Source organism: Heteronotia binoei, chromosome 21 (assembly GCF_032191835.1).
Source record: "Heteronotia binoei isolate CCM8104 ecotype False Entrance Well chromosome 21, APGP_CSIRO_Hbin_v1, whole genome shotgun sequence".
Classification (NCBI taxonomy): domain Eukaryota; kingdom Metazoa; phylum Chordata; class Lepidosauria; order Squamata; family Gekkonidae; genus Heteronotia; species Heteronotia binoei.
The window spans coordinates 2,858,411-2,929,295 of record NC_083243.1 but is presented as its reverse complement, the minus strand read 5'-3'; the positions used below and the strand labels follow the sequence as shown (position 1 = coordinate 2,929,295).

Sequence of the window (70,885 nt, the reverse complement as noted above, 5' to 3'; positions counted from 1 at the left end):
AAGTTTTTCCTAATAGAATCACAGAGTTGGAAGGGATCTCCAGGGCCATCTAGTCCAACCCCCTGCACAGTGCAGGATATTCACAAGTAGTTCCCCCTAAGTTCACAGGATCTTCATTGCTGTCAGATGGCCATCTAGCCTCTGTTTCAAAACCTCCAAGGAAGGAGAGCCCACCGCCTCCCAAGGAGGAAGCCTGTTCCACTGAGGAACCGCTCTAACGGTCAGGAAGTTCTTCCTAATGTTGAGCCGGAAACTCTTTTGATTTAATTTCAACCCACTGGTTCTGGTCCTACCTTCCAGGGCCACAGAAAACAATTCCGCACCATCCTCTATATGACAGCCCTTCAAGTACTTGAAGATGGTGATCCTATCACCTCTCAGCCGCCTCCTCTCCAGGCTAAACATCCCCAACTCCTTCAACCTTTCCTCATAGGACTTGGTCTCCAGACCCCTCACCATCTTCTTCGCCTTCCTTTGGACCCGTTCCAGCTTGTCTATATCCTTCTTAAAATGTGGTGCCCAAAACTGAACACAATACTCCCGGTGAGGTCTTACCAGAGCAGAGTAAAGCGATACCATCACATCACGTGATCTGGACATGATACTTCTGTTGATAAAGCCCAAAATTGCATTTGCCTTTTTAGCTGCCGCATCACACTGTTGACTCATGTTCAGTTGAGATATCGAAAGACAAGGCCCAAACATACACAGGAGATGGAGAAATACCAGAAGCTTCTCTCTGTCAGTTCTGAAGTTGGGACCCACCCCCCCTCCACTGCCTTTTCCAACTACCTGCAAAGTCTTGGGGCCTCTGGTGGGCATCGGGGTGCTGCCCGGGCCTTAAAGAGTCCGTCTGGCTCTCTGTGCGCAGCTTGACTCGAAAGCGCGAAGGCAGGTCGGGAAAGGAAGACGGCACGTGGAGAATCCCCAGACACGACCCGTCACGGAGAGGGCGCAGCATCCGGAAGCATCCGAGGTTGGAGTGGGGAGGGTTTCCCCTGCCTAGGAAGAGACCCCGGGTCATCAGAAGCGGATCTGGGGAGAGGACTGACCAAGCAGGGCAGTTTCTGCCTGGGGTAAGAAAGGACTGGAGGGCGCTTACTCAAAGAAGCCACATTCAGGAGACTCTCCGACATGACTTCACGGTAGACAGCCTGTTGGTCCAGATCTAGCAGAGCCCACTCCTCCTCGGAGAAAGAGATGGCCACATCCTCAAAGCCCACTGGACTCTGAAGGAAGGGAGGAGACGTTATTGACCAGGGATCTTTGCAGAATTTGGACACGCACACGAGAAGCTTCAGCTGCCCCCTTCCATTGCCATCATCTGCCAGAATATGGAAGATTTTTTGTTCCTGTATGGCAGGGGTGGCCAACGGTAGCTCTCCAGATGTTTTTTTGCCTACAACTCCCATCAGCCCCAGACAGCATGGCCAATGGCTGGGGCTGATGGGAGTTGTAGGCAAAAAAAACATCTGGAGAGCTACCGTTGGCCGCCCCTGCTGTGTGCCATTCCCTCAGCAATCGCTCTTTCTTCACCACCGTTTTTACGTTTTGCATCCATTGTAAGTCTGTTTTTAATCGTTTTAATGAGGTGTGCTTGGGAGAGAGGGGGTCGATTCTAACGATTCCACGATGTGATTTTATCGTGAGTCCAACAGCACCTTAAAGACCAACAAAACATACGACAGGATATGGAATTTCGTGAGCCACTGCTTACTTCTTCAGAGACTCACAAAAGCACCGTCTCTGCCGCGTATTTTGTTAGTCTTTAAGGTGTTACTGGAGGGCGTTTACTTAAAGAAGCCACATTCAGGAGACTCTCCGACATGACTTCGTGGGAGACAGCCCAATGGTCCAGATCTAGCAGGGCTCACGCCTCCTCGGAGAAAGAGATGGCCACGTCCTCAAAGGTTACTGGACTTTGAAGGAAGGAGGAGACGTTATTGGCCAGGGGTCTTTGCAGAATTTGGACGTGCACCTGAGAAGATTCACCTGTCCCCATGCATTGCCATCTTCTACCAGCGCAAGAAGACTTTTCCCCATTGGATGTTCCACCAATGATCCCTCCTTACTAACCGATGTGTTTCTTCTGCTTCGTTTTGTATCTATCGTAAGTCTGTTTTTAATCGTGTTAATAAAGTGAGTTTGGGAGCGAGGGGAGTTTGCACTGATGATTCCACAATGTGGTTCTATCCTATAAGTTTTAGATTGTTAGCCACTCTATCTGTCCCTCACCCACCACACACACCCCCTCAGCCCGTCCCATACCAGATCCAGCTGGATGCCAACCGCTTCCTCCGCGCTTAGAAGCGTGGATGACTTCATGCCCACCACTGGCATCGCTTCACCACCTGCAAGGGAGACAAAGATGGCAGGAGGAATCAAATAGTCCCTTCAAAAACATCTGGCATTGTTCAGGAGCCTTTGGCCAGTTTGGTGCAGTGGTTAAGTATGTGGACTCTAATCTGGAAGAACTGGGTTTGAACACATACATATGAAGCTGCCTTCTACTGAATCAGACCCTCGGTCCATCAAAGTCAGTATTGTCTACTCAGACTGGCAGTGGCTCTCCAGGGTCTCAAGCTGAGGTTATTCACGCCTACTTGCCTGGACCCTTTTGATTTGGAGATCCCGGGGATTGAACCTGGGATCTTCTGCTTACCAAGCAGATGCTCTACCATTGAGTCACAGTCCCATTCATGGCTCTCCAGGGTCTCCAGCTGAGGTTTTTCATACCTACTTGCCTAGACCCTTTTTAGTCAGAGATGCCGGGGATTGAACCTGGAACCTTCTGCTTACCAAGCAGATGCTCTACCACTGAGCCACAGCCCCATTCATGGCTCTCCAGGGTCTCAAGCTGAGGTTTCTCACGCCTATTTGCCTGGACCCTTTTGAGTTGGAGATGCCGGGGATTGAACCTGGGACCTTCTGCTTACCAAGCAGATGCTCTACCACTGAGCCACAGCCCCATTCATGGCTCTCCAGGGTCTCAAGCTGAGGTTTTTCACACCTACTTGCCTGGACCATTTTTAGTTGGAGATGCCGGGGATTGAACCTGGGACCTTCTGCTTACCAAGCAGATGCTCTACCACTGAGCCACAGCCCCATTCATGGCTCTCCAGGGTCTCAAGCTGAGGTTTTTCACACCTACTTGCCTGGACCATTTATAGCTGGATATAAGCTATATCGGAAGGATAGGGAGGGAAGGGTTGGAGGTGGGGTGGCTCTGTATGTCAGAGAGGATATACGGTCCAGTAAGACTGAGGTCAGAGAATTAGATTCACTTTTAGAAATGCTTTGGGTTGAAATAGAGGGCCCAAAAGGAAATTTAACTATGGGAGTTTGTTATCGCCCACCAAATCAAAAGAGAGAGGATGATTATAATATGATGGAAGGCTTAAAGATAGCGGCGAAACGTAAAAACTGTGTCGTAATAGGTGATTTTAACTACCCGCAGATTGATTGGGTCAATATGTGTTCTGGTCGAGAGAAAGAGATTGAGTTTCTTGATGCTCTCAGTGACTGTGCTATGGAGCAGATGGTCTCAGAACCTACCAGGGGTGGGGCGATCCTGGATTTGGTCCTAAGTAATGCCCAAGACTTGGTGAGAGATGTAAAAGTGATTGCGCCACTTGGGAGCAGTGACCATAATGTTACTGATTTCACCGTTTGTATAAATAGGGAGCTGTCCAAAAAGACCACCACACCAAGTTTAACTTTAAAAGGGGTAAATACACTGAGATGAGGAGGCATGTGAGGAGGAAACTGAAAGGAAAGGTACATACCGTCAAATCCCTTGGGGAAGCTTGGACGCTATTTAAAACTATAATCCTAGAAGCTCAGATAAAATACATACCACAAGTTAGGAAAGGCACAAACAGGCATAAGAAAAGGCCTGCGTGGTTAACAAACAAAGTAATGGAAGCTGTAAAAGGTAAGAAGGACTCCTTTAAGCGGTGGAAAACCAGTCCAAGCGAGATTAGTAAAAGGGAACACAGGCTGTGGCAAATCAAATGCAAGACTGTGATCAGGCAGGCAAAAAGGGACTATGAGGAGCATATTGCAAAAAACATAAAGACCAACAATAAAACTTTCTTCAAATATATTAGAAGTAGGAAACCAGCCAGGGAGGCAGTGGGGCCCTTGGATGACCATGGGGTAAAAGGATTACTGAAGGAGGATAGGGAAATGGCTGAGAAGCTAAATGAATTTTTTGCCTCCGTCTTCACTGTGGAAGACGAGAACTTTTTGCCCGCCCCAGAACCACTAATTTTGGAAGGGGTGTTGAAAGACCTGAGTCAGATTGAGGTGACAAAAGAGGAGATCCTACAACTGATAGACAAATTGAAAACTAATAAGTCACCGGGTCCGGATGGCATACATCCGAGTGTTCTGAAAGAACTCAAAGTTGGACTTGTGGATCTTCTAACAAAAATCTGTAATCTTTCATTGAAATCTGCCTCCGTTCCTGAGGACTGGAAGGTAGCAAATGCCACCCCCATCTTTAAAAAGGGTTCCAGAGGAGATCCGGGAAATTACAGGCCAGTCAGTCTGACTTCAATACCGGGAAAGTTGGTAGAAACCATTATCAAGGACAGAATGAGTAGGCACATTGATGAACACGGGTTATTGAGGAAGACTCAGCATGGGTTCTGCAAGGGAAGATCTTGCCTCACTAACCTGTTACATTTCTTTGAGGGGGTGAACAAACATGTGGACAAAGGAGACTCGATAGATGTTGTTTACCTTGACTTCCAGAAAGCTTTTGATAAAGTTCCTCATCAAAGGCTCCTTAGAAAGCTTGAGAGTCATGGAGTAAAAGGACAGGTCCTCTTGTGGATCAAAAACTGGCTGAGTAATAGGAAGCAGAGAGTGAGTATAAATGGGCAGTCTTTGCAGTGGAGGACGGTAAGCAGTGGAGTGCCGCAGGGCTCGGTACTGGGTCCCATGCTCTTTAACTTGTTCATAAATGATTTAGAGTTGGGAGTGAGCAGTGAAGTGGCCAAGTTTGCAGATGACACTAAATTGTTCAGGGTGGTGAGAACCAGAGAGGAATGTGAGGCACTCCAAAGGGATCTGTTGAGGCTGGGTGAGTGGGCGTCAACGTGGCAGATGCGGTTCAATGTGGCCAAGTGCAAAGTAATGCACATTGGGGCCAAGAATCCCAGCTACAAATACAAGTTGATGGGGTGTGAACTGGCAGAGACGGACCAAGAGAGATCTTGGGGTCGTGGTAGATAATTCACTGAAAATGTCAAGACAGTGTGCATTTGCAATAAAAAAGGCCAGTGCCATGCTGGGAATTATTAGGAAGGGAATTGAAAACAAATCAGCCAGTATCATAATGCCCCTGTATAAATCGATGGTGCGGTCTCATTTGGAGTACTGTGTGCAGTTCTGGTCACCGCACCTCAAAAAGGATATTATAGCATTGGAGAAAGTCCAGAGAAGGGCAACTAGAATGATTAAAGAGCTGGAGCACTTTCCCTATGAAGAAAGGTTGAAACGCTTGGGACTCTTTAGCTTGGAGAAACGTCGACTGCGGGGTGACATGATAGAGGTTTACAAGATAATGCATGGGATGGAGAAAGTAGAGAAAGAAGTACTTTTCTCCCTTTCTCACAACACAAGAACTCGTGGGCATTCGATGAAATTGCTGAGCAGACAGGTTAAAACGGATAAAAGGAAGTACTTCTTCACCCAAAGGGTGATTAACATGTGGAATTCACTGCCACAGGAGGTGGTGGCGGCCACAAGCATAGCCACCTTCAAGAGGGGGTTAGATAAAAATATGGAGCAGAGGTCCATCAGTGGCTATTAGCCACAGTGTGTGTGTGTGTGTGTGTGTGTGTGTGTGTGTGTCACACAGCGGCCAAATATATATATATATATATACACACACACACTGTGGCTAATAGCCACTGATGGACCTCTGCTCCATATTTTTATCTAACCCCCTCTTGAAGGTGGCACAGAATGTTGGACTGGATGGGCCATTGGCCTGATCTAACATGGCTTCTCTTATGTTCTTATGTTCCAGCAGCTGCAAGTGGAGGAGTGGGGAATCCAACCCGGTTCTCCCAGATAAGAGAGCTCTGGCTGACCCAAGGCCATTCCAGCAGGTGCAAGTGGAGGAGTGGGGAATCAAATCCGGTTCTCCCAGATAGGAGAGCTATGGCTGACCCAAGGCCATTCTAGCAGCTGCAAGTGGAGGAGTGGGGAATCAAGCCTGGTTCTCCCAGATAAGAGAGCTCTGGCTGACCCAAGGCCATGCCAGCAGGTGCAAGTGGAGGAGTGGGGAATCAAACCCGGTTCTCCCAGATAAGAATCCGCACACTTATCCACTACACCAAACTGGCTCTCAGCAAAACAGATGGGCCGAAGAAGAAAAAAGGAGCCAGAAGGATTTGCTAGTGGGAATCGAACTGGATACTGTCTGTGTCTCCCAACCAGAATCCGCTTCAGCAACAGGTTTCTCTTTACAGCAGGAAAATATTTTATGTTTTCTTTTTCTGTCGCTACAAGATCCCAAAATGTGGGAGCTCCTTTCTGCCCTCAACAGCACATCATCATCAATTATTTATTATTATTATTTTTATTATTTAGTATATTTCTACTCTGCTCATTCCCCGTGGGGCTCGGGGCGGAGTACAACATACGATAAAACAATACAAACATTTTATAAACAGACAACTCAACAGCACTCTGAAAAGTTTATCATGTCGTCACATATCGCCCAGCCTAGCCGTCTCACATCATGATATCTCATAGAGAAGGGAGTTATTATTCCATTTTCTAGCACAGGTGACAGTACTGGCCGGGGAAGCCAACCAAATCAGGAATAGACCCCCGCAGCCTCAGCTAAAATGAATGTGTGCCCCAAAATTGAGGATTGAAAGGAAAGGATTCTTACCCAGAGAGGCCACGGTTTCAAAAGTTTCCTCCATAACATCCCAGTAGAGTTTTCTTTGGCCTGGGCAGAGAAGTGCCATTCCTCTTCTGTTAAGAACATGAATACGCCCTCAAAGGACAGTCGGAATCTCTGAAAGAGGAAAATGTGGTCCAGTTGATCACCTGTTCCTGACCCTGATCGTTCAGGAAAGAAAGACGCATCCTATCGCCCCGTCAACCGATTGAGGAATGCAATACATCAAATCAAAGGGAAGGAAATTAGCATTTGTTTCTTGCAGCAGGGAAAATTCAACTCTCGCCCCTGAGCCAGTTGTGGATTGACGAGACATCAGTCCAGTGGGTGAGAGAGAGAGAGAAACGCTTTTAGTTTGTTCTGCTTTGTTCAAGATTATGCATGGGATGGAGAAAGTAGAGAAAGAAGTCCTTTTCTCCCTTTCTCACAATACAAGAACTTGTGGGCATTCAATGAAATTGCTGAGCAGTCGGGTTAAAAAGGATAAAAGGAAGTCCTTCTTCACTCAAAGGGTGATTAACATGTGGAATTCACTGCCACAGGAGGTGGTAGCGGCTACAAGCATAGCCAGCTTTAAGAGGGGATTGGATAAAAATATGGAGCAGAGGTCCATCAGTGGCTATTAGCCACAGTGTGTGTGTGTGTGTGTATTTTGGCCACTGTGTGATACAGAGTGTTGGACTGGATGGGCCATTGGCCTGATCCAACATGGCTTCTCTTGTGTTCTTATGTGACTCAGAGTGTTGGACTGGATGGGCCATTGGCCTGATCCAACAGGGCTTCTCTTATGTTCTTATGTGACACAGAGTGTTGGACTGGAGGGGCCATTGGCCTGATCCAACAGGGCTTCTCTTGTGTTCTTATGTGACACAGAGTGTTGGACTGGATGGGCCACTGGCCTGATCCAACATGGCTTCTCTTATGTTCTTATGTGACACAGAGTGTTGGACTGGATGGGCCATTGGCCTGATCCAACATGGCTTCTCTTATGTTCTTATGTGTCTCAGAGTGTTGGACTGGATGGGCCATTGGCCTTTGGCCTGATCCAACATGGCTTCTCTTATGTTCTTATGTGACTCAGAGTGTTGGACTGGATGGGCCATTGGCCTGATCCAACATGGCTTCTCTTATGTTCTTATGTGACTCAGAGTGTTGGACTGGATGGGCCATTGGCCTGATCCAACAGGGCTTCTCTTATGTTCTTATGTGACACAGAGTGTTGGACTGGATGGGCCACTGGCCTGATCCAACATGGCTTCTCTTCAGTTCTTATGTGGCACAGAGTGTTGGACTGGATGGGCCACTGGCCTGATCCAACAGGGCTTCTATTATGTGACACAGAGTGTTGGACTGGATGGGCCACTGGCCTGATGCAACAGGGCTTCTCTTATGTTCTTATGTGACACAGAGTGTTGGACTGGATGGGCCATTGGCCTGATCCAACAGGGCTTCTCTGATGTTCTTAGAGGCAAAGCTGGAAGCGGAAGGGCCAATTAAGGTGCCACAGAGCAGGAGTGGCCAACAGTAGCTCTCCAGATGTTTTTTGCCTACAACTCCCTTCAGCCCCAGCCATTGGCCATGCTGGCTGGGGCGGATGGGAGTTGTAGGCAAAACACATCTGAGAGCTACCGTTGGCCACCCCTGCCATTGAGCATAGTTTTTGGGTGGCTGGAACAGAAAGAGCCGCTTTTGTATGATAGAATTTAAGGATGTTATTGGCAGTTCGTCCAACTTGTATCGCTACATGCTGCATATGGGGGTTGCAGGGGGTTGGACTAGATGACCGTGGAGGTCAGTTCCAATTCTATGATTCTATAAACGTATCAAGTTTCCTTATACTGAACCAGACCCCTGGTCCCTTGGAGTCAGTATCATCTATTCAGTCCGGCACCGGCTCTCCACTGTCTCAGGCAGAGTCTTCCATTTCACCTCCTACCTGATCCTTTTCTCTGGAGATGCTGGCGACTGAAGTGGGGACCTTTTCATTCCAAGCAGATTCTCTACCAGGGAGCTACAGCCCCTCCCCAAGTGGTGGGACAGGCCTCAAAATGATGCACTGCTATTCGATATCTGAATTCATTCCTCATCTCAGTGGCAGCAAGCTGCTCTAAAAGATCCTTACCCAGAGAGGCCACGTTCCCATAATTCTCCAGCATGACTTCCCTGTACAGAGCTCTTTGTCCTGGATCCAGCAGGGCCCATTCTGCCTCCGTGAAAGAGACGGACACCTCCTCCAAGGAAAAGGGACCCTGAAAGAACAAGAAGATTCCCCCCTCGTCAGAGATCACACCAGGCAGAGATTATACCCTGGAAAGGAGTGGTCTGGGAAGGTACAGAAAGGAAGGCTTGGGATGAATAAATGCAACAGCATTCAAAGGGTCCCCCACCCCCTCCGTTCATCTCTCCTACCTGGATTGCAGGTGCAGCAGCCGTTTCCACCCCTCTGAAAAGGCGAAGGTTCAACAGCATCTTTTCACTGCCTGTTCCTGAGACAAGGGAGGAAGGAAGGCTGTTTGCTTGTTTGTTCCCTGCTTCGCACACCTCCTTCCCAGGGTTGGGAAACCTTGCCCTATGCACGTTCAACAGATTTTAAAAATACTTTTTCCTACATTCTGGGAGAGGCAGAAGAGAAGCACCAGGGACCTCTGAGCCTCAGGGATTGCAAATGCTGTCTGCAGATTTCAGGCTTCTGTGAGACTTTGGTTTCCTCCATAGAGAGGGAAAGGGAGTGGTGGAAGTGCTATGCAAGGTTTCCCAAAATCCCCCCCCTGTGGCCCGGTTATGTCTACACTGCTCCTTCCTGGCCCACTAAAATCTGGGGATGGAGCCAGAAGACTTTGCGGGTGGAGCCGGGAGACAGGAAATGATGTCTCCCCACCTGGCGGGGAGAGGGCAAAGGCTGGCGATCTGCCCCAACTCCCATTAAAATACCCCACTCTCAGTGAGTTTTTCAATGGGGAGGGGAACCTGGGAACTGCCTTAGCTGTCTCCCCACGACCCGGTGTCCAGAGATCCATGACCCGGGCCGGGTTGCGACCCTGCCAATGGAAAACACCGTGCTATAGCATTAAACATCACTGTCACATTGGACCAGACATGAATCGAGCAGTTCTGGAAACCTGAAGGTAATATGAATGAGTTTTCAAAGTGTCTCTGGGCATGCTATCTTCACAACCAGGTTTGCAATTTCAGCATGGCATCACGTCTGCCCCAAGACCCTCCCCAATATTTCTGGTAGTGCTGACCCATAGCCTGCCATTTCTCCTCCACCCCCTGCTGCCCACAGCAGCCCCCCAGATGAACCTTCAAGCACAGGCACAGAGCCACATTTCTCCCATGATTATTGGCTCCTAGGAAGTGGTTATCAGAGTTCGGCTTTCCCAGAAGGTTGGGGCTCCCTTTATTCCCCAGGCTGAAGAGCTCTGCCAAAACTTGTCTACCTTCCCCCCTCCCCAGGCGATTTGAGACCATTTCCATGGGGTCGCAAAGAGTTGGACTCGACTTTGCGACTTAACAACAATGGAAGGAAGGTGAGATACGAATGATTTAATTAATGGGAGAAACTGACCTGCAGGAATCAGTTTAATCTTTTAGAGGCATCACAGTTCGTGGACATTGAGTGCCACCAATTAACTCTTTGTTGTCTGAAGAAATAAGTATCCCCCCCTGACCTGAACTCTCTACCCATCACATTCACAAGCTGCCCCAATTGCACCCAGGCACAAGGAGTCCTTACCACAGGAGAGGGCATCTTGGGCACGCTCCACCGCCTGCACCCTCTGCCCCTGCTCCAAGGAAGCTCCTTCTGCCTCAGGGATTGCAGCTTCCATCTCCAAAGGTGGTCCCCGCAGCCAGGGAGAGCGGTAAGAGATGGAATGGAAAAGAGACCAAGGAAGGGATCCTGCCCCACTCCCAGACTCTGCACCCTTCTCTCAGCAGAGCTGGTGAGTTATCTGCAGGGGCCAGAAATTCTCTAGCAGAAGAAGCTCTGGGCAATTATCTGGCAAGGAAACTTTAAGATAAGGTCAGATTTAGTTGCTTGAATTAGACAAACAGGAGAGAATCCCCTCACCTGTTCTGCCTGACTCAGGAGGAAACCTTCGGCCAGGGCCACCGCCTGGGAACTGGTCTCCGGCCCACATCCTCTGACCCAGCCCTGCATTTCCTGGGGCAGGAGAGTCAAGAACTGCTCCAGGATCACCAGGTCCACGATCTGCTTCTTGGTGTGCCTCTCCATCTTCAGCCACTGGCTGTAAAGTCCATGGAGCTGGCTGCAAACCTCTCGGGGCCCATCGGCCTCCTGGTAGCGGAACAGTCGGAAGTTTTGGCAATGCACATCTGAGGTCATGGTGTCCTTAGCCAAGATCTCTGGCCCAGCCTTTTCCCAGAATTCAGCACCACTTCCAGGTGGGATGGGATGGGGACTCTTCCGTGCTCTCTTGCCCATTCCAGGTCCTTCTGGGTCCTGCTCTTCCATCTCCTTCCCCTTCTCTTGAGTCACCTCTGTCTTAGAAAAGTTGTCTTTATTAACTTGGCTATGAAGAGAGGCTTCTCCTTGCGGGGATGGAGAGAGACAGACAAGAGTGTGTCAAAAGGAAAATATGTATATACACACAAACATACAGAGACATATACACACATATAAATACAACCTCCCCAAAAGAAGCAGGGAATATACCACAAGTTCCTCCAGAGAATTATCGCAGTTTTCTCCTGGCCCCATATTCCTGCTCACCCTGAAAGAAGGACCAGAGTCGTATTTGGAATGAACCCTACGCCACGTCCCTGAACTCCTTTGCATGGCTACTAAGGATCTCAGTGGTGCCTTGCTGGAGATGGTAGTTGGGGGAAGAGTCAGCCAAAATACCTGCCATTGCGACCAGCCAATCAGCACGAATGATTCAATACACGTGATCCCATCTGGGATTCCTTCCTGAGCCCCCCAAAGGCAGGCTTCATATTCTTGTTGGCATTTCCCTAAACAAGATCTGAACACACACACACCCCTTCCTGGGACTGTGCCCTGGTGTTTCTCCCTGTTGTGCTGCCTGGGGGTCTGCCCCTCTCTCGCCTGGCAAAGAGATCCCCTTCCTTCCCCCCTAACCCCAGTGCAGGAAGGAGAATCTGGCATCATGTTACAGCTGCCTCTGCCAAGTGAGCCGTGGAGTGATGGGCAGGGCCGATGCGTTTGGAGCAGGCGTGTTCTCTCCCTGTGTGCCCACTTTGCAAAACATTGATGCAGGAGGGGACTCAAAACCACACCCGGGGAACTCCCTGAAGTATGTACATGCCATGATCCTCACAGTGATGGATTTTTCTGTGGTATTTTGTTTCTCCTGGTCCTGTATCTATTGGGGGTGTGGCCACATCAGCAAGCTCCACCCCTCTCTGCCTGTCAGGGGAGTCGCCTCATGCGATTGGTGGGCATTGGTGGCATTCCCATGCGCACTGGTGGGTTTGTTAGGCGCTCTCCACCTTGGCAACAGAGGTGTTTAAAGTGCTCCTCTCCTCTGCTGGTGGCAGCCCCAGCCCCCACTGGGCCCACATCAGGGGCTTAGGAGGGGGCCGCAGCTGATTCCAGAGCAGGCCAGACTTCCCCTTCCCTTTTTCATGCCCCGCTTTTGCCCTTGGTTTTACAGAATGAAAATGACCACCAAGAGAATGTCAGTTTCATATATCTAAATTTACTTACATTGAAAGACACTGATTATCCCTGCTCCCCAACACACTCTGCTTACACAGCACACCAAAACTGGTGCCTCCCAGTTACCAACCTCCAGGCGGCTGAAGCCAAAATAATCAATCAACCACCCTGAATAAACAGCCAACAAAGTTTCCTACAGTTCCAAAGGAATCCCTGAGAAATTGATCCAGGCCGTCCTCACAAGGCTCCCCCTTTGCACTGAAATCGACGTATGAGATTGAGCAGTCTTTTTGCAAGCACTTGATTCAAGAAATGCAGGATCAGCCCAAGCACTTTCTGCCTGCTCTTGGGAGAGGCTGAGAAGACGCTTGCACTTTTAGGAGATATTTAGGGCCCTACATCGCGTGAACTGTGCAAAGGATCTGCGCATGAAAGAGATGCGGACTGATCTACTGATTATTGAACATAAGAAATAATATTTGGATCTGCAGTAAAATTTGCTAGTTATGTGTTCGCAGTAGTTGATTATCGTGGCTTCCGTGAATCTCTCAGTTTGTACCCTCCAGGTGGGGCTTGAAGTTCTCCCAGAATTAGAACCCACCTCCAGCAGATAGAGATCAGTTGCCCGGGAGAAACCTGCCCACTTGGGACAGCCACGGCTTGCAATGATCCCCGCCTTCCTCCCTCCCTAGATCTAAATACTTATTCCCACTTACTTCCAAGAAAACTTTTCCGGGATCCGGCTGCTGCAAAACGTTTCCCCCCTGCTGCAGCTTCTTTGCAGGCTTCCCCCTTCCTCCTGCAACCTCCTCCCCCAGGAAAAGCCCCTTCCTCTCCTGCCCCCCTCCACTGCTGGCTGGGCCCCTCTAGCAAGCAGCTCGGCGGTCTTAACCCTTCCAGTGCTGCAGAGGAGCTTCAAGAGGGCTGCCCTCAGCCACGCCTTGTGCTGCTCAATGGGGCTGCTCGGGAGTAACTCTGCAGCAGGGGGCTGCGCTCCTCCCGGGCCAGGAGTATCCGCTGCTGTTGTGGCAGCTCAGGAAAAGAAGGCTGCAGCTGGTCCCCCTCCTTAAACCCCCCCCTCCTAGAAGAAGGAGCGTCAAACTCTAGGGGAGGGCGAGGGGGGGGCTAGTGCTGAAGAGATGAGGGTCTTCCTTCAAGAGACCACTGAGCATTTCTGTTGCTCCCCTGGAGAGAAAACCTGGTGGGGCCTCCTGGCCCTTCCTTGCACGTCCAGGGAGATGCTGAGAGCCACTTTGGGGTCAGGCAGGCAGCGGTGCACGGCTGTTGAGGGGCAGGGGGATGAAGGGGAAGGACTATCCCTGCCCAGGGACCCCAGGCTGGAGGAAGGGGGGTTCTGCTCCCGCAGGGTCTCTGCTAGGGTGGCCAACCTCCCGGCAGGGCCTGGAGATCTCTCCAGATGACAATTTATCCCCAGGCTACAGAAGTCAGTTCCCTTGCAGAAAATGGCTGTTTGGGGGGGGGGGGGTCTCTAGGGCATTATACCTCCCCTCCTCCGAAATTCCCAAAGTTAGCCCTTTCCACTCGGCTCATCTTCCAGGAGCTCCGCCGGCCCTTCCCCCTTCTCTCCATCACCCACCCACCCTGCAAGGTAGACCAGTCCCAGAGGGAAGGCTGGGCAGAAGGAGAGTCAAGTTCGAAAGACCTTCCTCCAGGCTGTGGTCAAACCTGAACTCTTCACCTCCACCTCTTCTCAGGGCCCTTCTGAAGACCTCCTCCCTCTGTGAGGGTTGCCAACTCCAGTTGGGAATGCCTGGAGATGGGGGGAGGCTTTGACTTTGATTCCACAGACAGACACACACACACACCGCCCTCTGCAGTCACCCTTTCCCAAGGGGGCACGGATCTCTATGGTCTCTGGAGAGGATCTGGGTAAAAGTCAGATCTAAACGGACCTTCATGAATTCGTATGATTTTTACATTGAATTGAAACAAAATCACCATCCTACAGTAGAACGTGTCTTAGACTACAGGGAGCAGCACCACAAAAATCACGCCTCCACAGATTGAAGGGGCCACAGCACTGCAAAAACACGGTTCCAAAGCACAGCTCCTCATGAATTCACATGGTTTTTACACTGAAATGAAATCAGCGCACCATAATGCTGTAGACCATGTCTTAGACTGTAGGCAGCACCACAAAGATCATGCCTCCATGGATTTGTGGCACCACAATAGTGGAAAAACATATTTCTAAAGCTCCTCTGCAGCACTGGAAGGGTTAAGACCGCCGAGCGGCTTGCTAGAGGGGCCCAGATCCTCATGATTTCTGACCCCAAGCTAACCATCCAATCACATCCTGTGTCCATAGTGAGAGTGTGAACCCCACAAATCACAGCTCTACAGCTTCGTGGAGACACCATTTCGCAAAAACATGCTTTTGAAGCAGGGATCCCCGTGGACCTTCATGATTTCTGCATTGAGTCACCCCAAGCTCACCATCAAATCAGATATCATGTCCCTGGGCAGAGCTTGCACCCCAGAAATCGTGGATTCAAGGCCCTGTGCTATCAGAAACACCATGCAAGAAAACCATGACTCCAAAGCAGGTATCCTCATGAAGCTTCATGATTTTTGCTTTGGATCCCCTCAAGCTCACCATGAAGAAAGATCATCTGTCACATCCATGGGCAGGGCTTGCACCCTGGAAATCACAGTTCCACACCTTTCTGGCATCACCATGCAGCGAAAACATGGCTCCAGACCACCGATCCGAAAGGATCTTTTGGTTCTTGTTTTGGGTCACCCTAAGCTCCCCCTTCAATACCATGTTTTTTCATTATGGTGTTGCCACAAAGCCATGGATCCACGATTTCTGTGCTGTAAGCTCTGTCCAAGGACATGATATATGATTTGATGATGAGTTTGGAGAAATCCAAAGCATAACTCATAAGGATCCATGAGGCTCCGTGCTTTGGAATCACATTTTTCTTGCATGGTGTTGCCACAAAGTCATGGACCCATGATTGCTGGGCTGCAAATTCTCCCCATGGACATGATTAGTGAGTTGATGGTGATATTGTTGTGACCCCAAGCAGAAACCCTGAGGATCCGTCCCTCAAACCCATGTCAAACATGTAGCCCAGGGGCCGAATCCGGCCCCCAGAGGACTCCTATTAGGCCCCCCAGCAGATGGCCATCTGTTTCTTTCTCCTCTCTTAATTCCTTCTGCATGCTTTGCAAGGCTTGCTCAATTGTACAGGAGTTGGAGAGCAAATCCTCTATTTTCACCATTGGCTGAGGCTCCTTCCTTGGGGGGGGGGAAGAGCTTGCTTTGCCAGGCTCTCTCAATCGCACAGCAGAGCTACTGAGTCAAGCCTCTCTTCCTTCTATTAGGTTGTTTTTATGATGCAATCCACCCTGAGCCTGTTCTACGGGAAGTGCGGGCTAAAACTCAAACAAAGAAATAAATATACCCCTCCCATAGATGCATTTGTGGGGGGGGGGGGCGGGGGAGGAAGAGCAATGGCATTGGCTGCACTCTCTGACATGGGATTGATGGTGGGGGAGACCTTCTGTAGAAAGAGGAGGGGGTTCGTTCCTTGGGAGGAGGAGACCACAGAAGCCTGGAGCATCCTGGAGGGAAAATGGGGGGTCTTGTGGGAAGGATATTGTGACTATTGTGTACTTTGGCCTAAGGACAGGCTTATTCAACCCCAACCCCACCCCCTTTTTGTATTTTTACATTCTTATGTGCCTGCCTGCGTGTTTGTGTCCTTTGCAAGAAATGCGCATTTCAGTTTCACAGGTGGAAAAATAATTTCTGTTTCATTGTTTCATAGGCACAAGTCAAGAGCCTTTTTACTATTCTGTTGTTGTTTGGAACTGCCACTTTAACTGCTTAGGTCAAAAATGGCCAAACTTGCTAAAGATAAGAGCCAAATAGGTTATATGTCAGAAGTCTGAGAGGCGCAAGACATGACTAAACATAATACACATGTCTTAAAAAAAGAAAACCTGGGAATAACAGTCCTCGTAAAACCATCATAGGGAAAGATTAGGGAATTATTTTTTGGCACTAGTGGAAGAAGGAAACACACAGATGTTGGTGGAATTCCTTGTGGGTGGGAGCCAACATGGGGGCCCCTCGCACTCACAGAGGGCATGGTTCTTTTCCTCCTTGTAGGTCTTTACCAAGGGTCTGCGCTGGAATCCTTGAAATAAAAACTTATCTAACAATATGAAATTAACTACCCAAGTACGCTCTAAGCGTGAAAACCAAAAACTTCCTTTATTTAACAATAATGATAACGAATCACCTTCTAAGCTCTGGGACGGCAGCCATCGGGGCAAAGTTCTCAGGAGACATAAAAGCATAACAGTTACAACAATTCAGACAGATGTAATCCTGTGCATAGAGCAGGGGTGGGGAACCTTTTTTCTGCCAAGGGCCATACATCCAACATCAAAGCATCCGTTGGGGTCATTAACGAGTCCAGGTGTGGCAAGCCGCGGCCGGACATTGAGAATTCTACCAATTCCCCCCTCTGTGTGTTCTCTGATGCTGTTCAAGACTCCCCCTTTCACTGAATCTCTTTCCACACTATGACCATTCAAAAGGTTACTCCCCTGTGTGAGTTCTGTAATGAAGTTGAAGATTGCCGCTCCGACTGAATATCTTTTAACACTCTGAGCATTCAAAAGGTTTCTCCCCTGTGTGGGTTCTCTGATGACGATGAAGATGGCCACTCTGACTGAATCTTTCCACACTCTGAGCATTCAAAAGGTTTCTCCCCTGTGTGGGTTCTCTGATGATGTTGAAGATGGCCACTCTGACCGAATCTCTTTCCACACTCTGAGCACTCAAAAGGTTTCTCCCCTGTGTGGGTTCTCTGATGATGTTGAAGAGTGCCACTCTGACTGAATCTCTTTCCACACTCTGAGCACTCAAAAGGTTTCTCCCCTGTGTGGGTTCTCTGATGATCTTGAAGACGGCCACTCCGACTGAATCTTTTTCCACACTCTGAGCATTCAAAAGGTTTCTCCCCCGTGTGGGTTCTCTGATGACGTTGCAGATGGCCACTCTCACTGAATCTCTTTCCACACTCTGAGCACTCAAAAGGTTTCTCCCCTGTGTGGGTTCTCTGATGATCTTGAAGATGGCCACTCTGACTGAATCCCTTCCCACACTCTGAGCATTCAAAAGGTTTCTCCCCTGTGTGGGTTCTCTGATGACGTTGAAGAGTGCCACTCTGACTGAATCTCTTTCCACACTCTGAGCATTCAAAAGGTTTCTTCCCTGTGTGGGTTCTCTGATGATCTTGAAGATGGCCACTCTGACTGAATCTCTTTCCACACTCTGAGCATTCAAAAGGTTTCTCCCCTGTGTGGGTTCTCTGATGATGTTGAAGACTGCCACTCTCACTGAATCTTTTTCCACACTCTGAGCATTCAAAAGGTTTCTCCCCTGTGTGGGTTCTCTGATGACGTTGAAGACTGCCACTCTCACTGAATCTCTTTCCACACTCTGAGCATTCAAAAGGTTTCTCCCCTGTGTGGGTTCTCTGATGATCTTGAAGATGGCCACTCCGACTGAATCTCTTTCCACACTCTGAGCATTCAAAAGGTTTCTCCCCTGTGTGGGTTCTCTGATGAAGTTGAAGACGGCCACTCCGACTGAACCTCTTTCCACACTCTGAGCATTCAAAAGGTTTGTCCCCTGTGTGGGTTCTCTGATGTTGAAGAGTGCCACTCTGACTGAATCTCTTTCCACACTGTCAGTGTTGAGTTCCTTTAAGAACTAAACTGCTGAGTCAAGGTTATGCAACTAAAACTATACAGCTGTGATAGAAGTCACGAGAAGCACAGGTGCAGCTCATGTTACCAATCAGGCTTAGGATTGGGTGGCTGCACTATATCTGTGGTAGCATTACCCACAGTACTTGCCTTGGCTTACATGCCGTGCCTTGGCCCTGGGCGATGCTGGATAAATGACATATGTGAAGGAGAAACTCTGATAGACTGTTACTTTGGAGGATTGACTGACTGACTACTATTGCTTATTCATGTAATGTATTGGACTGACTTTGACTTCTCTATTGGACTGTGATTTGGTGCTGCATATTGGAGGACTGCTATTCTGTGTATGACCATTTGCCTGCTATGACTGCCTCTTACGTTGAACCCAAAATATAACTGTTAACTGGCTGTTGTGGAGTCTTTGTTTTACCACAGTGTTCTGGAGTTGCACTCAACTATCTACTCACTCAGGGGACCACGCCTTCCTACGCATTCAAACTCTGTCATCGGTTATGGGCCCAGCGTAGGTCTCCTGGAGAGTAAGAGCGCTACGTGCCATCAGTTCCTGTGGTCTACTCGAGGTCTACTCGTGAGTAACAGCCATTTTTGGGCGTGGCAGTTTTTTGTGTTTCACACAGGCAGAATGGAGTCCAGTATCCAAGTCTCCGGATTCCTCATCAAGAGGCTGAACGGGGAGAATTACTGCACCTGGTCTGAGAAGGTCACAATGATCCTCAAATATCATGGTTTGTGGGAGTACGTGACGAGTCCACCCAATATAGCCGTGTTAGACGCTGCTAATGACGCAGCTGTTATAGCAAAACACAAGAGCAATGAGGATAAAGCTTGTGCACTAATTGGTCTAACTTTGGAAGACAGCCAGCTTATCCACATAAAAACCTCCAGCAGTGCAAAGTCTTGTTGGGACGCTTTAAAGTCTCTCTATGTCAGTGAGAGTGTGGGCTCCCATATATACTTAATGAAGAAACTCCTTAGTGCAAGATATGTGTCTGGTGGGGAAATGAATGTCCACCTAGAGTTTATGCAACATACCTTGCAACAGTTGCAGGAGAAGGAGGTGGTTTTTTCTGAGCAGCAGAAAGCCTACATAATCCTTTGCTCCCTGGATGCTAGTTATGATCAGTTTGTATCCTGTTTGGATATCTTGCCAAAAGCTGAGATAACTGTGTCTAACATCGCTCAACGTTTGTTGAATGAGGACATGAGGAGGAGGAACACAGTTTTGTTCCGGGAGTCTCCAGCTCATTCAGCCAAGTCTCCCGCCCGGGAGGAATTTAAAGGGGCCGACAGTCATGCAGCAGCTGGGAAAACTTACTCAGTGAGGAGATGCTTTATATGTAACAGCACTAAGCACCTCAAGCGGAGCTGTAACCGTTTCAAAGGAAAACAGTCTTCTGTACCTTCGGTGGGAGGCAAGCATGTGAACCTTGTTGTTAACTATTCTTCCTTCTGCAATCAGTTTTTAATTGATAGCGGCGCAACTGTTAATATTATTAAGAACAAGAATCTCTTCGACACCTACACACCAATTAAAGGTCAGTGTGTTATGTTAGCAGATGGGCTTTGTGCCAACGTAGAAGGAACTGGGCTTGTTAACATTCCTTGTCTAAGGAAAAAATTCCAAATGCTTCACGTGCCAAGCATTAAGTACAATATGATATCTGTCTCCACTTTGACTGAGCAGAGTTTTAAAGTGTCTTTTACAGCTGAGAGCTGCTTGATTTGCGCTGATGGCGTTTCAGTGGTGGCTAAAAGGAGAGACAACTTATATTTTCTGGAGAAAGAAAACCTTGTGCAACATGTGAGTATGAATCGACCCCCTCATGATGAATGTATACACATGTGGCACAGGAGGCTGGGGCATATAAATTTCCAAGCTGTCAAGAGAACCTTGCAAGCTGCAGGAATTACCCCCAGAGCCTGTCATTGTTTTGTTGACTGTGAGATATGCAAAGCAACGAAATCAAAGGCAGCATCCACAGTGTCTCCAACAAAATTCCAGTCTGCAGAAATTTTGGACCTAGTTTTTTTGGATCTGATTGGACCATTCCCAACCGGAAGTGTGGGCGGAGCTAAGTTCTGTTTACACATAGAAGATCACTATTCTCGCTATGGTTTTTGTTATTTACTTAAATCCAAGGCTGAGACTTACCAAAACATCAGCAACTGGCTTCGTTTTGTCAACAGGAAAACTGGGAGAGTTCCAAGGGCTATTATTTCTGATAACGGCACAGAATTTTGTAATGACCGCATGTCTTCTCTATTTAGGAGATATGGCATCAGCCATCAACGTACATCGCCTTATAGGCCACAGCATAACGCTTTTTGCGAGAGGAGGAATGCAACCCTCTACAATATGTGTATCTCTATGTTGAGAGACAGTAACCTTCCAATGAGTTATTGGGGGGAAGGTATCATGTGTGCTTCCCATGTGCTGAATTACTCCTGGTCTTCTGCTATTGGAAAGATACCTGCTGAGGTCTGGTACGGCAGGAAAGTTTCCATTAGCCATATAAAGATCTTTGGGATACCAGCCTATGTAAACATCCCAAAGCAGCTACAGAGAAAGGGGAGAAACAAGGCTGTAAAGTTGTTATTTCTTGGTTATTCCAATAATCACCAGGCTTACAGATTTTCCCAAGTAGGTGACAAGAAGATAACAACGTCCTGCTCTGCTAAGTTCCTGGAAACCTCTGTCGGTTGGGAGAGAACGTCCTCTACAGTATTCCTGCCTATAGCAGTGGAAACTGATTCGCAACTACCAACTGGAGGCGAGAGGCGGAGCCCTTCACCCAGAAACAGAGTCATCAAGCCGGAACCTGTTACACCTGCGTCTTCTGGAGCGGGAGTGTCACAGCAGCAGCAGCAGCAGCAGCCGGTGAGCCAGCATGGAGTGTCAGATGAGGAACCAGAACCAGTTCTGACGATCTACGAGAGAAACTCGTCCTCCAGATCGCTACAGTCCTGGTCAGGCGTGTATCGTCCTTGCTGAGCCTTCCTGCTACGACAGCATCAAGCATCTCACGCAAGACGAACAGGCTGGATGGAACGCAGCCATGAAGGCGGAACTTGAGTCGTTAAAAGATCTACAAGTCTACGAAGAGTCTGTATTACCACCTAATCATAAACTCTTGGGTTGTAGGTGGGTTTACAAATTAAAATCTGGGGCAGACGGAAACGTATGTTATAAAGCTAGACTAGTAGCACAGGGGTACTTGCAGTCTATGCAAGATTATGACGAAACGTTTGCCCCTACACTCAAGGCTACATCAATCTTTTGTGCTCTAACTTATGCAGCCAGGCATAATTGTGTTGTAAAACATCTAGATGTTAAAAACCGCTTACCTGCACGCTCCTCTAGAACACACATTGTATATGAAGTTGCCACCTGGTGTTTCTGGTGGAAATAGCAATGCAAATGTTTGCTGGAAACTTAGAAAATCACTGTATGGTTTAAAACAGTCTGGGCATCAATGGAACCAGTTCTTAACTGAATGTTTAAAGAAGCTTGGTTTCAAGCAAGGCATAGCTGACCCTTGTATATTTATCAAAGGAAAAGGGGAGCAGCATTGCATAATCCTGGTTTTTGTTGATGATTTAGCTTTAATTTGTAGAAATGAAAAGATGATGAAATCTATTGTTGAAACTCTGAATGAACGGTTTACTGTGAGGGATCTGGGCAACATCAGACAATATGTTGGCTTAGACATAGAACCTGTAAATGGTGGGTATCGTGTCTCACAGAAGGGTAAAATAGCTCAGTTGCTAAAGAGCTATAAAATGGACCAAAGCAGGGGAGTGCAAAGTCCTATGCTGCAGAACTTTGACTTAAATGACAGTAATAGTCCACTATTTGACCAAAGCATCTATCAGTCTTTGATTGGAAGTTTATCTTATATAGCTAACTGGTCAAGACCTGATATAGCTATGGCAACTAACCAATTGGCAAGGGCAGTAAAGGAGCCAAGACAATGCCATTGGATTGCTGCTAAACATGTCCTTAGATACCTAAAGCATACTCTAGAGTTAAGCTTGTATATAACACCTGTTAAGGATCTAAAGGTACACGCTTACGCAGATGCAAGTTTTGCCAGTGATCAGAGCACCCGGCAGTCAACCACCGGATTGGCAATTTTCATGGGTGGTGTCCTGGTAGGGTGGAGATCTCTGAAACAACGACACGTAGCTCTCTCGACATGCGAGTCAGAGTATTCCGCACTCAGTACAGTCTGTAGTGAGTTAACCTGGTACAAACAGCTACTAGCTGACCTTGGTTTGTTTTACATAGAACCTATCACTGTGTTTGAGGACAATCAGGCGGCTCTAAAGCTAGCAACCAATCTTGGGGTTAAATCAAGATCCAAGCACACAGACGTCAGGTTCCACAATGTGAAGCAATGTTTAACAGACAGGCTAATCACTCTGGAATACTGTGCAACGAGTGATAACATTGCAGACATTTTCACAAAGGCTCAGACACCAGTTAAGCATAAAGACAACTGTATAAAACTTGGTCTGAAGTGAAGTTGCAATATTACTACCGTGTTGTTGGAATGTATGTGAACTATGAATGTAAATAGTTTATGTTACCTGTATAGAATGTTTTTTAGTTCCATAAAGGGGAGGATGTCAGTGTTGAGTTCCTTTAAGAACTAAACTGCTGAGTCAAGGTTATGCAACTAAAACTATACAGCTGTGATAGAAGTCACGAGAAGCACAGGTGCAGCTCATGTTACCAATCAGGCTTAGGATTGGGTGGCTGCACTATATCTGTGGTAGCATTACCCACAGTACTTGCCTTGGCTTACATGCCGTGCCTTGGCCCTGGGCGATGCTGGATAAATGACATATGTGAAGGAGAAACTCTGATAGACTGTTACTTTGGAGGATTGACTGACTGACTACTATTGCTTATTCATGTAATGTATTGGACTGACTTTGACTTCTCTATTGGACTGTGATTTGGTGCTGCATATTGGAGGACTGCTATTCTGTGTATGACCATTTGCCTGCTATGACTGCCTCTTACGTTGAACCCAAAATATAACTGTTAACTGGCTGTTGTGGAGTCTTTGTTTTACCACAGTGTTCTGGAGTTGCACTCAACTATCTACTCACTCAGGGGACCACACCTTCCTACGCATTCAAACTCTGTCACACACTCTGAGCATTCAAAAGGTTTCTCCCCTGTGTGGGTTCTGTGATGATGTTGAAGACTGCCACTCTCACTGAATCTCTTTCCACACTCTGAGCATTCAAAAGGTTTCTCCCCTGTGTGGGTTCTCTGGTGACGTTGCAGATGGCCACTCTGACTGAATCTCTTTCCACACTCTGAGCATTTAAAAGGTTTCACCCCTGTGTGGGTTCTCTGATGATCTTGAAGATGGCCATTCCGACTGAATCTCTCTCCACACTCTGAGCATTCAAAAGGTTTCTCCCCTGTGTGGGTTCTCTGATGATCTTGAAGATGGCCACTCTGACTGAATCTCTTTCCACACTCTGAGCATTCAAAAGGTTTCTCCCCTGTGTGGGTTCTCTGATGATGTTGAAGACTGCCACTCCAACTGAATCTCTTTCCACACTCTGAGCATTCAAAAGGTTTCTCCCCTGTGTGGGTTCTCTGATGACCTTGCAGATGGCCACTCTCACTGAATCTCTTTCCACACTCTGAGCATTCAAAAGGTTTCTCCCCTGTGTGGGTTCTCTGATGATCTTGAAGATAGCCACTCCGACTGAATCTCTTTCCACACTCTGAGCATTCAAAAGGTTTCTCCCCTGTGTGGGTTCTCTGATGATCTTGAAGATGGCCACTCCGACTGAATCTCTTTCCACACTCTGAGCATTCAAAAGGTTTCTCCCCTGTGTGGGTTCTCTGATGAAGTTGAAGACAGCCACTCCGACTGAACCTCTTTCCACACTCTGAGCATTCAAAAGGTTTCTCCCCTGTGTGGGTTCTCTGATGATGTTGAAGAGTGCCACTCTGACTGAATCTCTTTCCACACTCTGAGCATTCAAAAGGTTTCTCCCCCGTGTGGGTTCTCTGATGACGTTGCAGATGGCCACTCTCACTGAATCTCTTTCCACACTCTGAGCACTCAAAAGGTTTCTCCCCTGTGTGGGTTCTCTGATGATCTTGAAGATGGCCACTCTGACTGAATCCCTTCCCACACTCTGAGCATTCAAAAGGTTTCTCCCCTGTGTGGGTTCTCTGATGACGTTGAAGAGTGCCACTCTGACTGAATCTCTTTCCACACTCTGAGCATTCAAAAGGTTTCTTCCCTGTGTGGGTTCTCTGATGATCTTGAAGATGGCCACTCTGACTGAATCTCTTTCCACACTCTGAGCATTCAAAAGGTTTCTCCCCTGTGTGGGTTCTCTGATGATGTTGAAGACTGCCACTCTCACTGAATCTTTTTCCACACTCTGAGCATTCAAAAGGTTTCTCCCCTGTGTGGGTTCTCTGATGACGTTGAAGACTGCCACTCTCACTGAATCTCTTTCCACACTCTGAGCATTCAAAAGGTTTCTCCCCTGTGTGGGTTCTCTGATGATCTTGAAGATGGCCACTCCGACTGAATCTCTTTCCACACTCTGAGCATTCAAAAGGTTTCTCCCCTGTGTGGGTTCTCTGATGAAGTTGAAGACGGCCACTCCGACTGAACCTCTTTCCACACTCTGAGCATTCAAAAGGTTTCTCCCCTGTGTGGGTTCTCTGATGATCTTGAAGATAGCCACTCCGACTGAATCTCTTTCCACACTCTGAGCATTCAAAAGGTTTCTCCCCTGTGTGGGTTCTCTGATGGTCTTGAAGATGGCCACTCTCACTGAATCTCTTTCCACACTCTGAGCATTCAAAAGGTTTCTCCCCTGTGTGGGTTCTCTGATGATCTTGAAGATAGCCACTCCGACTGAATCTCTTTCCACACTCTGAGCATTCAAAAGGTTTCTCCCCTGTGTGGGTTCTCTGATGGTCTTGAAGATGGCCACTCCGACTGAATCTCTTTCCACACTCTGAGCATTCAAAAGGTTTCTCCCCTGTGTGGGTTCTCTGATGGTCTTGAAGATGGCCACTCCGACTGAATCTCTTTCCACACTCTGAGCATTCAAAAGGTTTCTCCCCTGTGTGGGTTCTCTGATGATCTTGAAGATAGCCACTCCGACTGAATCTCTTTCCACACTCTGAGCATTCAAAAGGTTTCTCCCCTGTGTGGGTTCTATGGTGACGTTGCAGATGGCCACTCTGACTGAATCTCTTTCCACACTCTGAGCATTCAAAAGATTTCTCCCCTGTGTGGGTTCTCTGATGATCTTGAAGATGGCCACTCCGACTGAATCTCTTTCCACACTCTGAGCATTCAAAAGGTTTCTCCCCTGTGTGGGTTCTCTGATGACGTTGCAGATGGCCACTCTCACTGAATCTCTTTCCACACTCTGAGCATTCAAAAGGTTTCTCCCCTGTGTGGGTTCTCTGATGATGTTGAAGACTGCCACTCTGACTGAATCTCTTTCCACACTCTGAGCATTCAAAAGGTTTCTCCCCTGTGTGGGTTCTCTGATGACCTTGCAGATGGCCACTCTCACTGAATCTCTTTCCACACTCTGAGCATTCAAAAGGTTTCTCCCCTGTGTGGGTTCTCTGATGATCTTGAAGATAGCCACTCCGACTGAATCTCTTTCCACACTCTGAGCATTCAAAAGGTTTCTCCCCTGTGTGGGTTCTCTGATGGTCTTGAAGATGGCCACTCCGACTGAATCTCTTTCCACACTCTGAGCATTCAAAAGGTTTCTCCCCTGTGTGGGTTCTCTGATGATCTTGAAGATGGCCACTCCGACTGAATCTCTTTCCACACTCTGAGCATTCAAAAGGTTTCTCCCCTGTGTGGGTTGTCTGATGACATTGAAGACTGCCACTCTTAATCAATGTCTTTCCACTCTCTGGGCATGTAAAAGTTCTCTCTTCTCTGTGGGTTTTGACAATTTTGTTCAAGTTTTCATTTTTAACTCTATGTGGAATTTTCTGATAAAGTTCCTCACCCTCCACATTCCTCTGCTTATCTTCTGCTGGGATAGAAAGAAAGAAACTGTTAGCACTTGGAAAGGGAGTAAGATCTAACAGCATCTATATGACTATAGGAGGAAAGTTTGGCTGATCTGAACCACACATCCACCTTTCCCCAAGAATAATTAATATTTAAAAATACGTTCCCCTCCCATCTGTCTGCCCAGGCATCTCTTTTATAAGAGGCTGAATTAATCTAACTCGAACCTCATGATACCACTAACTTCTCAGCAGCAGATGCTCAATATTTTCTGTCTCCCCAGACTCACATTCACAAAGTCTCTCTTCTGAATTTGGATCTCTTCTGAATCTGCCCTCAAGCACCACAGAGGGGAGAGCCTCACATCTAGCCACTGTGAAGGCTTTTCTGGTTTTTCTTTACATCAAGGTGTGTTCGAGGGAGGGAGGAAGGATGGGATGAAGGGAGGGTGGAATGAAGGAAGGAAAGGAGGGAGGGTGTGTGGCATCAGGCCAAAACCAATTAATCAATATCTAACCAATATATTCATGGCTGAAAGAAACTTAGAGTCAATAAGGCAAGCAGAAGCGCTTTTAGTAATCTTTGTGTGGTTCTGCCTAAGCAAGAGGGGAACTGGCTGCCAGCTAAGCAAACGAAGGAGACAAGCAGCAAAATTTGTAACATCCTAAGCAAACCGCAAGCTGCATGCTTGTTTAAGAAGCACTTCCTCTTTTGCTAAGCAGAGAGACTGATATGTATACTAGCATAGAATGCAGAATAAAGGAGTAACAGTTATAATGGAGGAGTGAACCTTTTGTGCCTTGAAACTCAAATAAGATTTTTCTAGCTATATCGTCTTGTTTGGATTTCAGGGAAGCAAGGGTTTATTAGAACTAAAGATTGCTCTTTATCAACACAAGGAACTGTAATGATGTATAGGGAAAAGCAGAAGTTAAAGTAGGCATCCGCAGGAGGCCCACAAGAGTTAGAAGCAAGCAGGCTGATAAACAAGTAGGCTTGAGGCTAACCGCAACCGGGTCAGGTGCAGAAATGTTTGCGGTATAAAACCAGCTGAAATGTATTAAAGTGGGCATATGGATTGAGAAATAACATAAAAGGCAGCAGTCAACTGTAATTGCTCGCTCAGACCTCCGAGCTTGGACTCCTGGGTCTGCAGCCCGTGTACAGGGCCATGTGCACGTTAAATAAAGAAAGCTGTTTTCCTGATCTCGCCTCAGACCTCGTTTTGTAAGTATGATTTAATGTTAATTGGGCAACACAGGACTTTTTCCTGCTACATAATTTTGGCGACCCAGATGGGATCTGGGGCCTTTAGCCCCTGATTAGCCCCGTCGATCACTGCTGTTGGTGGGGAGGACCAGATCCACGGTAGGAGCTCCCTGCCGTCCCTTTGGCCGACCGTCCTCTGCCCGCCCCGTCTTCAGTTGACCTTTGACCGAAGGCCTAAATCGAACTAGAGGAAAAGGCGACAGGAACCAGCTCCAATTTGGTGATTTCCTAACTGTAAGTACTGAGCCTTGTGCACAACGTTTTGCTAGGCCTAGGGTGGCCATTTTCTGTGGAATCCCCTCTATGAGAGACTGCGTGGAGTACGCCCCGTCTCTGAGGGAGGGCGGGTCTGATCAGCCCGCGGCAGCACACTAGTACAGCCCGCCACCTTGGGGAGGTTAGCCTATTGTTCTCCCCTGCGGCGCCCTAGAAACTGTGTCTGCTTGGGAGGGATACGCTTGGTGTGCCCTCACTGGAGCCCTATCTTGCTCCCACAGCGATACAAAGCTGTGTAATAGAAAACAATTAACACTGTTGGGGTAAAATTCAGTCTTATACAAAAAAAAAAGTAAGGAAGCATTACAGAAGTAACCTTTTACAGTAACATATCTGTCTGGTGTGCTTGATGCGTGCTTGATGTGTGTCTGAGACGATACCTGGTATCGAATCGATAGTGGATCTGCCAGTACGATTCTTGCCCACGAGAGTGCGGTAAGCAGGGACCGCAGAGAAGCGAGTGAATAGGGTCCCATATATGTTACCCCTCCCTGTTCTTGTGTTCTAGTTGTCTGTCAGTCGGGGGAGACGTATTGTATACTTATCAAAGCGGTCCCATGTGTGCTCATGGGGGGCCGATGTTGATTATTGGTATTTGGAGGACCCGGGCTGGTGGGGCCCAGGCGACACCTTTCGGTTTGGGGTCAGCCCTTGGGTGGAACGGCTGATTTTCTGTTGGTAACACACGCTTTGTAAAAATCATGCCGTTCAGTTGTGGCAAGCAGCCTGTAACGGCACCACGGCTTGGTTAATCAAGCGCCGAACCACAACTTCTACTGGGAAGCAGGGCGGTAATTGGGCCCGGTGGTATTTCCTGAGAAAAAGACCGGGTGCTCGCATTTGTGCTTGGCAGGTCACATAGCAAACCGCCGCACCGGCTACTGCCCATAGCCCCAGCAGTAGCGTCCAGCCGTGGAGAAGGGCCCATCATATTTGGTGGCAGTTTAAAAAAAAATAAATTAAAAAAATTAAAAATTAAAAATAAATGCGGGGAAGAGTTTATTTGTCAGGTCCAATGTGTGAGCATTTAATTATACAAATTAAATTGTTTAGAGGTAGGGGAGTTGGGAGGAATATGGAATGGAATATAGATTTTAAGAAGGGGACTTGGTATGGACCCCGTATTTTTGGGGTATATCCAGTGGTGATATTAGGTGGGAAAATCCCGAAAGACCGCAGATACCCCAGAAAGTCTTGTGGTTTCTACAGACTAACGAAGAAGGGATTCCCTCTCCATTTGGAATAAGAGGGTCAGTTCCAGCCCAGTGGGCCCCGGACCCTCAGTTTTGGGGACGGTATCGATGCCACCAGTGCCCCTGGGATCCCAACTCGCCTTATATAATTAAACCGGAGGAAGCGAGATGTGGACTCTGGGTGACCCCGAACCCTTATTCTGGTCCCCCGAGCAACGGCTAGAGGCGGTTGTTAACGCTTGGGTGCCGCCGGAGGCGGTAAAAGAAAGAATAATTTGGAAAGGGAAGTGGTGTGCACATATAGGTTTATATATATTTGGTGAAACACCACTAGAATCAAAACACCCCAGACACCTTTATGATTTCATTGCAGGGTCAGTGTGGATCTTTGACCCTTCATGGAATCAGTATAGATTAAAAAGCAAAGTTTTGTGCTATGGATCAAAGAATTAAGTCAAAGTCTTGGAGGATCTGGGAGGCTACTGATTGGAGCTCCCAAGGTCCCACCTCGCGGTTTGACAAGTGAATTGGCCACTACCACGGGATTGGCTCCTGGAACTACCAAATTTCAGGGAGCCGAATTTTTTAACCCGCAATATTGGGGAGAAACAGTGTGATAATTGTACATTTATAGCCGGTTCTCGCCCCGGAGGTGACCCAGGTCCAGAATGTTGGGACCCTGGAAATAAAATGCCATCTATCTCCTGGTATGATCAATGGTGGCCCTAGTATGGGCCACAGCAGCTTCTGCCCCTTTGCTTGTGTAACCATCACTGGAAGAGCTCAGCAAGTGGCTCAAGCTTCAATTTACAAGTCCATATATCACTGTGTGGGAGAGAGAACCGTTTATAAATTTCAATATGTCACATACTTGGTGTGTGACGACCAGGTTTGCTTTGACCCACACTAAAATGCTGGAGGCAAAAAGATCACATAACTCTTGAAAATTTTTCAAATTGCACTGATTATATATGGTGCATAGTAACTGATGTCATCACAGTGACAAAAGCACTGTGGACATTAATTAGGGGGTAATTAAGGGTCAAAAAAAATCTGACCATTAGTGGGTCAAAGATTGGGATCAGAGCAGGTAAGGCCGCGAAAGGCAGAGAAGTTTGCCTGCAAGGCAGTGTAAAAGTTGGTTCCAAACAGTGTGAAATATTTCTGTGATGTTGCATAAGAGAAACGGGAAGTGTGAGTGTGGTTAAGCTGGCTAGCAGGACTGAGGTTATGACATGCAGTTTGACAAAATGAGAAGCTTATATATTCCACCCAGGAGAAATTCCGGGAGACAACCCCAAAGATGGTGTTTATTAACCAGGAAAACTGTGCTGTAGTTTATTTTATGATTGCCATATAGGGCCATGTATGAACAGCCTCTAGAAGAACTAACTATGTCCCATTTGTGTTTTTGATTGATTATGTTGATGTGCCACATATACTGTTCCTGGACAGGCATCTCAGTCTCAGGACAAGGCAATTTTAGTCAAGGTACCCCCAGGAATCAGATGTTAGGACATAGAGCAGTGTCTCTGTTGCCCCTTGCAGGGAGCTGGTCCTTTAAGCCCAACGCAAAGCTCCCAGCTCCTTCCTCTTTTGCCACTTAGGCTTCACCCTCGCCCCCCTTCATCGGTTAGATCCAAAGAGTTCCAGATCTACGGGCTCTCCCAGAGAGAAGTACTCCAGAAGCAAGTCCCTTGCCCCTGGCCATCTTACCTTCTCAGAAGAAATCCCCGTCAGCCATGTGATGCCCCTCCGGCAGATCCAGGCTCCCATCTGCCTATTAAGCAAATACCGGCAGGCTCCACCGGCAGGCACAAAACCCATCAATCCGTGTGAAGTAGTAATAATCCTCCAGAAGCCAGTATGCCTGTGTGAAGCCCACAGAATCTATTTGCCCACCAACCACGAAGTCACAGGTGCTCAGCCTTGGCGGCCCAGTCGGCTCCGAGTGGCAGGAAGCTGAATCGAGCCTGAAGGAGATTGGGAAGTTACCGTTCAGCCAGAAGATGAAAGGCTATGGGAATCAAGCCAAACAACTGGCCCAAGAAGTGGAAGGCCACAGAGGAAGCCGTGGGCTCAATAGCCTTTTTCCTGTGCAAGTTGCTGCCAAAGATAAGAGAGAAAACCCTAGCAGAAGTGCCGGTCCAGATGAAGAAACCAAGGGTCATCTGAAGGTCCTGATGTCTGCGATGCCTGAGCTCCTGGGTGCCCACAAGAAGGCCAAGCAGCTGGCAGAAGGAACGCTGCCTAGCAGCAAGCAGATCGAGCAGATCCACAAAGGGGAACTGACTGGCATCAAGGAAGTCTCGCGCCTGAAGGCTGAGGCCGAAATTGCACCAGAGGGGCGGCTAAGGAAACAGTAGAAGCACGGAAGAAGCAGCTGGCCCAGTGCCAGAACATGGTGTGTGCCTACAAGAGCCCCCCAAAGGAAGAAAGCCCCAATTGCCAAACCTTTGTGTGAAGTTACAAAGAGGGTTGAGCAAGGGCCCTTTGAAGTAAGACACTGAGTAATGTCAGACCTTAAAGAAGTTAAAGACTGTTATTAAGACTCCGGTCTAGGGCTACCGATGTCAGTGGAGCTGACACCCTCCTCATTCCTGAGAGTATGAGACTGAAGTTGAATTTTGTCTGAAGCCAGAGCAAGCATCTGCACCGATTCAACATTTTTGTCTGGACTCCCTATGCCTAAAAGCCCTGTCTGATAAGAAGAATGATTTACATGGCCGAAGCAAAAGCGCAAAAAGGTTTTAAAAGTGCCTGCTAGATGTTTCTGAAATAATCCTTCAAGATTGCGAAAGTAGGAGAAGAACAGCGTAAGGCAGTAAAAAGAGGAAGTTAATCTGAAAAAGCAACTAGAAGCTTGCTAGAATAAGCATTGAGTCAGCTGTGGTAGACAGTGTGCTACAGCTGTAACCTGATGTGTGTCCTGTGCCAGAAATAACCCAAGACAGAGCCTAAATTAGCCTTTGGGGTGCAGCATGTAGAAACTACCCCATTTTAGTTTATGATAGTGATTTTTACTGAGTTGCCCAGATCACTGAACACCCATTAGTCTCTGTGTGCTTACTCAAATTGGAATAAGGTCTTTTCCATCAGAGCCCAGAAAGCCTCTAAGACATTAGCCCTAGAAGAAGGAGAGAAAGCATGGTGGTCCATTAGGAGAATTGGATAGCCAAAATGTGTCCCAAGCTAGTTTTAGCTTGACACATTGTGTTAGTGCCTTGTTCATACTGAGATGCGTAGCAAAATGAGATAAACGATTAAGGATTTTAAATGTTTCATGAAAAAGCCCTTTGGTAAAAGTGCAGGAGAAAACCCAGCCCTCAGAAGGGAAATGCTGTATGATGAAAGGAAAAGTGTGTATTGAGCCCTGCATTGCTTTGGCTATGCAGTTAATCAAGGTTTCTCTAAGATAGGCTTTTCAGGTGCAGTTTTGCTCCCGGATCTGGTTGTTTGAAAATCGACCTCTGGACCTCACTCACCGGCAGTAGTGAGGTTCCACAGGCAACTCCCTCTGGATCCTGGCCTATCGGAAACGGCAGGATTCCACAGCCATCGGAGACAACCCCCCCCCCCCCAGCTGCCGTCACGCAGGAGCTGCGGGGCCTATTCAGATGGTTAACGAGTCGGCTCACGGACTGAAGACAGAATCCTTTATTCTTACCAGGTTAATTTCAGTGAGTGTGCTGGTTTGGGGATGTAATGATAGGTTATCAAGCTCAGCTTGAAAGAGGGGAATGTGGCATCAGGCCAAAAACAATTAATCAATATCTAACCAATATATTAATGGCTGAAAGAAACTTAGAGTCAATAAGGCAAGCAGAAGCGCTTTTAGTAATCTTTGTGTGGTTCTGCCTAAGCAAGAGGGGAACTGGCTGCCAGCTAAGCAAACGAAGGAGACAAGCAGCAAAATTTGTAACATCCTAAGCAAACCGCAAGCTGCATGCTTGTTTAAGCACTTCCTCTTTTGCTAAGCAGAGAGACTGATATGTATACTAGCATAGAATACAGAATAAAGGAGTAACAGTTATAATGGAGTTATAATGAACAGTTATAATGAACCTTTTGTGCCTTGAAACTCAAATAAGATTTTTCTAGCTATATCGTCTTGTTTGGATTTCAGGGAAGCAAGGGTTTATTAGAACTAAAGATTGCTCTTTATCAACACAAGGAACTGTAATGATGTATAGGGAAAAGCAGAAGTTAAAGTAGGCATCCGCAGGAGGCCCACAAGAGTTAGAAGCAAGCAGGCTGATAAACAAGTAGGCTTGAGGCTAACCGCAACCGGGTCAGGTGCAGAAATGTTTGCGGTATAAAACCAGCTGAAATGTATTAAAGTGGGCATATGGATTGAGAAATAACATAAAAGGCAGCAGTCAACTGTAATTGCTCGCTCAGACCTCCGAGCTTGGACTCCTGGGTCTGCAGCCCGTGTACAGGGCCATGTGCACGTTAAATAAAGAAAGCTGTTTTCCTGATCTCGCCTCAGACCTCGTTTTGTAAGTATGATTTAATGTTAATTGGGCAACACAGGACTTTTTCCTGCTACAGGTGGAAGGAAGGGAGGGATGGTGGAAGGGAGGGAAGGAAGGAAGGGAGGGAGTAAAGGAGAGAGGGTGGAAGAGAGAGAGGGTGGAAGGAAGGAAGGAAGGAAGGAAGGAAGGAAGGAAGGAAGGAAGGAAGGAAGGAAGGAAGGAAGGAAGGAAGGAAGGAAGGAAGGAAGGAAGGAAGGAAGGAAGGAAGAAAGAAAAAAAAGAAAAAAAGAAAGAAAGAAAGAAAGAAAGAAAGAAAGAAAGAAAGAAAGAAAGAAAGAAAGAAAGAAAGAAAGAAAGAAAGAAAGAAAGAAAGAAAGAAAGAAAGAAAGAAAGAAAGAAAGAAAGAAAGATCGGGGAGGGAAGAGGAAGTGAGGGAGGGAGGAAGGGAAGAAAGGAAAGGAGGGAGGGAAGGAAGGAAGCCGCCCTGAGCCTGCTTCGGCAGGGAGGGCGGGATATAAATTTGAGAAATAAATAAATAAATAAATAAATAAATAAGGAATGGAGGGAGGGAGGGAGGGAGGGAGGAAGGAAGGAAGGAAGGAAGGAAGGAAGGAAGGAAGGAAGGAAGGAAGGAAGGAAACAAGGGAGGGAGGGAGGGAGTGTGGCAGGAAGGGAGGAAGGAAGGGAGGGAAGAAGGGTGGAAGGAAGGAAGGGAGGGAGGAAAATAGATGGGGAGGGAGGAGGGAGAGAGAGGTGAAAAGAAATCAACTTTTACTGCATTCTCCAAGCTCCCAGCTGGCTTTGCTTGGAAAAGTGATTTAAAGAGAACTGCCTCCTCCAAGCTGGTCGACAGGGCAGTGGGAGCTTTGGGAGCCACACGATCTGTGTGAAAGAGCCACGGTTTGGCCACCCCGGACTAGTCCCTCAGGCTGAAAGTTCCTTTCCAGCCAGAAATGGAGTGATGCCATTTTGGCTTCCATTGTCAAAGTGCCAGTTTCTAGTCATGTCAGTACACTCGGGACACATCTGGGGACCTGCAGGTTCGCTCTAAGGAATTTGGTCTGAACCCTCTGAAGAGGGGCAGAGCTGGAAGAGGAAGGGCCGATCAGAGCGCCACAGAGCCTTTCTGCAACTGCCTTCACTTGAAATACCTTTTGGGTGGCTGGAAGATCAAGAGCCCCTTTTGCATGATAGAATTTAAGGATGCTGTCGGCAGTTCTTTCACCTTGCGTTGCTGCATACTGCATATGGGCATTTCTGCCCCCTCCCCCCAGAGGTCAGTTCCAATTCTAGGAATACATGAAGTTTCCTTATCCTGAATCAGACCCTTGGTCCCTTGGAGTCAGTATCATCTGCTCAGTCCAGCATCGGCTCTCCAGAGTCTCAGGCAGAGTCTTTCATTTCACCTCCTACCTGATCCTTTTCTCTGGAGATGCTGCCGGTTGAACTGCAGGTCTTTTCATTCCACACAGATCCTCTGCCAGGGAGCCGCAGCCCCTCCCCTAGTGGTAGGACATGCCTCAAAATGTTGCAGTGCTATTCAGTATTGGGATTCATTCCTCATCACAATGGAACGGCACCCATGAAAGATCCTTACCCAGAGAGGCCACATTCTCATAGTTCTCCAGCATGACTTCCCTGTACAGAGCTCTTTGGCCTGGATTCAACAGGGCCCACTCTGCCTCCGTGAAAGAGACGGACACCTCCTCAAAGGAAAAGGGACCCTGGAAGAAAAAGAAGATCCCCTCCTCTTCAGAGATCACACCAGGTAGAGGTTGCACACTGGAAGGGAGTTGTCTAGGAAGATATGGAAAGGAAGGCTTGGGATGGGTAAATGGAACAGTATTCAAGGGATCTCTCACACAGACTCCTTGTAGAAACAGAAGGAGCAAAAAGTCCTCTGAGAAAATAGGAGGGACTCGGGCTGTGCCCCCCCCCCCCATCTCTCCTACCTGGATTGCAGGTTCAGCAGCCGTTTCTACCCTTCTGAAAAGACGAAGGCTCAACAGCATCTCTTCACTGCCTGTTCCTGAGACAAGGGAGGAAGGAAGGTTGCTGGCTTATTTGTTCCCTGCTTCACACACCTCCTTTCTGGGGTTGTGAGACCTTACCCTTTTTATTACATTCTGGGAGAGACAGAAGAGAAGCACCAGGGACCTATGAGCCTCAGGGATTATAAATGCTGCCAGAATATTTCAGACTTCTGTGAGACTTGGGTTTCCTCTATGGCAGGGGTGGACAACGGTAGCTCTCCAGATGTTTTTTGCCTACAGCTCCCATCAGCCCCAGCTATTGGCCATGCTTGCTGGGGCTGATGGGAGTTGTAGGCAAAAAACATCTGGAGATCTACCATTGGCCACCCCTGCTCTATGGAGAGGGAAAGGGGTTGGTGGAAAAGCCATAGCATGAAACTTCACCGTCATTATGCCAGATGTGAATCAAGCAGTTCTGCAGAGTTGAAGGTAATAAGAATGATTTTTCAGAGTGTCTCTGGGCATACTAAGTCCACAACCAGATTTTCAGCCAGATGCAACTTCAACAAGATATCACATCTGTCCCAAGTCCCACCCCAAGACCCTCCCCAAAGTTCCTGGCAGTGCTGGGCCATCGCCTGCCATCCCTCCTCCACCCCCTTTTGCCCACAGCAGCCCCCCAGGTGACCCTTCAAGCACAAGCACAGAAGCCACAGTTCCCCATTGGTATTTGCCCCCAGGGACAAGTTTTCAGAGTTCGGCTGCCCCAGAAGTTTCCCTTTATTCACCAGGCTGAAGAGCTCTGCTGAGGATGATCTACCTTCCTCCCCACCTTGGCAAGTTGAGACTCTGATGGAAGGAAGGTGAGATGTGATTTTTTTTAATATAATGAGAGACACTGACCTCCAGGAATTTTTCTAATCTTATTTTATTTATTTATTTATTCGGGATTTGTATCCCGCCCTTCCCACGAGTGGCTCAGGGCGGCTTTTAGAGGCATCCTTTTAGAGGCATCACGGTTTGTGGACATTGAGTACCACCAATTAACTCTGTGTTGTCTATAGAAATACGTATTCCCACCCCCCCGGACCTGAACTCTCTTCCCACCTCATTCACGGGCTGCCCCAATTGCATTCAGGCACAAGGAGTCCTTACCACAGGAGAGGGCATCTTGGGCACGCTCCACCGCCTGCACCCCCTGCCCCTGCTCCAAGGAAGCTCCTTCTGCCTCAGGGATTGCAGCTTCCATCTCCAAAGGGGGTCCCCACATCTGAAACAGCAGCCAGGGAGAGGGGTAAGAGCTGGAATGGAAAAGAGACCAAGGAAGGGATCCTGCCCCACTCCCAGATTCTGCACCCTTCTCTCAGCAGAGTTGGTGAGGTACCTGCAGGGATCAGAAATCTTCTAGCAGAAGAAGCTCTGGGCAATTATCTGGCAAGGAAACTTTAAGATAAGGTCAGATTTAGTTGCTTGAATTAGACAAACAGGAGAGAATCCCCTCACCTGTTCTGCCTGCCTCTTCTCCTCTGCCTGACTCAGGAGGAAACCTTCGGCCAGGGCCACCGCCTGGGAACTGGTCTCCGGCCCACATCCTCTGACCCAGCCCTGCATTTCCTGGGGCAGGAGAGTCAGGAACTGCCCCAAGATCACCAGGTCCAGGATCTGCTTCTTGGTGTGCCTCTCCGGCTTCAGCCACTGGATGGAAAGTCGATGGAGCTGGCTGCAAACCTCTCGAGGCCCATCGGCCTCATGGTAGCAGAACTGCTGGAAGTGTTGGCAGAGTACATCTGAGGTCGTGGTGTCTTTAGACAGGACCTCTGGCACAGCTCTTTCCCAGAATTCAGCACCACTTCCAGGTGGGATGGGATGGGGACTCTTCCTTGCTCTCTTGCCAGCTCCAGGACCTTCTGGGTCCTGCTCTTCCATCTCCTTCTCCTTCTCTTGAGTCACCTCCGTCTCTGAAAAGCTGCCTTTATTAATTTGGCTACGAAGGGAGGCTTCTCCCTGAGGGGATGGAGAGAGACAGACAGGAGTGTGTCAAAAGGAAGGTACACACACACACAAACCTGCAGACACAGAGATGCACATATAAGTACAACCTCCATTCCCCAAGAGAAGCAGGAAATATAACACAAGTCCTTCATCCAGAGAATTATCGGTTTTCTCTCGGCCCCGTATTCCCACTCACCCTGAAAGAAGGGCCATTTTCCAGACTATTTGGAATAAAGCCTATGAAAAGACTCTGAAGACCTTTGCATGGCTACTAATTATCTCAGTGGTGCAGATGGTAGTTAGGGGGAGGGTCAGCCAAAATACCTGCCATTGCGAGAAGCCAATCAGCATGAATGATTCATTCATGTGATCCCATCTGGGATTCCTTTCTGGGCCTCCTGACTCCCAAAAGGCAGGCTTCAAAGTCTTGTCAGCATCTCCCGGAACAAGATCTGAACCCCCCCACCCCACCCCTCCTGGGACTGTGCTCTGGCGTTTCTCCCTGTTGTGCTGCCTGGGGGTCTGTGCCCCTCTCGCCTGGCAAAAGGATGCCCGTCCTCACACCCCAACCCCAGCGCAGGAGGGGGAATCTGGCATCGTGTCACGTCTGCCTCTGCCAAGTGAGCTGTGGAGGGATGGGGCAGGGCGATGAGTTTGGAGCAGGCGCGGTTCCTCCGTGTGTTTACATGCCATGTTCCTCACAGTGGTGGATTCTTGTGTGGCCTTTGTTCCTCCAGGCCTTGTATATATCGGGGGCGTGGCCACAACAGCAAGCTCCACCCCTCTCTGCCTGTCAGGGGAGTTGCCTAATGCTCTCATTGGTGGGCTTGGGTGGTGTTTGCATGAGCACCAATGGGGTTGCTAGGCGCTCTCCTCCTTGGTAACAGGGGTATTTCAAATGTTCCTCTCCTCTACTGGGCAGCCCCAGCCCCACACTGGCCCCACATCCAGAGGTTAGGATGGGGCTGCAGCCAGTGCAGGCTGGACTTCCCTTCCCCCGGCCCACACCCCTTTCTTAACTCACCCCACTCCCCAAAAGGCCAGCTTTGGTTGTCGGTTTGCAGAATGAAAAAGACCAGCAAGAGAATACCAGTTTCATACAGTTAACTTTTCTTCCACTGATTATCGCTTATCCCCGACAAACTCCGCTTCCAAAGCTGAACAAAACTGGTGCCTAACAGAGTAACCAACCTCTAGGGGGCTGAAGCCGAAATAATCAATCAACTACCCTGAATAAAGAACCAAGAAAGTTTACTACAGTGGCAAAGAAATCCCTGAGAGATTGATCCAGGCCATCCTCAGAAGGCCCCCACTTTGCACTGAAATCGATATGTGAAGCTGACAATACTTTTTGCAAGCCCTTTATTCAAGGAATACAGGATCAACGGAAGCACTTTTTGCATTCTCTTGAGAGACGCTGAGAAGACGTTTGCACTTTAAGGGAGGTTTAGGGCACTGTAACTGTGCAACGGATAGATGTGTGAAAGAGATGTGGACTGATATATTGATTACTGAGCATGAGATCTAATATTTGGATCATCATCATAATCAGAAGAGAGGATCCGAGCTGCCCGCCCCCCCAGCTGTCCAAAGCAGGGGGGTTGGGAGGGGTTCATGACTGCAGGAGGGACTGCCTAGGAGAAAGAATGGGGGCAGGAGAGGGAAAGGGGGCTCTGAAATTGACCCCCTCAGCATATAGGCACAAAGACACCTATTTCCCTCTCTGCCTTCTCTTGATCCTCTCAGTTAGAAATCACCTTCCCCTTGGAGAAGAGAGCCCCGTGGCGCAGAGTGGTAAAGCTGCAGTGCTGCAGTCCTAAGCTCTGCTCACGATCTGAGTTCGATCCAGGGCGGAAGCTGGGTTTTCAGGTAGCCGGCTCGAGGCTAACCCAGCCTTCCATCCTTCCGAGGTCGGTAAAATGCGGACCCAGCTTGCTAGGGGGAAAGTGTAGAGGACTGGGGAAGGCAAGGGCAAACCACCCCGTAGAAAGTCTGCCGTGAAAACGTTGTGAAAGCAACGTCACCCCAGATTCTGAAACGACTGGTGCTTGCGCAGGGGACCTTTCCTTTCCTTCCAACGTAGAGATCAGTTCCCCGGGAGAAAATGGCCCACCCAGGACAGCCCCGGCTTGCAATGATCCCCGCCTCCCTCCAGAACATAAAAGTTTATCCCCCCCCCTTCTCCAAGACTTACTTCCAAGTAAACTTTCCAGGGATCCGGCTGCTGCAAAGCGTTTCTCTCCTGCTGCTGCTCTCTGTGTCACATAAGAACATAAGAGAAGCCCTGTTGGATCAGGCCAGTGGCCCCTCCAGTCCAACACTCTGTGTCACATAAGAACTTAAGAGAAGCCCTGTTGAATCAGGCCACTGGCCCCTCCAGTCCAACACTCTGTGTCACATAAGAGAAGCCATGTTGGATCAGGCCAGTGGCCCGTCCAGTCCAACACTCTGTGTCACGTAAGAACATAAGAGAAGCCCTGTTGAATCGGGCCAATTGCCTATCCAGTTCAACACTCTGTGTCACATAAGAACATAAGAGAAGCCATCTTGGATCAGGCCAATGGCCCATCCATTCCAACACTCTGTGTCACATAAGAAAAGCCCTGTTGGATTAGGCCAGTGGCCCATCCATTCCAACACTCTGTGTCACATAAGAACATAAGAGAAGCCATGTTGGATCAGGCCAGTGGCGTCTCCAGTCCAACACTCTGTGTCACATAAGAACATAAGAGAAGCCCTGTTGGATCAGGCCAGTGGCCCCTCCAGTCCAACACTCTGTGTCACGTAAGAACATAAGAGAAGCCCTGTTGAATCAGGCCAATTGCCCATCCAGTTCAACACTCTGTGTCACATAAGAACATAAGAGAAGCCATGTTGGATCAGGCCAATGGCCCATCCAGTCCAACACTCTGAGTCACATAAGAACATAAGAGAAGCCCTGTTGGATCAGGCCAATGGCCCATGCAGTCCAACACTCTGAGTCACATAAGAACATAAGAGAAGCCCTGTTGGATCAGGCCAATGGCCCATCCAATCCAGCACTCTGAGTCCCATAAGAACATAAGAGAAGCCATGTTGGATCAGGCCAATGGCCCATCCAGTCCAACACTCTGAGTCCCATAGGAACATAAGAGAAGCCATGTTGGATCAGGCCAATGGCCCATCCAGTCCAACACTCTGTGTCACACAGTGGCCAATATATGTGTGTGTGTATACACACACACACACATATGTATATACTATGGCTAATAGCCACAGATGGACCTCTCCTCCAGAAGTTGATCCATTCCCTTCTTGAAGCTTTCTATGATTGTAGCCGCCAGCACCTCCTGTGGCAGTGAATTCCACATGATAAGCACCCTTTGGGTGAAGAAGTACTTCCTTTTATCCGTTCTAACCCAACTGCTCAGCAATTTCATCGAATGCCCACGAGTTCTTGTATTGTGAGAAAGGGAGAAAAGTACTTCTTTCTCTACTTTCTCCATCCCCTGCATAATCTTGTAAACCTCTATCATGTCAGCCCGCAGTCGACGTTTCTCCAAGCTAAAGACCCCCAAGCGTTTTAACCTTTCATCATAGGGAGTGTTCCACACCTTTAACCATTCTAGTTTAACCCTTTTCTGGACTTTCTCCAATGCTATAATAGCCTTTCTGAGGTGCGGTGACCAGAGTTGTACACAGTATTCTTAAATTTTTATCTCTATTTTAGTTAGGGTGGCCATAATGTCTGAAGGCCAGCCAGGGACACCTTGGGGGGGGGGTCCCATTGTTGTGGGACCCAGGGGGCCGGCGCGGTGGCCCGCTGAAGCAGCCTGTCGGTCACTTCCGGGTTCCTGTCCTGCATCTCGACCTGTGTTATTAGTGACAGGCTGCTTCAGTGGGCCACCACGACGGCCCCCTGGGTCCCACAACGATGGGACTGATGCCACAGGGACGGGCTCGAAACACTCTATAACCCCTCAAAAGAACAGCAGTCTAGCTCGCTTCCCCCGAGCCCTGCCGCCATAAGCCTCAAGGGGGCTCATTTTGCGGCATCTCCCGGCAGGAGGGTGGTACCCGTACGGGACACATATCACATGAAAGAGGGGGCGCAGGGCTATCAGAAACAGCCGGCGGAGGGAGTCGGGAGCCCACCCCAATGGGGGATCCACACCCCGAAAGTGATGAAGGTGGCGCAAAAACACAGTGGCCCAAAAACTAGGGGCTATCAGGAGGTCCAGTAGTGGGGCCAGGACAAGAAGCCCTCCCACTGTTGCCCCCCACTCTTGGAAACAGCAGCATACAGCAGTGGGAGGGAGTCTCAGAGTGGTCACAATCTCCTTTACATTCCCGCCCCCCCAAAAAAACAGACACCCTGTGAGGTAGGTGGGGCTGAGAGAGCTCTCACAGAAGCTGCCCTTTCAAGGACAACTCCTACGAGAGCTATGGCTGACCCAAGGCCATTCCAGCAGCTGCAAATGGAGGAATGGGGAATCAAAACTCGTTCTCCCAGATAAGAGTTTACACACTTAACCACTACACCAAACTGGCTCTCAACATTGTTATACTGAAGATAATTAAAAGCTGACAGCATTTAAAATAAATGTATATGTGTCATTTGGAGTCCTGTTTAGCCAAAGGCAAGCCATTGGGGGGAGGGGGGAGAGAATACAGCTCATACATAGTGCTACCAACCTCCAGGTGGGGCCTGGAGTTCTGGAATTACAAATGGTCTCTGAACTAGAGAGACCAGTTCCCCTGAAGGGAATGGGAATTTCAAAGGGCAGACTCCAGGGCATCATATCTCTGCTGCCTCCCTCCCCTCCTCTCCCCAAGACCTGCCTTCCCCAGGTACTGTCCCCCAAATCTCCAAGAATTTGGCAACCCTAGTGTGTAGCCTAATATGCAAAGGAGGCCCTGCTACAAAAAAAGCCCTGGCAGAAAGTATTACGTTGCAGCCAATTCATGGCAACCTCTAATGTTCTTATAGACGGTGTGGCGGAACTGGCCCAATTCTGCGTTCAGACCCAGTCCCACCAACTCCCTTTTGAGTTGCCAACTCCTGAAGGGAGCCTATCTTCTTCCCGCCACTAGGGCACGCTGCCACCACCTGCTCAATTTAGGAGTTCCTGACCGAGTGGAACAGGACTCCCAATCCCCCTCGCCAGTTCCGAGGCCTGGCCTCAAGGTCCTCTGCAAACCTAGCACCTGGTTGTGACACAGACCAAAGTCCTTCTTTGGGAGACCCCTGGAGGATTGGCACCCTTGCCAACTGCATGCCTTCCCCCTCCCCTCTTGCTGTAATGTGGTCTAAGGTGGTTGGGGAAGCGACTACCTTTTAAAAAGACAAATATTAAACACAACTATACACGGGCATTTTAAAACAGTGAGCAGAAGAAATAAACCAAACTAGGTGAAAACGCTCCTTCTTTCCCTAATGTATAATCTGCCCTGACCAGCACAGACTGACTCACCAGTCCAACTGACTGAACTCAAAGCCCAATTCAAACTGCTGGCTTCATGCCAAACCCAGTTCCCGCCCAGGAGCTGGTTTTCCCTCCCCTCCTGCAGCCTTCTGGGAGACCAGCCTGAAAGACTTCCTGCCTCTCTAGGAGGCCTCCTCAGAATTGCTGCTTCCAGACAGGAGGGAAGGGGGGGGGGGGAGTAAGAAACTAGGCCGAAGCCTGACTCCAGTCTGATGGCCTCTTCCTGCCAACTCCCAGATAACCATAGAGTAAAATGGCATTTCTCCACAGGCAACTTTTAAGAGGGGATTGGATAAACATGTGGCAGAGCAGAGGTCCATCAGTGGCTATTAGCCACATGGTATAATGGAACTCTCTGTCTGGGGCAAGTGATGCTCTGGGGGGGTGGGCAACAGTGGGAGGGCTTCTAGTGCCCTGGCCCCACTGGTAGACCTCCTGATGGCACCTGTTTTTTTGGCCACTGTGACATTTAAGTAAACGGAGGGGAGGGCTCTATGCCCAGGGGAACCCCCCCCCCCCTTTTTTTTGATGCCCTAGTGTTAACCGGTTTTAGGAGCTATGCTCCTGTCCAATAACAATGACCAGGCTGGAGACCTTCTTGTTCATAGAAACAGCTTTACTTACGTATCTGCAGATGACGGAGAGAGGTGCAGGCCAAACAAAATGCCCTCTCTGCCTATTTGGCCAAGCCCCTTGCCTTTTATAGATTCCCGACGCGATTTTTCCCTCTCTTGTTCCGTGGCAGTCTGCCATTGGCCAGAACTCACATTCTAAGCTAAGCCGGCCATTGGTCAAGTAGGCCATTAGGGCAGGTATTAGCTATAGAACTACTTTGGGTTTGGAATTTTATACTCAATTGGGTTATTACATGAACAAGGGGAAGAAGTTATTGAACGGATACCTTTTGCCTTATATGGTTATAGGATGTTTGTACCTATTATGGTCATAGCCCAAGCCTAAGCGACGTGGAAGCTAGACTGCGTCGATTGGCGGTTAGCCTCAGAGTAAGGGAGGGATCTGTGACGTCAGGAACAACCCTATGAAAGGCAAGGGCTTGGCCAAACTTAGCCAGAGAAACACAACCTTGCTACCTTGTTGTTTCTCTCCTCTTTTGCAAAAGTGAAAATAAAGCGGTTTTCTCTGAACAACAAAGCCTACAGCCTGGTAATTGTCTCTTGGGTGGGGCATTGTCCCAAAAACCGGTTGACAATTTCTGGTGTCATAAGTGGGATCAAAGGCCCCTTTTGGGGTTGGGCCTCTGGTCCATTGGAGGGTAGGGCGAACGCTCCTCTCCTGTGAATTTGGAGGGATCCCCAGCCAAGTTTGGCTGCCAACTCACTGTTTGAGGCGCAGCCCCCTGTTTTCCAAGAACCCACCAGGAGGCGTTCAGTCAGAAAACCAGAACCCGGAGAAGGAGTCTGCCTTGCGAGACCGGTGAGTAGAAGTCTGTAACGTGGGGTGGACTGGACAACCTAGCTCCGGGTGTTGAGGCCTGTTTGTTGGTGTGAGTGGTGTGTGTTTGGACTCTGCAGTTCTCTCTGCTGGCCGTGAGTTCCGGGGGCAAGAGTCAGAGTCGTGAGCAACAGTCTAAACCCTTGTGTGTCCCGGCTTTGAGGAGCCCTTACCTCTCAGCCAAAACTCCCTCCCTTGTGTTTTTGTCTGGTATTGGGGATGGGAAATCAGACGTCAAAGGTAAAGAAGACAGGTACCAAAGGGAAAGGGAATTCCATTGGGGACGCCCAGACTTCAGGAAGGCCGAAGGGGCCTGGAAGTCCGAAGTCAGGAATTCCCTGGGAGAGCCCGTTAGGGAGGCTGATCTCCAACTGGGAGGGCTTGCCCAAACTTTGGAGAGGCCAGAGTTGGGAATTGAGGCCCCTGAGTAAATGGTTTGCTTGTGAATTATTGTATGGCTGTATTTTGATATTGGGTCACTTAAGGTGGCCACAAATGAGGTTCCTGTAAAACAACACAGGCATATGAGATTCATTGTTTATATTTGTAACAGGAGCCTGGTCCCAGAGTGGGAAAGGAAGCTCCGTACATTTGCTGTGAATAGCCTTCATTAGATGGCTATTGCTCCCCAGCCTCCTTAAGGTGGCCTGGGAGAAGCCTAAACAAAACAATCAGAAAATGTCTTCATTTGACCCTTTAGAATATAAGCCCATCTGCTCCCCATGCAAGGAGGGAGAGAGAAAGGAGGGGGGAAAGACGAAGTGGCTGTGGCTGCCCCCCCCCCTTTGCTCTCCTGTGGGCGAGATAGTGGCTGCCTTTAGTGGAGAAAGGCAGGGTCATCTCCTCTCTTACAAAGAGGCGGAGACTAAAAAGAGTTGAAAATTATTTTTTACAAAAGGAGAGAAAGCCCCGGCAATCATTGAAGCCGGAGGGGGAAAAAAAATATATATATATATATATATATATATATATATATATATATATATATATATATATATATATCGTATTTTACGGACCATAAGACGCACTTTTCCCCCCCAAAAAAGTGGGGGGGAAAGTGTGTGCGTCCTATGGACCGAATACTGCATGGCTGAAACTCAAATACTGGAACCGATCGATTCCGGAGAGGAGAGCTGTCGCCCCCCACCCCCGCCTCCTCCTCCTCCAGCACTGCCACGAGCCTCGCTCCACAAAAAATAATGCAAATTGCAGCGGGAGGGAGGTAGAGCGAAGGAGGAAGCGGAGCTGCGCGATCGAAAGCAGCCCCTTGCTGGGCGTCCTGGTCCCTGATCCCAGCTCTGCAGGCTCCTTCTGCTCAACTGCGGAGAGGAGAGAAGCAGCCTAGACGGCGATCATGCCCTTCGCTTCCCTTTAGGAAGAAACCCAAACAAAAGCTTTGCAAGCCGGCAAAAAGGGGGGGGGGAGAAGAAGCCTCCCGGCGGCGGGCTGTGCAGAAACGGAGAGGAGAGGAGAGAAGAGAAGAGAAGCAGCCTGTGCCCTCCAGCGTAGGCGGCGATCATGCCCTTCGCTTCCCTTTAGGAAGAAACCCAAACAAAAGCTTTGCAAGCCGGCAAAAAGGGGGGGGGGAGAAGAAGCCTCCCGGCGGCGGGCTGTGCAGAAACGGAGAGGAGAGGAGAGAAGAGAAGAGAAGCAGCCTGTGCCCTCCAGCGTAGGCGGCGATCATGCCCTTCGCTTCCCTTTAGGAAGAAACCCAAACAAAAGCTTTGCAAGCCGGCAAAAAGGGGGGGGGGAGAAGAAGCTTCCCGGCGGCGGGCGTGCAGAAAGGGGCCCGATCCCCCCTCCTCCTCCTCGCATGGGCTCTATGGAGCTGCGGGTGCCACAGCAGCGCCTTGCTGGGCGTCCTGGTCCCTGATCCCGGCTCTGCAGGCTCCTTCTGCTCAACTGCGGAGAGGAGAGAAGCAGCCTAGACGGCGATCATGCCCTTCGCTTCCCTTTAGGAAGAAACCCAAACAAAAGCTTTGCAAGCCGGCAAAAAGGGGGGGGGGAGAAGAAGCTTCCCGGCGGCGGGCTGTGCAGAAAGGGGCCCGATCCCCCCTCCTCCTCCTCGCATGGGCTCTATGGAGCTGTGGGTGCCACAGCAGCGCCTTGGTGCATGTCCTGGGCCCCGATCCCAGCTCTGCAGTCTCCCTCTGCTCGACTGCACCTAGGGCCAGAGAGGAGAGAGACAGGACCGCAGTTTCTCCTTCTTTAGGCGGCCAGGCGCTCCCGATCCCCACCAGCCTCCCGGTGAGGAGCTGCTCCAAATCCATTTATAGCCCCCCCCCCCGCAGGCCGGCTGCCTCCCTCCCAGGCAGCGCCAGGTCTCTGGATCGGGGCCCAGGACGGCACCAAGGCGCTGCTGTGGAACCCGCAGCTCCATAGAGCCCATGCGAGGAGGAGGAGGAGGGATTGGATTTCTTGGTAAAGGGAAGCGAAGGGCATGATCGCCGCCTACGCTGGAGGGCACAGGCTGCTTCTCTTCTCTCCTCTCCGTTTCTGCACAGCCCACCGCCGGGAGGTTTCTTCTCCCCCCCCCCCTTTTTGCCGGCTTGCAAAGCTTTTGTTTGGGTTTCTTTCTAAAGGGAAGCGAAGGGCATGATCGCCGTCTAGGCTGCTTCTCTCCTTTCCGCAGTTGGCTCCACTCCCAAAGTCTCCTGGCTCCACCCCCAAAGTTCCCAGATACGGTACGGTATTTCTTGAATTGGACTTGACAACCCTAGAATGGAGTCACTCCCTTAAGTACGGTAAATGGAGTCTCCTTTCAGTCCATTACTGTGTTACACCATGGATCATGTCCAAACGCTGTTGAGCTTTCTAAGGGGTACTGAAACTGTATGTGTGGATGCATTTGTTGCACCTGATGCAAGAGCAGTGCCTACTATCCATTCATCACATTTTTTTCTCACCTTTCCTGGGAGGAACTTGAGGAGGCTTACATGTATGGTTAGTGCTCAATGGTAAACATTGAAGAAATGATACTGACAGTCCCTTCATTTCTTGCAGAAAAATACCATACTACAGTACCTCATTCTACCAGTGCAAGCATGATAAAGCAGAAAAGGCTAGCATATAAAATTCCTTTTAAACTGGAGGTAGTAAAATATGCTAAGGAGCATGGAAACAGAGCAGCAGAGAGACATTTTGGGCCTCCTCCAACGGAAAAAATGATAAGAGAGTGGAGGAAACAGGAGGATCAGCTGCAAAAAGCAGATAAAAGTAAGCACACTTTCCGTGGGCATGCTGCAAAGTGGCCACAGTTGGAGGTGGACTTGAGAGAATGGATCGTACGTCACCGGAATAATGGCTTCTGTGTGTCTACAAAAATGATCATGTTTGAAGCGAAACGCATTGCTATAGAGAAAGGCATTCAGGGTTTTACAGGATCACCATCATGGTGCTTCAGATTTATGAGGCGACATAGTCTTGCTATGCGGACCAAAACTAGAATTGCGCAAAAAATGCCAAAAGAATATGAATCCAAAATTCTGTCCTTTCATAAATTTGTTATAGATGCTAGGGAGAAACATGGCTTTGAAATTGGCCAGATTGGGAATATGGATGAAGTCCCGCTAACCTTTGATGTGCCATCTAATAGGACTGTAGATCTGAAGGGTGCTAAAACCATCACTGTGAAAACTTCAGGGCATGAGAAGACCCATTACACAGCTGTGTTGTCCTGCTGTGCCGATGGCACCAAATTGCCACCCATGTTGATTTTCAAAAGGAAAACATTTCCAAAAGAAGTGATTCCACGAGGAGTTGTTGTACATGTACATGAGAAAGGATGGATGGATGAAAATGGAATGAGAGTATGGGTTGAAAAGGTGTGGTCCAAACGTCCTGGAGGACTTCTGAAAAAACCTGCCTTATTAGTGCTTGACCAGTTTAGAGCACATATTAGCGAACCAACAAAAAAGTGCTTCAAAGAAGTGAAGACTCATCTAGCTGTAATTCCCGGAGGTCTTACCAGCCAGTTGCAACCTCTTGATGTTTCCATCAACAAGCCATTTAAGGTCTTAATGAGAGAAGAGTGGAACAAATGGATGGCTGCTGGTAATCATGATCTGACACCTACTGGACGGATGAAAAGGCCCACCATCACTCAAGTTTGTGAATGGGTGAAAACATCATGGGACTCAGTGAAGGAGGAGATCATTGTAAAGTCATTCAAAAAATGTGGCATTAGCAATGCCTTAGATGGAAGTGAAGACGATCTCTTATATGAAGACAGTGAAGAAAGTGATTGTGAGCAAATGAGCTTCCTAAATTCTGACTCTAGCGATGATGAGTTCTTGGGTTTTCCAGAAAACTAGAGTACTCAAACCTTTAAGTCTCTCCATTTGTTAATGACAGTGATAATGGTTCTTAATGCCACTGTTGACTGCTGTTTTGCACTTTACATGGTTCAAATGTTATTGTTATAATTTATTAAATATTTTATTACACTATTTGGTTCAGAATATTTTTTTTCCTGTTTTCCTCCTCTAAAAACTAAATGCGTCTTATGGTCAGGTGCGTCTTATGGTCCGAAAAATACGGTATATATATATAAAGAATTAAAGGCCCCCTTGGGTAAGTGCCTATGGGAGAAATCTGGAGGGAGAGAGATCAATAGAACAGTGGCAGAGGCAGAAGCCGCTTTCCCAGATGCAACACCGGCTGACTGGGATTTACAAACACCCCAGGGAGGGAAGGGTGTGAAACTTTCCCACAGTTTATGTTGCAGAGGTTTGAGTGGAGAATCATCCTCAGGAACGTAAACACTTAGAGGGCTTTTGAGTATGGTAAGAGAAAGACAAGGGAGAGGTAGAGGAAGATGAGGAAGAAATTAGTGAAGAAAAATCAGAAGTGAAGCAGAAGACTGATAGTGATGTAGAAACTGCAAGTCAGGAAGAAGAGGAGGGGGTGAAAAGACAGCCCTCTTACAGCTTGCAGTTTGTAAACAGTGGGTGTGAGAGTATATTCAGGAATGCAAATGTTATAGGCATAAAAATCTGACTGGAAATAGATTTAAAAAGGCTGCAAGAATCATTATTTTATATAGAGGTAATTTTTTTTATTGACACTAGTGGTTACTTAGAAGGATTAGACAAAATTTGGGAGGATAATTATATTTATGGCTTGGATTCAGTGCAGAATTTCAGCTGCACTGGGTCTCTGTGTCATTTTATTGATTACATTGGCTTCCACTGTGTAATCTTAAGAAAGGTGAACTTAAATATATATATATATATATGTTGGAGAGCCGATGCCCCGGTATATCAACCCTTTTGTCATTCTGAAGTACAAGAGAACTGTATCAAAAGGTCCTCGTAATATGAAAGAATGTTATTAAAAAAAAAACTAGAGCTGACACACTCAGTGTCTAAAAGAGGTCTTGATATGAGGAGGTTTAAATATGTGTCACAGTTTGGTATGAAGGGTTTTTGAATGTAGTCGTGAGACAGGGGTCACAAAACCCAGGTTTGCAGAGACAGAACGAGAGCAGAGAAGAGGGGGTAAATCGTGAAGCGGGAGCAAGGACGGGGTTGAAACAGAAGAATTGGTGAGGCAGGCAAGGTGTTATGAGGATTTGGCATGGAGGGGTTTCAGGGTGGTCTGGCATTTAGTCCCCCCTTAGTCGAGCCTTTGTTAACTTTAAGGATGGGCGAGCTAGGTATAGATGTGGAATTTTTGGTGGATTCAGGAGCTCTCTCTCGGCTTGGCTTCGCGAACGAAGATTTAAGAAGGGTGCAGTAGTCCACGTCTGCTCCAGGCTCGCTGGTGGCTGACAAGACCAATGTGGGACAGGCAGGTCCGGCCACAGTGGCTGCAGGGAAAAGTCTGATTTAGGGTTGGTGCTGTAGCAGTGCGATTCTTCCTCAATCTCCTTTTGTGGAGAATGTATACAAATGTTGTGTCAGAAGGAATGTTGGAGGCAGGGAAATGTAAAACTCTGAAAAGGGCTATAAGAACAAATGCTATCATGAAATGTTTTGTAGAGGGAGATGCCTGGTATAGCAGGAGGTAATTTGTATACGTGTATGTGAGAAAATGTGTGCTGTATCTGTTTTCTCCTTTTAAGTCTCATAGGGAACACTCAGGAGCAATTAGGTCTAATCTGGAAAGGTGGCCCATATTAGGAGGGTATTGTAAAATTGTGGAAATAGAAAATTGTGAGGGCTCAGTGCCCATTTTAAAACCCCCTCAAGTTCAATGCAAGAGGAGGGCAGGTGTGGAGCTGCATGGGTTCCTTTGGATGCCTAATACAGGCATTTGCCTGTTGGGAGTTAGAGATTTAATGTGCAAATTGGGTCTGTGCAGTCAGTATGACTGCGCTGAAAGAAGTGCATGAAACAAACAAACAAAAATTGACCCCAAAGTTTGGGCGTGCCCAGGCAACCCAGGACTGTTACAGAACCCCCCCCCCCCCCCAGTAAAATAAGTGTATACTGTGATTGATTTGAAATCTTTTTTTTCTGTGTTCCCCTGGCCAGTGAGTGGCCTCACACTGACACTGGCCATTTGACCAGGTTTCAATGGAAAGTACTGCCCCAGGGGTACACAGAATCCCCCACAATTTTGGGGGAAGCATTGGCTTCTGTATTACAAGAATGGAAAATGTAGATGACTTGTTGCTAAGTGGGGTTGTACATGTGTTTGGGGAACTATGGTGCGAAAAAGGTCTGCTAACATCCCAGGAAAAGAACCTTGCCCACCATAATCTAGTTAAGAAGACCCTGCAGGCCCTGTCATTGCCTGCACAGGTTGCTGTCATATATGTACTAGTCTTAGAACAAATGGATAATGTTCATTCATTCAGTGTAAGGAGAAGGGGTATAAAAGCCAGGAGGCCCCACCTTTCCTCAATCTTTAAAGTTCTGTGTGCTAGCTTTCTGACATGTTGTGCCATTCCTTGCTGGAGTCTCTCAGCAATCCTCTAGTTTAAGGCTCAGAGTTAATCCCCCCTCCCTTCTGTACAACATTGTATCTTTAGTCGACAGCAGCTAACATTTTCTCTGGTGAAATTCTTCTCAGCAAAACTGCATGAAGAAAATGGCTGAGGTGAAAGTTCTAGAATATGTACAGAGATAAAGGGACATGCGCATAATTCCTGTTGCTGGGTCAAACATGTTGTAACTTTTAAGATTTGCCTTATATGGCTAAGACCCTTGACCAATGGCCGGCTTAGCTTAGAATGTGAGTTCTGGCCAATGGCAGACTGCCACGGAACAAGAGAGGGAAAAATCGCGTCGGGAATCTATAAAAGGCAAGGGGCTTGGCCAAATAGGCAGAGAGGGCATTTTGTTTGGCCTGCACCTCTCTCCGTCATCTGCAGATACGTAAGTAAAGCTGTTTCTATGAACAAGAAGGTCTCCAGCCTGGTCATTGTTATTGGACAGGAGCATAGCTCCTAAAACCGGTTAACACTAGGGCATCAAAAAAAGGGGGGGGGGTTCCCCTGGGCATAGAGCCCTCCCCTCCGTTTACTTAAATGTCACAGTGGCCCCAAAAACAGGTGCCATCAGGAGGCCTACCAGTGGGGCCAGGGCACTAGAAGCCCTCCCACTGTTGCCCACCCCCCCAGAGCATCACTTGCCCCAGACAGAGAGTTCCATTATACCATGTGGCTAATAGCCACTGATGGACCTCTGCTCTGCCACATGTTTATCCAATCCCCTCTTAAAAGTTGCCTGTGGAGAAATGCCATTTTACTCTATGGTTATCTGGGAGTTGGCAGGAAGAGGCCATCAGACTGGAGTCAGGCTTCGGCCTAGTCTCTTCCTCCCCCCCCCTCCCCTCCTGTCTGGAAGCAGCAATTCTGAGGAGGCCTCCTAGAGAGGCAGGAAGTCTTTCAGGCTGGTCTCCCAGAAGGCTGCAGGAGGGGAGGGAAAACCAGTTCCTGGGCGGGATATTCGAGGTTTTTGGCGGGAAGCCGGCAGTTTGAATTGGGCTTTGAGTTCAGTCAGTTGGACTGGTGAGTCAGTCTGTGCTGGATGGTATGGTCAGGGCAGATTATACATTAGGGGAAGAAGGAGCGTTTTCACCTAGTTTGGTTTATTTCTTCTGCTCACTATTTTAAAATGCCCGTATATAGTTGTGTTTAATATTTGTCTTTTTAAAAGGTAGTCGCTTCCCCAACCGCCTTAGACCACATTACAGCAAGAGGGGAGGGGGAAGGCATGCAGTTGGCAAGGGTGCCAATCCTCCAGGGGTCTCCCAAAGAAGGACTTTGGTCTGTGTCACAACCAGGTGCTAGGTTTGCAGAGGACCTTGAGGCCAGGCCTCGGAACTGGCGAGGGGGATTGGGAGTCCTGTTCCACTCGGTCAGGAACTCCTAAATTGAGCAGGTGGTGGCAGCGTGCCCTAGTGGCGGGAAGAAGATAGGCTCCCTTCAGGAGTTGGCAACTCAAAAGGGAGTTGGTGGGACTGGGTCTGAACGCAGAATTGGGCCAGTTCCGCCACACCGTCTATAAGAACATTAGAGGTTGCCATGAATTGGCTGCAACTTAATACTTTCTGCCAGGGCTTTTTTTGTAGCAGGGCCTCCTTTGCATATTAGGCTACACACTAGGGTTGCCAAATTCTTGGAGATTTGGGGGACAGTACCTGGGGAAGGCAGGTCTTGGGGAGAGGAGGGGAGGGAGGCAGCAGAGATATGATGCCCTGGAGTCTGCCCTTTGAAATTCCCATTCCCTTCAGGGGAACTGGTCTCTCTAGTTCAGAGACCATTTGTAATTCCAGAACTCCAGGCCCCACCTGGAGGTTGGTAGCACTATGTATGAGCTGTATTCTCTCCCCCCCTCCCCCCAATGGCTTGCCTTTGGCTAAACAGGACTCCAAATGACACATATACATTTATTTTAAATGCTGTCAGCTTTTAATTATCTTCAGTATAACAATGTTGAGAGTCAGTTTGGTGTAGTGGTTAAGTGTGTAAACTCTTATCTGGGAGAACGAGTTTTGATTCCCCATTCCTCCATTTGCAGCTGCTGGAATGGCCTTGGGTCAGCCATAGCTCTCGTAGGAGTTGTCCTTGAAAGGGCAGCTTCTGTGAGAGCTCTCTCAGCCCCACCTACCTCACAGGGTGTCTGTTTTTTTTTTGGGGGGGGGGAATGTAAAGGAGATTGTGACCACTCTGAGACTCCCTCCCACTGCTGTATGCTGCTGTTTCCAAGAGTGGGGGGCAACAGTGGGAGGGCTTCTTGTCCTGGCCCCACTACTGGACCTCCTGATAGCCCCTAGTTTTTGGGCCACTGTGTTTTTGCGCCACCTTCATCACTTTAGGGGTGTGGATCCCCCATTGGGGTGGGCTCCCGACTCCCTCCGCCGGCTGTTTCTGATAGCCCTGCGCCCCCTCTTTCATGTGATATGTGTCCCGTACGGGTGCCACCCTCCTGCCGGGAGATGCCGCAAAATGAACCCCCTTGAGGCTTATGGCGGCAGGGCTCGGGGGAAGCGAGCTAGACTGCTGTTCTTTTGAGGGGTTATAGAGTGTTTCGAGCCCGTCCCTGTGGCATCGGTCCCATCGTTGTGGGACCCAGGGGGCCGTCGTGGTGGCCCACTGAAGCAGCCTGTCACTAATAACACAGGTCGAGATGCAGGACAGGAACCCGGAAGTGACCGACAGGCTGCTTCAGCGGGCCACCGCGCCGGCCCCCTGGGTCCCACAACAATGGGACCCCCCCCCCAAGGTGTCCCTGGCTGGCCTTCAGACATTATGGCCACCCTAACTAAAATAGAGATAAAAATTTAAGAATACTGTGTACAACTCTGGTCACCGCACCTCAGAAAGGCTATTATAGCATTGGAGAAAGTCCAGAAAAGGGTTAAACTAGAATGGTTAAAGGTGTGGAACACTCCCTATGATGAAAGGTTAAAACGCTTGGGGGTCTTTAGCTTGGAGAAACGTCGACTGCGGGCTGACATGATAGAGGTTTACAAGATTATGCAGGGGATGGAGAAAGTAGAGAAAGAAGTACTTTTCTCCCTTTCTCACAATACAAGAACTCATGGGCATTCGATGAAATTGCTGAGCTGTCAGGTTAGAATGGGTAAAAGGAAGTACTTCTTCACCCAAAGGGTGATTATCATGTGGAATTCACTGCCACAGGAGGTGGTGGCGGCTACAATCATAGAAAGCTTCAAGAAGGGAATGGATCAACTTCTGGAGGAGAGGTCCATCTGTGGCTATTAGCCATAGTATATACATATGTGTGTGTGTGTGTGTATACACACACACATATATTGGCCACTGTGTGACACAGAGTGTTGGACTGGATGGGCCATTGGCCTGATCCAACATGGCTTCTCTTATGTTCTTATGGGACTCAGAGTGTTGGACTGGATGGGCCATTGGCCTGATCCAACATGGCTTCTCTTATGTTCTTATGGGACTCAGAGTGCTGGACTGGATGGGCCATTGGCCTGATCCAACAGGGCTTCTCTTATGTTCTTATGTGACTCAGAGTGTTGGACTGCATGGGCCATTGGCCTGATCCAACAGGGCTTCTCTTATGTTCTTATGTGACTCAGAGTGTTGGACTGGATGGGCCATTGGCCTGATCCAACATGGCTTCTCTTATGTTCTTATGTGACACAGAGTGTTGAACTGGATGGGCAATTGGCCTGATTCAACAGGGCTTCTCTTATGTTCTTACGTGACACAGAGTGTTGGACTGGAGGGGCCACTGGCCTGATCCAACAGGGCTTCTCTTATGTTCTTATGTGACACAGAGTGTTGGACTGGAGACGCCACTGGCCTGATCCAACATGGCTTCTCTTATGTTCTTATGTGACACAGAGTGTTGGAATGGATGGGCCACTGGCCTAATCCAACAGGGCTTTTCTTATGTTCTTATGTGACACAGAGTGTTGGAATGGATGGGCCATTGGCCTGATCCAAGATGGCTTCTCTTATGTTCTTATGTGACACAGAGTGTTGAACTGGATAGGCAATTGGCCCGATTCAACAGGGCTTCTCTTATGTTCTTACGTGACACAGAGTGTTGGACTGGACGGGACACTGGCCTGATCCAACATGGCTTCTCTTATGTGACACAGAGTGTTGGACTGGAGGGGCCAGTGGCCTGATTCAACAGGGCTTCTCTTAAGTTCTTATGTGACACAGAGTGTTGGACTGGAGGGGCCACTGGCCTGATCCAACAGGGCTTCTCTTATGTTCTTATGTGACACAGAGAGCAGCAGCAGGAGAGAAACGCTTTGCAGCAGCCGGATCCCTGGAAAGTTTACTTGGAAGTAAGTCTTGGAGAAGGGGGGGAGGATAAACTTTTATGTTCTGGAGGGAGGCGGGGATCATTGCAAGCCGGGGCTGTCCTGGGTGGGCCATTTTCTCCCGGGGAATTGATCTCTACGTTGGAAGGAAAGGAAAGGTCCCCTGCGCAAGCACCAGTCGTTTCAGAATCTGGGGTGACGTTGCTTTCACAACGTTTTCACGGAAGACTTTCTACGGGGTGGTTTGCCCTTGCCTTCCCCAGTCCTCTACACTTTCCCCCTAGCAAGCTGGGTCCGCATTTTACCGACCTCGGAAGGATGGAAGGCTGGGTTAGCCTCGAGCCGGCTACCTGAAAACCCAGCTTCCGCCCTGGATCGAACTCAGATCGTGAGCAGAGCTTAGGACTGCAGCACTGCAGCTTTACCACTCTGCGCCACGGGGCTCTCTTCTCCAAGGGGAAGGTGATTTCTAACTGAGAGGATCAAGAGAAGGCAGAGAGGGAAATAGGTGTCTTTGTGCCTATATGCTGAGGGGGTCAATTTCAGAGCCCCCTTTCCCTCTCCTGCCCCCATTCTTTCTCCTAGGCAGTCCCTCCTGCAGTCATGAACCCCTCCCAACCCCCCTGCTTTGGACAGCTGTGGGGGCGGGCAGCTCGGATCCTCTCTTCTGATTATGATGATGATCCAAATATTAGATCTCATGCTCAGTAATCAATATATCAGTCCACATCTCTTTCACACATCTATCCGTTGCACAGTTACAGTGCCCTAAACCTCCCTTAAAGTGCAAACGTCTTCTCAGCGTCTCTCAAGAGAATGCAAAAAGTGCTTCCGTTGATCCTGTATTCCTTGAATAAAGGGCTTGCAAAAAGTATTGTCAGCTTCACATATCGATTTCAGTGCAAAGTGGGGGCCTTCTGAGGATGGCCTGGATCAATCTCTCAGGGATTTCTTTGCCACTGTAGTAAACTTTCTTGGTTATTTATTCAGGGTAGTTGATTGATTATTTCGGCTTCAGCCCCCTAGAGGTTGGTTACTCTGTTAGGCAGTAGTTTTGTTCAGCTTTGGAAGCGGAGTTTGTCGGGGATAAGCGATAATCAGTGGAAGAAAAGTTAACTGTATGAAACTGGTATTCTCTTGCTGGTCTTTTTCATTCTGCAAACCGACAACCAAAGCTGGCCTTTTGGGGAGTGGGGTGAGTTAAGAAAGGGGTGTGGGCCAGGGGAAGGGAAGTCCAGCCTGCACTGGCTGCAGCCCCATCCTAACCTCTGGATGTGGGGCCAGTGTGGGGCTGGGGCTGCCCAGTAGAGGAGAGGAACATTTGAAATACCCCTGTTACCAAGGAGGAGAGCGCCTAGCAACCCCATTGGTGCTCATGCAAACACCACCCAAGCCCACCAATGAGAGCATTAGGCAACTCCCCTGACAGGCAGAGAGGGGTGGAGCTTGCTGATGTGGCCACGCCCCCAATATATACAAGGCCTGGAGGAACAAAGGCCACACAAGAATCCACCACTGTGAGGAACATGGCATGTAAACACACGGAGGAACCGCGCCTGCTCCAAACTCATCGCCCTGCCCCATCCCTCCACAGCTCACTTGGCAGAGGCAGACGTGACACGATGCCAGATTCCCCCTCCTGCGCTGGGGTTGGGGTGTGAGGACGGGCATCCTTTTGCCAGGCGAGAGGGGCACAGACCCCCAGGCAGCACAACAGGGAGAAACGCCAGAGCACAGTCCCAGGAGGGGTGGGGTGGGGGGGTTCAGATCTTGTTCCGGGAGATGCTGACAAGACTTTGAAGCCTGCCTTTTGGGAGTCAGGAGGCCCGGAAAGGAATCCCAGATGGGATCACATGAATGAATCATTCATGCTGATTGGCTTCTCGCAATGGCAGGTATTTTGGCTGACCCTTCCCCCAACTACCATCTGCACCACTGAGATAATTAGTAGCCATGCAAAGGTCTTCAGAGTCTTTTCATAGGCTTTATTCCAAATAGTCTGGAAAATGGCCCTTCTTTCAGGGTGAGTGGGAATACGGGGCCGAGAGAAAACCGATAATTCTCTGGATGAAGGACTTGTGTTATATTTCCTGCTTCTCTTGGGGAATGGAGGTTGTACTTATATGTGCATCTCTGTGTCTGCAGGTTTGTGTGTGTGTGTACCTTCCTTTTGACACACTCCTGTCTGTCTCTCTCCATCCCCTCAGGGAGAAGCCTCCCTTCGTAGCCAAATTAATAAAGGCAGCTTTTCAGAGACGGAGGTGACTCAAGAGAAGGAGAAGGAGATGGAAGAGCAGGACCCAGAAGGTCCTGGAGCTGGCAAGAGAGCAAGGAAGAGTCCCCATCCCATCCCACCTGGAAGTGGTGCTGAATTCTGGGAAAGAGCTGTGCCAGAGGTCCTGTCTAAAGACACCACGACCTCAGATGTACTCTGCCAACACTTCCAGCAGTTCTGCTACCAGGAGGCCGATGGGCCCCGAGAGGTTTGCAGCCAGCTCCATCGACTTTCCATCCAGTGGCTGAAGCCGGAGAGGCACACCAAGAAGCAGATCCTGGACCTGGTGATCTTGGGGCAGTTCCTGACTCTCCTGCCCCAGGAAATGCAGGGCTGGGTCAGAGGATGTGGGCCGGAGACCAGTTCCCAGGCGGTGGCCCTGGCCGAAGGTTTCCTCCTGAGTCAGGCAGAGGAGAAGAGGCAGGCAGAACAGGTGAGGGGATTCTCTCCTGTTTGTCTAATTCAAGCAACTAAATCTGACCTTATCTTAAAGTTTCCTTGCCAGATAATTGCCCAGAGCTTCTTCTGCTAGAAGATTTCTGATCCCTGCAGGTACCTCACCAACTCTGCTGAGAGAAGGGTGCAGAATCTGGGAGTGGGGCAGGATCCCTTCCTTGGTCTCTTTTCCATTCCAGCTCTTACCCCTCTCCCTGGCTGCTGTTTCAGATGTGGGGACCCCCTTTGGAGATGGAAGCTGCAATCCCTGAGGCAGAAGGAGCTTCCTTGGAGCAGGGGCAGGGGGTGCAGGCGGTGGAGCGTGCCCAAGATGCCCTCTCCTGTGGTAAGGACTCCTTGTGCCTGAATGCAATTGGGGCAGCCCGTGAATGAGGTGGGAAGAGAGTTCAGGTCCGGGGGGGTGGGAATACGTATTTCTATAGACAACACAGAGTTAATTGGTGGTACTCAATGTCCACAAACCGTGTGCCTCTAAAAGGAGATTAGAAAAATTCCTGGAGGTCAGTGTCTCTCATTATATTAAAAAAAATCACATCTCACCTTCCTTCCATCAGAGTCTCAACTTGCCAAGGTGGGGAGGAAGGTAGATCAGCCTCAGCAGAGCTCTTCAGCCTGGTGAATAAAGGGAAACTTCTGGGGCAGCCGAACTCTGAAAACTTGTCCCTGGGGGCAAATACCAATGGGGAACTGTGGCTTCTGTGCTTGTGCTTGAAGGGTCACCTGGGGGGCTGCTGTGGGCAAAAGGGGGTGGAGGAGGGATGGCAGGCGATGGCCCAGCACTGCCAGGAACTTTGGGGAGGGTCTTGGGGTGGGACTTGGGACAGATGTGATATCTTGTTGAAGTTGCATCTGGCTGAAAATCTGGTTGTGGACTTAGTATGCCCAGAGACACTCTGAAAAATCATTCTTATTACCTTCAACTCTCCAGAACTGCTTGATTCACATCTGGTACATTGTGACGGTGAAGTTTCATGCTATGGCTTTTCCACCAACCCCTTTCCCTCTCCATAGAGCAGGGGTGGCCAATGGTAGATCTCCAGATGTTTTTTGCCTACAACTCCCATCAGCCCCAGCAAGCATGGCCAATAGCTGGGGCTGATGGGAGCTGTAGGCAAAAAACATCTGGAGAGCTACCGTTGTCCACCCCTGCCATAGAGGAAACCCAAGTCTCACAGAAGTCTGAAATATTCTGGCAGCATTTATAATCCCTGAGGCTCATAGGTCCCTGGTGCTTCTCTTCTGTCTCTCCCAGAATGTAATAAAAAGGGTAAGGTCTCACAACCCCAGAAAGGAGGTGTGTGAAGCAGGGAACAAATAAGCCAGCAACCTTCCTTCCTCCCTTGTCTCAGGAACAGGCAGTGAAGAGATGCTGTTGAGCCTTCGTCTTTTCAGAAGGGTAGAAACGGCTGCTGAACCTGCAATCCAGGTAGGAGAGATGGGGGGGGGGCACAGCCCGAGTCCCTCCTATTTTCTCAGAGGACTTTTTGCTCCTTCTGTTTCTACAAGGAGTCTGTGTGAGAGATCCCTTGAATACTATTCCATTTACCCATCCCAAGCCTTCCTTTCCATATCTTCCTAGACAACTCCCTTCCAGTGTGCAACCTCTACCTGGTGTGATCTCTGAAGAGGAGGGGATCTTCTTTTTCTTCCAGGGTCCCTTTTCCTTTGAGGAGGTGTCCGTCTCTTTCACGGAGGCAGAGTGGGCCCTGTTGAATCCAGGCCAAAGAGCTCTGTACAGGGAAGTCATGCTGGAGAACTATGAGAATGTGGCCTCTCTGGGTAAGGATCTTTCATGGGTGCCGTTCCGTTGTGATGAGGAATGAATCCAAATACTGAATAGCACTGCATCATTTTGAGGCATGTCCTACCACTAGGGGAGGGGCTGCGGCTCCCTGGCAGAGGATCTGTGTGGAATGAAAAGACCTGCAGTTCAACCAGCAGCATCTCCAGAGAAAAGGATCAGGTAGGAGGTGAAATGAAAGACTCTGCCTGAGACTCTGGAGAGCCGATGCTGGACTGAGCAGATGATACTGACTCCAAGGGACCAAGGGTCTGATTCAGGATAAGGAAACTTCATGTATTCCTAGAATTGGAACTGACCTCTGGGGGGAGGGGGCAGAAATGCCCATATGCAGTATGCAGCAACGCAAGGTGAAAGAACTGCCGACAGCATCCTTAAATTCTATCATGCAAAAGGGGCTCTTGATCTTCCAGCCACCCAAAAGGTATTTCAAGTGAAGGCAGTTGCAGAAAGGCTCTGTGGCGCTCTGATCGGCCCTTCCTCTTCCAGCTCTGCCCCTCTTCAGAGGGTTCAGACCAAATTCCTTAGAGCGAACCTGCAGGTCCCCAGATGTGTCCCGAGTGTACTGACATGACTAGAAACTGGCACTTTGACAATGGAAGCCAAAATGGCATCACTCCATTTCTGGCTGGAAAGGAACTTTCAGCCTGAGGGACTAGTCCAGGGTGGCCAAACCGTGGCTCTTTCACACAGATTGTGTGGCTCCCAAAGCTCCCACTGCCCTGTCGACCAGCTTGGAGGAGGCAGTTCTCTTTAAATCACTTTTCCAAGCAAAGCCAGCTGGGAGCTTGGAGAATGCAGTAAAAGTTGATTTCTTTTCACCTCTCTCTCCCTCCTCCCTCCCCATCTATTTTCCTCCCTCCCTTCCTTCCTTCCACCCTTCTTCCCTCCCTTCCTTCCTCCCTTCCTGCCACACTCCCTCCCTCCCTTGTTTCCTTCCTTCCTTCCTTCCTCCCTCCCTCCATTCCTTATTTATTTATTTATTTCTCAAATTTATATCCCGCCCTCCCTGCCGAAGCAGGCTCAGGGCGGCTTCCTTCCTTCCCTCCCTCCTTTCCTTTCTTCCCTTCCTCCCTCCCTCACTTCCTCTTCCCTCCCCGATCTTTCTTTCTTTCTTTCTTTCTTTCTTTCTTTCTTTCTTTCTTTCTTTCTTTCTTTCTTTCTTTCTTTCTTTCTTTCTTTCTTTCTTTCTTTCTTTCTTTCTTTCTTTCTTTCTTTCTTTCTTTTCTTTTTTTCTTTTTTTCTTCCTTCCTTCCTTCCTTCCTTCCTTCCTTCCTTCCTTCCTTCCTTCCTTCCTTCCTTCCTTCCACCCTCTCTCTCTTCCACCCTCTCTCCTTTACTCCCTCCCTCCCTTCCTTCCCTCCCTTCCACCATCCCTCCCTTCCTTCCACCTGTAGCAGGAAAGAGTCCTGTGTTGTCCAATTAACATTAAATCATACTTACAAAACGAGGTCTGAGGCGAGATCAGGAAAACAGCTTTCTTTATTTAACGTCCACATGGCCCTGTACACGGGCTGCAGACCCAGGAGTCCAAGCTCGGAGGTCTGAGCGAGCAATTACAGTTGACTGCTGCCTTTTATGTTATTTCTCAATCCATATGCCCACTTTAATACATTTCAGCTGGTTTTATACCGCAAACATTTCTGCACCTGACCCGGTTGCGGTTAGCCTCAAGCCTACTTGTTTATCAGCCTGCTTGCTTCTAACTCTTGTGGGCCTCCTGCAGATGCCTACTTTAACTTCTGCTTTTCCCTATACATCATTACAGTTCCTTGTGTTGATAAAGAGCAATCTTTAGTTCTAATAAACCCTTGCTTCCCTGAAATCCAAACAAGACGATATAGCTAGAAAAATCTTATTTGAGTTTCAAGGCACAAAAGGTTCACTCCTCCATTATAACTGTTACTCCTTTATTCTGTATTCTATGCTAGTATACATATCAGTCTCTCTGCTTAGCAAAAGAGGAAGTGCTTCTTAAACAAGCATGCAGCTTGCGGTTTGCTTAGGATGTTACAAATTTTGCTGCTTGTCTCCTTCGTTTGCTTAGCTGGCAGCCAGTTCCCCTCTTGCTTAGGCAGAACCACACAAAGATTACTAAAAGCGCTTCTGCTTGCCTTATTGACTCTAAGTTTCTTTCAGCCATGAATATATTGGTTAGATATTGATTAATTGGTTTTGGCCTGATGCCACACACCCTCCCTCCTTTCCTTCCTTCATTCCTTCATCCCATCCTTCCTCCCTCCCTCGAACACACCTTGATGTAAAGAAAAACCAGAAAAGCCTTCACAGTGGCTAGATGTGAGGCTCTCCCCTCTGTGGTGCTTGAGGGCAGATTCAGAAGAGATCCAAATTCAGAAGAGAGACTTTGTGAATGTGAGTCTGGGGAGACAGAAAATATTGAGCATCTGATGCTGAGAAGTTAGTGGTATCATGAGGTTCGAGTTAGATTAATTCAGCCTCTTATAAAAGAGATGCCTGGGCAGACAGATGGGAGGGGGACGTATTTTTAAATATTAATTATTCTTGGGGAAAGGTGGATTTGTGGTTCAGATCAGCCAAACTTTCCTTCTATAGTCATATAGATGCTGTTAGATCTAACAGTTTCTTTCTTTCTATCCCAGCAGAAGATGAGCAGAGGAATGTGGAGGGTGAGGAACTTTATCAGAAAATTCCACATAGAGTTAAAAATGAAAACTTGAACAAAATTGTCAAAACCCACAGAGAAGAGAGAACTTTTACATGCCCAGAGAGTGGAAAGACATTGATTAAGAGTGGCAGTCTTCAACGTCATCAGACAACCCACACAGGGGAGAAACCTTTTGAATGCTCAGAGTGTGGAAAGAGATTCAGTGAGAGTGGCCATCTGCAAGGTCATCAGAGAACCCACACAGGGGAGAAACCTTTTGAATGCTCAGAGTGTGGAAAGAGATTCAGTGAGAGTGGCAGTCTTCAACATCATCACAGAACCCACACAGGGGAGAAACCTTTTGAGTGCTCAGAGTGTGGAAAGAGATTCAGTCAGAGTGGCGATCTTCAACGTCATCAGAGAACCCACACAGGGGAGAAACCTTTTGAGTGCTCAGAGTGTGGAAAGAGATTCAGTCGGAGTGGCGATCTTCAACGTCATCAGAGAACCCACACAGGGGAGAAACCTTTTGAATGCTCAGAGTGTGGAAAGAGATTCAGTGAGAGTGGCAGTCTTCAACATCATCACAGAACCCACACAGGGGAGAAACCTTTTGAGTGCTCAGAGTGTGGAAAGAGATTCAGTCAGAGTGGCGATCTTCAATGTCATCAGAGAACCCACACAGGGGAGAAACCTTTTGAGTGCTCAGAGTGTGGAAAGAGATTCAGTCGGAGTGGCGATCTTCAACGTCATCAGAGAACCCACACAGGGGAGAAACCTTTTGAATGCTCAGAGTGTGGAAAGAGATTCAGTGAGAGTGGCAGTCTTCAACATCATCACAGAACCCACACAGGGGAGAAACCTTTTGAGTGCTCAGAGTGTGGAAAGAGATTCAGTCAGAGTGGCGATCTTCAACGTCATCAGAGAACCCACACAGGGGAGAAACCTTTTGAGTGCTCAGAGTGTGGAAAGAGATTCAGTCGGAGTGGCGATCTTCAACGTCATCAGAGAACCCACACAGGGGAGAAACCGTTTGAATGCTCAGAGTGTGGAAAGAGATTCAGTGAGAGTGGCCATCTGCAAGGTCATCAGAGAACCCACACAGGGGAGAAACCTTTTGAATGCTCAGAGTGTGGAAAGAGATTCAGTCAGAATGGCAGTCTTCAACATCATCAGAGAACCCACACAGGGGAGAAACCTTTTGAATGCTCAGAGTGTGGAAAGAGATTCAGTCGGAGTGGCAGTCTTCAACATCATCACAGAACCCACACAGGGGAGAAACCTTTTGAATGCTCAGAGTGTGGAAAGAGATTCAGTGAGAGTGGCCATCTGCAACGTCATCAGAGAACCCACACAGGGGAGAAACCTTTTGAATGCTCAGAGTGTGGAAAGAGATACAGTGAGAGGAGGAATCTTCAACAGCATCAGAGAACACACAGAGGAGAGAATCTTTGGAATTCTCAATCTACATCCCAGTCAATGACAGCACTCCCCCCCCCACCTTTTGAACGTGCTGATAAGCCGTTTGTCCGTCACCCTCCGTTACTGCAATGGCAACTCTCATCCTGTAGGTTCCAATGAGGGTAAGGGGAGCAGGTGATGGGAGAAAAGAGTAATGCATCAGAGAATACAAGCAGGAGAAACATTTCAGTGCTTAGAGTGTGAAAGAAGATTCAGTTAAAGCGGCACTCTTCAACTGCATCGAAGAACCCACTCCTGGGGGAGGAAAATTTTGAGTGTGCAGATTCAGTCAGTGTGACAATTTTCTTTTCTTTTTTTTAAACTTAATTTTTTTTATTTTTATAGAATAAAGACCGTACAACATATAAACACATAACTAAGGTACAGGAAATAAATACTTATAACAACATTTTAAGCAGTATAAACATAAATAATAAAAAAAGGAAAAAAGACTACGCACCCTCCCTCAGATTGACTACATGCTTCTTAATATAAAATAAAGTTCAGATATTTTTTTGGCATCTTACTTTTTTTACATGGATTAGTGTTCACAAAGTCTAAAAAAGGAAGCCACTTTTCAACAAATTTCTCCCCTATATTAGGGTTATCACTGAGAATAAGTTGGGATGCAATTTTGTCTTGAATTACTAACTCCCAAACCTTCTGGAACCAAAGAGTTAGTGATGGTACTTTAGCGACCTTCCAAAATCTAGCTAGGAGCAATTTACCAGCCAAGAGTAATAGAGAAATAAGTTCAGATTTGAGTTTGGAAAAACTATTTTTCGGCCATAAATTAAGGAGTATAGATTCCGGGGTACGTGGGATAGTTTCCTTGACAATAGCTTCAATTTTAGTTACTAAAATATTCCAGAAGGTTTGGATTTTTTTACACGACCACCAGAAATGCAAAAAGGAGCCGGTTGCTCCACAGCCTTTCCAACAAATGGAGCTAATGTTCTGCTTTGTATGACTTAGAACCTGGGGAGTCAAATATCATCTGGAGAGAAGTTTATATTGCTGCAATTTAAAGTTGGGGGATCCAAAGCAGAAATCATGCGGATCCATGAGGATCCGTGGTCCAAAAGCAAGTTTTTGGTCCCTGGCACTGCCACGAAGCCGTGGATCCACGATTTCTGTGGTGCAGACTCTGCCCATGGACATGATATGTGACTGGATGGAGGGCTTGGAGAGATCCAAAGCAGAAATCATTCGGATCCATGAGGATCCGTGGTCCAAAATCAATTTTTTCATCCCTGGTGCTGCCACGAAGCCGTGGATCTACGATTTCTGTGGTGCAGACTCTGCTCATAGACATGATATGTGATTGGATTGAGGGCTTGGGGGGATCCGAAGCAGAAATCATGTGGATCCATGAGGATCCGTGATCCAAAAGCAAGTTTTTGGTCCCTGGCGCTGCCATGAAGCCGTGGATCTATGATTTCTGTGGTGCAGACTCTGCTCATGGACATGATATGTGATCGGATTGAGGGCTTGGAGGGGTCCGGAAAAAAAATCATGTGGATCCATGAGGATCCGTGGTCCAAAAGCAAGTTTTTGGTCCCTGGCGCTGCCACGAAGCCATGGATCTATGATTTCTGTGGTGTAAACTGTGCCCATGGACATAATATATGACTGGATGGATGGCTTGGGGGGATCCAAGGCAAAAATCATGTGGATCCATGAGGATCCGTGGTCCAAAAGCAAGTTTTTGGTCCCTGGCGCTGCCACGAACCTGTGGATCCACGATTTCTGTGGTGCAACATCTGCCCATGGACATGATATGTGATTGGCTGGTTATCTTGGGGTGGCCCAAAGCAAAAATCATGAGGATCCATGAGGATCCGTGGTTTGGAAACATGTTTTTTCAGTGCTGTGGCGCCACAATTTTGTGGAGGCATGATTTTTCTGGTGCTGCCTATAGTCTTAAGACAGGATCTACAACATAATGGTGGTTTGATTTGATTTCTCCATAAAAATCATATGAATTCATGAGGATCCGTGCTTTGGAAGCCAGTTTTTGCATTGCTGAGGCGCCACGAATTCGTGGAGGCATGATTTTTGTGGTCCTGCCTATAGTCTAAGACAGGATCTATAGGATTAAGTGGTTTGATTTCATTTCAATGTAAAAATCATATGAATTCATGAAGATCCGTGTAGAGCCGACTTTTTCCTTTTTCCCTTTCACAACGTTTTCACGGCAGACTTTTTGATAGGGTGGTTTGCCATTGCCTTCCCTGGTCATCTACGCTTTCCCCCCAGCAAGCTGGGGACTCATTTGACCGACCTCGGAAGGATGGAAGGCTGAGTCAACCTGGAGCCGGCTACCTGAAACCCCAGCTTGCAGAAAGACTTCTCAGTTTCATATGTCCATTTCAGTGCAAAGGGGAAGCCTTGTGTGAATGGAATGGATCAATTTCTCAGGAATTTCTTTGGCACTGTAGGAAACTTGGTTAGTTATTTATTCAGGGTAGTTGATTGACGATTTTGGCTTCAGCCACTTAGAGGTTGGTAACTCTTTTAGGCACCAGATGTTCAGCTATGTAAGCGGAGTTTGATGGGGAGTAGCAATAATCAGACTCTTTCAATGTAAGAAAAGTTAAATATACAAAACTGACATGCTCTTGCTGGTCATTTTCATTCTGCAACCCACCAGCCAAAGCAGGCCTCTTAGGGAGTGGGATGAGTTAAGAAAGGGGGGGGGTGGGAGGGAAGTCCAGCCTGCACTGGAATCGGCTGCAGCCCCGTCCTAAGACCCTGATGTGGGGCTGGGGCTTCCACCAGCAGAGGAGAGGAACATTTTAAATACCTCTGTTGCCAAGGTGGAGAGCGCCTAGCAACTCCACAGGTGTTCATGGAAACACCACCAACACCCACCAATCAGAGCATTTGGCAGCTTCCCTGACAGGAAGAGAGGCGTGGACTATGGTGATGTGGACACACCCCCAATATATACAACGTCTGGACCAACAAATGCCACACAAAAATCCACCAAGGAGGATCATGGTATGTAAATACACCAGGGAGGTCCCTGGATGTGGTTTTGAGTCCCCTCCTGCATCCGTGTTTTGCAAAGTGGGCACCCAGGGAGAGAACACGCCTGCTCCAAACACATCACCCCTGCCCCATCCCTCCACAGCTCACTTGGCAGAGGCAGCTGTAACACAAGGCCAGATTCTCCCTCCTGCGCTGGGGTTAGGGTGGGAGGAAGGGCATCCTTTTGCCAGGCGAGAGAGGCACAGACCCCCAGGCAGCACAACAGGGCACAGTCCCAGGAGGGGGGGGGGGGTGTTTCAGATCTTCCAACAAGAGATTCCAACAAGACTATGAAGCCTGCCTTTTGGAGGGTCAGGAGGCCCAGAAAGAAATCCCAGATAGCATCCAGTGTGTTATAGCATTCATGCTGATTGGCAGGTTGCATGGCAAGTATTTTGGATGACCCTCCCCCAAGTGCCATCTAACGCAGGACACCACTGAGATAATTAGTAGCCATGCAAAGGTGTTCAAGCTCTTGGTGTAGCTTTTATTCCAGACACTCTGGACTCTGGAAAATGGTCCTTCTTTCAGGGTGAGCTAGAATATGGGGCCCGGAGAAAACTGCGATAATTCTCTGAATGAAGGACTTGTGGCATATTCCCAGCTTCTTTTTGCAAGTGGAATTTGTATTTATAAATGCATCTATGTGTCTCCATGTCTGTGTGTGTGTGCATACATATATTCCTTTTGACACACTCCTAACTGTCTGAGTACCAGCATGGGTCGCTTTGCGGGGAAGTCAGATTTTCATTCTGCCTGCCACTCCGCTCAGTATTGAAGTATGGTTTTCCTTCCGTTTGCTTTCTCCGCCCCTCCAGATCTGTAGTTCTACTTCTTCCCAGAGACCCTTCAGGGGGCTCTTCCGCTTTTATGCTCTTCCGGCAGGCAGGAACTGGAACAAAGACACAATTGCAGTTTAGAGAAGAAGATATTGGATTTATATCCCACCCTCCACTCCCAATCTCAGAGTCCCAGAGCGGCTCACAATCTCCTTTATTTTCCTCCCCCACTACAGACACACCCTGTGAGGTGGGTGGGGCTGAGAGAGCTCTGACAGAAGCTGCCCTTTCAAGGACAGAGTCTCAGCAGCATACAATCTCCTTTCCCTCCCTCCCCCACAACAGACACCCTGTGAGGTGGGTAGGGCTGAGAGGGCTCTCACAGCAGCTGCCCTTTCAAGGACAGAGGCTCAGAGCGGCCTACAATCTCCTTTCCCTTCCTCCCCCACGACAGACACACCCTGTGAGGTGGGTGGGGCTGAGAGAGCTCTGACAGAAGCTGCCCTTTCAAGGACAGCTCTGCGAGAGTTATGGCTGACCCAAGGCCATCCCAGCAGGTGCAAGTGGAGGAGTGGGGAATCAAACCCCGTGTTCCCAGATAAGAGAGCTCTGGCTGACCCAAGCCATTCCAGCAGCTGCAAGTGGAGGAGTGGGGAATCAAACCTGGTTCTCCCAGATAAGAGAGCTCTGGCTGACCCAAGGCCATTCCAGCAGGTGCAAGTGGAGGAGTGGGGAATCAAACCCGGTTCTCCCAGATAAGAGAGCTCTGGCTGACCCAAGGCCATTCCAGCAGCTGCAAGTGGAGGAGTGGGGAATCAAACCCGGTTCTCCCAGATAAGAGAGCTCTGGCTGACCCAAGGCCATTCCAGCAGCTGCAAGTGGAGGAGTGGGGAATCAAACCCGGTTCTCCCAGATAAGAGAGCTCTGGCTGACCCAAGGCCATTCCAGCAGCTGCAAGTGGAGGAGTGGGGAATAAAACCTGGTTCCCCCAGATAGGAAGGCTGTAACGGTCCGTCGCCCTGTGACCGAGATTAGGCGGGCCGTTAAGATGGTGGCAAAACAATAACACAAAAAACCAGGCCCAAAACAGGGTCCTGGAGTAGAGCTGCCACCAGACTGGATACTTTCACACACTGAGGCCCAAGTCAAACCTCAGGGTTTTTTAATCCTAAACCAGGGAAAGCCAAACCACAGCTAGGAGGCCAGGAGTTCCCCAGGACAAAATACATTTCTTTCTGGTAGTTTAGGCAAGTTCCGAGGCGGTTAGATAAGCTTTTGGCATTCAGTTGTTACAACCCTCCAAGCAAGGAAACAAAAAAACTCTTTTTTTAAAATAAAAAGGGTTTATTTGAAATAAGCATAAGAATTTGCATTAGGAGCTGTGAACCAAAATCAGAACGTCATAAAATATACTTATCTAAACATACTAATTGGTTCCAAGGTAGTCAAAGTGTCACGTGTAGAGCCTGTCCAGATGTTGTATGTTGAACAATGACTCATACACGGGAGGGTCCAACAAGGACTGTTTAATAGAACGTGGTTTGCAAAGCACGGGGAGCCCGGATAGATTAGCTTCCACCCGTCGACTCCGCCTTCTGTGTCACACCACAGTCCTTATATACCTAAGCCAAACCCCCTGTGGAACTCACCGATTGGCGGGTTCCCTCACAATCTTGCCTAGCAACAACGCGCGCAGGTTTTAAAAGCCTAATACTCCTAATCTTCCCCCCTCGCCTCTTCTCCTTCTAACCATTGTTACTGTTACTTTTTCTTAGTTTCTATAACAACCACACATGCTTACAGAACTAGAGTTAAACAACAGTGCTCCCCCTTTCAGAGACAGGAGACTTTGGGGGTGGAGCCAGGAGCAAGGTTGGACAAGCACAATTGAACTCCAAAGGAAGTTCCGGCCATCACTTTTGAAGGGACTGCGCACCTTTTTGAATGGCTTCCCTTCATTTGAAATCGTGGAGGATGGGGGCATTTACTTTGGGGGGCTTCTATAATTGAACCCCCAGTCCAATCTTTTTGAAATTGGGGGTGGGCTTTTTGAGGGGGGGCACCAGATATTTTGCTGAAAAACTGGTACCTCTACCTCAAAAACAGCACAATGCCACAGAGTCCACCTTCCATAGCGGCCATATCTCCAGGAGATAGTCACCGTGTTAAGACAGTCTGTAGCAGAAAAGAGCAAGAATCCAGGAACACCTTCAAGACTAACAACATCTGTCAGGAGCTTTCATGAGTCTTAGCTCACTGCTTCGGATACCTTCGGATATCCGCAGACGTGAGCAGTGGCTCACAGAACCTCATACCGTGCCCCAAATTTCTCCAGGGGGACTGAGCTCTGTCACCTGGAGATCAGTCATAAACTCAGGAGATCTCCAGGCACTGCCTGGAAGATGGCAACTCCAGCACTGGGGCCCTCGTAAACGACTGCAGAAGATCAGCTCACAAATCCCCTGGAGCGACAGTTGTCAGTGAATGATTTGATCTTGGGTCACCTCAAGCTGGATCTGCCCTCTTGTAAACCTCCCCACCTGCAGCACACACACACACACACACACACACAGCATGTAAAACACCCCTGGATTTCTTGGAAGAAGAGTGAGATGTAAATGTTAGCAATATTAAATTATCAGGGGTCATTTCGTAGACCAAGAGGTGGTGGAGCTCATTAGCACAACTCATTAGCAATGTTCCTTCTAAACTGTGGAGTTTTGTGAGCAAAAATTCTACTTTGTGAGCTACTGGCA

The 70,885-nt window shown here is 48.5% G+C and overlaps 2 protein-coding genes and 1 long non-coding RNA gene across 3 annotated transcripts in view; 1 reads left to right on the top strand and 2 right to left on the bottom strand.

The window, feature by feature from the left end:
- Nucleotides 1–9,046: 9,046 nt before the first annotated feature.
- On the bottom strand, nucleotides 9,047–10,724 carry LOC132590064 (uncharacterized). Its single transcript, XR_009556637.1, has 3 exons — nucleotides 10,662–10,724; nucleotides 9,335–9,405; nucleotides 9,047–9,174 (listed from the first exon to the last, which is right to left on the bottom strand). It is a non-coding gene; the product is annotated as an uncharacterized LOC132590064 (long non-coding RNA).
- A 12,036-nt stretch (nucleotides 10,725–22,760) lies between these two features.
- Nucleotides 22,761–37,898, bottom strand: LOC132588909 (zinc finger protein 420-like). The gene is made up of 4 exons (XM_060261369.1): nucleotides 37,892–37,898; nucleotides 35,183–35,325; nucleotides 23,520–26,235; nucleotides 22,761–22,777 (listed from the first exon to the last, which is right to left on the bottom strand). Exons 1-4 carry the CDS (start codon nucleotides 37,896–37,898, stop codon nucleotides 22,761–22,763), a joined length of 2,883 nt encoding a protein of 960 aa, XP_060117352.1.
- Nucleotides 37,899–63,036: 25,138 nt separating this feature from the next.
- Nucleotides 63,037–70,885, top strand: part of LOC132588906 (zinc finger protein 850-like) — a gene marked incomplete at its 5' end in the record, with an annotated part of 19,719 nt that continues 11,870 nt past the window's right edge. Inside the window, one exon of the mRNA XM_060261366.1 lies at nucleotides 63,037–64,379. Within this exon, the coding sequence (XP_060117349.1) occupies nucleotides 63,037–64,379 (1,343 nt within the window). The remainder of the gene's footprint in view (nucleotides 64,380–70,885) is intronic.

Excerpts from the sequence above, each read along its gene's own strand:
- LOC132588909 (XM_060261369.1), bottom strand. Across the intron at positions 26,236-35,182 it reads TGGGTAAGGATCTTTCATGG|ACAACCCACACAGGGGAGAA; the intron begins GTGCCGTTCCAT and ends CAATGTCATCAG.